General features: G+C 36.0%; 2 protein-coding genes across 5 annotated transcripts; one reads left to right on the top strand and one right to left on the bottom strand.

The window, feature by feature from the left end:
- The first annotated feature begins 36,080 nt into the window (after positions 1–36,080).
- Positions 36,081–47,868, top strand: LOC120086168 (rRNA processing protein-like protein). 3 transcript variants are annotated; one of them, XM_039042677.2, is made up of 15 exons: positions 36,081–36,612; positions 36,685–36,745; positions 43,448–43,591; positions 43,669–43,868; positions 44,313–44,385; positions 44,526–44,600; positions 44,694–44,804; positions 44,899–44,941; positions 45,512–45,605; positions 46,613–46,715; positions 46,796–46,891; positions 46,982–47,011; positions 47,096–47,198; positions 47,364–47,448; positions 47,543–47,868. In XM_039042677.2, exons 3-15 carry the CDS (start codon positions 43,502–43,504, stop codon positions 47,673–47,675), a joined length of 1,236 nt encoding a protein of 411 aa, XP_038898605.1. In that variant the 5' UTR covers positions 36,081–36,612; positions 36,685–36,745; positions 43,448–43,501; the 3' UTR covers positions 47,676–47,868. The 3 variants fall into 3 exon arrangements, with proteins under 3 accessions (XP_038898605.1, XP_038898621.1, XP_038898614.1); XM_039042693.2 differs by having other exon boundaries at positions 43,420–43,591; XM_039042686.2 differs by having other exon boundaries at positions 40,097–43,591.
- A 921-nt stretch (positions 47,869–48,789) lies between these two features.
- On the bottom strand, positions 48,790–50,928 carry LOC120086725 (StAR lipid transfer-like protein). Of its 2 annotated transcripts, XM_090316546.1 has the most exons (3): positions 50,652–50,916; positions 49,170–49,255; positions 48,790–49,088 (listed from the first exon to the last, which is right to left on the bottom strand). In XM_090316546.1, the coding sequence occupies exons 1-2, from the start codon at positions 50,868–50,870 to the stop codon at positions 49,181–49,183; spliced, it is 294 nt and encodes a 97-aa protein (XP_090172672.1). In that variant the 5' UTR covers positions 50,871–50,916; the 3' UTR covers positions 48,790–49,088; positions 49,170–49,180. The 2 variants fall into 2 exon arrangements, with proteins under 2 accessions (XP_090172672.1, XP_038899465.1); XM_039043537.2 differs by having other exon boundaries at positions 48,790–49,255; positions 50,652–50,928.
- Between the last annotated feature and the right edge of the window lie 21,161 nt (positions 50,929–72,089).

The raw sequence follows: 72,089 nt of genomic DNA, 5'->3' as shown, positions 1-72,089 counted from the left end.
TACCACTATTGCTATGTCTTTGTAGTAATAGGAGTAGGATCGGTATTATAAACTTCATTTGATTAATGATTTTTTGGGAATGACATCAAAAAGTTACGATCACTAAGCATATAATAGTGCCACCATCTTGAGAATATGCTACATTTTATTTCATATAACTCTCTTGAAAAATTTTAATGCCTAAATCCTAACAACAATCTAAGTATATAAGTAGTAAGAAAACAAATAATCACCCCTGCAGTACATTGCATAGAAACCAATAATCTCTTCAGTATATTGAATAAAAACACCCTCTTTGTTATTTTTAAAGAACGGGTTGAAAACAAATAATAAAAAAAAATATATCAAATCTCCAAGTAATCTAGAGTATATAACAAGTCTTCAAATAATCCAAACAAGAATGTGGGTACATTGCATAAAAACAAGAGTTGCCCATCCCCTTTGTATTTCTAAACAGTAGCTTGAAAACAAAAATTAATCCAAAGTATATATCAAGTCTTCGATAATCCAAAGTAGCATTGATAACTTGTAGAAATACAAGTTATTGTAGCCTTTAAATTAGAATAAATAGGGAAACTGATAGAGTAAACTTAACATGCAGAAGAAGAATCAGAATCAATAAACACTCTAATTACATTTAATTTGAGTTTAAAACATGCTATGAAACAAAGTTTCAGAAGTGGGTTTCAAGAACACAATATCTTTGAAGATTCTCTTTAATTACAGCTTCCCTCCACGAATTAGATCTTCAAATCAACAGAAGACTACCACAGAGACCTTCTCTACTATTCTCTAACTTGAATTGAGAGGCAGAATCTTTGAATTTGAGCTGGATTTGAGTGAGAAGAGGGTTAGAAGGTTTGGCTTTCTGCATAAATTATGCACTTAATCAGCGTGCATCATCCTGTAATTGAAGTTCAAACCATCAATTTATACTCATAGACCATGCATTACTGAATAATACAGCCAATGTCACTTCATTTTCCATTGAAATTGAAGTGGCATGAGGTGTATTTTGAGTGGAAAAATTCAAGATTTTGGATTTTCCAACTTTGAAATACTTTATTCAATTTTAATAAGTTATTTTGATTAATTGATTTTTCAAAATTGAATTTTTAATTTAAATTTTATAATTTTGAATTTTCAAAAAATCCAAAATTTTAATTAATCAAATCACAATTTTGAACAATTTTCAAAATTTGAATAAAATTGAATAATTAATTAAACTAATTTAATTTAATATCAAATATTAAATATTATATTTCTCCTCATCAAATATTTAAATCATTATTTAAATATTTTGAACTCTCTAATTTCATTTAATTTCGACAAAAAATAAAATGTTTCAATTGTATCAAATACAATTAATAGAAACCGTAATTGAATTTGAACACTTCAAATTCAAAATCCTAATTTCAAATCTTAACATTTCATATCCACTCAATTCAATAATCCAAGATTATTTTACGAGCTAGTAGAGGGACCTTATGAATCTATAGATCATGAGCTCCAACGATTTAAGATTAATTGACTAAACTTTTTAGACAAAATTAAATCAATATTCGTTAACTACCGAGATACCACTATAGCTCAATAGTTTCACTCTCCTCATTGTAGATATATTTATGTCCATTTTAACCATGAATAATAAGTCGACCATTCACAGGTTGTTCGTATTCACAGTTAGGTCAAAATTACTATTTTACCCCTGTAAATACATCTTGCTAAGCTTCCACTAATCTTAAAGCAAACCAGCAGGCGCAACATAGGAATCTCACGGTTCAGACTAATGGAGAAGACTATAGGATATATTGACATACATCCTTCACCCACTTACTATGAACTACTTCCTCTGTTTACCTTGATATTGACTCATACAAAGCACTTTCCGAATGAAGGCTACTTCCAGGGTGACACGAAGAGTCATATGAATCTTAGGGTGTAAACTATGTGGAGTCGTGGCAGTTGAAATCTATATATCAGACTTATGTTTGAACAACTTCCTCTTATTCACCCAAATCTAAATTTAAGCTAAAAAATACTTTCCGAATGGAGGTCACTTCTAGGGTGACATGAAGTACTGCTTAAATCTAGATTATGAACTCTTAGAGATGTGAGAGCTAAAAATAACCATGTCTCTATGTTATTAATCTCCCATGAAGTTTTCTAATAACTCTATCATATAGAAGTTATTAAACTGTCACTGAAATGTTCTACTTGGGTAGATTATACTTAGGTTCTTTTCGGCTAATAAAACAACCCTAAGTCTATGTGGTTTATCCAACTATAACTCTTATAATTAGATTTTAACCTATGAAGTCTAGGTGATAAACCATTTTATTACCTCACATCACTCACGTATGCTCATAAAATCGGTTACCAATGCTCAATGATTCGGCCATAATCCCTAGGTAGGAGGTGTTCCATAAACCGCCAACTTAAGTACCCCCCCAGCCTTAAACAGGATTATATACCGGTTGAGGTTGTAACCAGGTTTTATAAGTTTTAACAATTAAAACAGGTGGTCAACCTACGTGAGCATGCAATTGTTGTTTATGGATTTTAAATGTCTAACCCAATTGTATAACAACTTATAAGACCTTTAGACATGCTAAACATCCATAACATACATAAGGCATTCAATGTTTAATATAACACTTCTATTAAATATAAGAAACCCTAACATGCATACTATATATTATAACAATTATAACATACTTTCAATGCATGTAACATGCTTCCTATGGTGGGATTTTAAATCTAAATGGCATACTATATGCACATACAAGATTTATTTAATTATAACATACATCAAATGCATAAATAATTAAACACGAACTATATGGTTTTAGTTTTGGCAAAAATAAGCAAACAGAAGTCTAACTATTACAATCAGTTTCAAAACCATCTTTGAACCGCTCGAACCGCTCCAAACTGAACCTAAGCACCTTGAACTAGACTGGATGAGTCTGAACTGGACCAGCCAAAACTACTTTAAGGCTGAACCAGATTGGACCTTGAGAAAACCAGTCAAACCGGCTGCTCTCGGTCCAACCTCAAAATCTTGCAAAGGTCGATTGTGTAGCAGTGAAGGAAATCGTCTAGCTCCATCGCCTTGTGTTGTGAAAGGGTACACGATCGCTTAGTGTTTGCCTCAACTAAACGATCGTTTAGTTCCATTGCATAGAACTACACGATCGATTAGTGTCTGCCAAAGCTAAACAATCGCTTCGTTCTATCGTATAGAATTACACGATTGCTCAACTCCATCACTTAGCTATTGTTTAACTATCGCATAGCTATCACATAACTATCACTTAGTTTTATCGTATAGAACTAAACGATCGCTTAACACCATCGTCTAGTGCTTCATGTCATCGTTTAGTATCTGTTGTAGCTAAACAATCACTTAGCTCCATCATATAGAAGATCATCGCATCGCTTAGCATTTCGTAGGTAGGCGATCGTTTAGTTCCATTGCATAGAAACTTCAATGCATCGCTTAGCATTTCATAGGTAGAGGACCTCGTGAACCTATAGATCATGGGCTCCAACGATCCGAGATTAATTGGCTAAACTCATTAGACTAGATTAATCCTCATTCGTTAACTAATGGGTCACTACACTAAAGCTCATAGTTACACTCCCCTTACTGTAAATATATTATGTCCACATGAATTAACCATAATTAGCAAGTCAACCATTCACAGGTTGTTCATAATAACGGTTGGGTCAAATATCTGTTTTACCCCCGAGATTACGTCTTAATCCTCAAGTCCCTACTGATCCTCTAATGAACAACTGGTTTGTGATCTAATCACTAAACCAAACTCTCTCAGCCTAGTGAGAGGGTGGGGTTTCTTGTTCAAGACCTGGATTTAGTACTTGAGAGAACAACCTTTCTTCTATCCCTAAATCGGGTAAGCGTGAACTTCTTCTTGCACCTTATATCCCCAGCTATCTATCTGGTCTTACCCCTGAAATGGGAGTCTTATTGAGCCGACGCTGTTGAGCCAACCCTCACCTATGCAAATTTAAGGGCAATCTTAAATAAACAGGAGTTCATAGTTAGCTCAGGATTAAGATCGAGTTATCTAGGTCATCTAGGTGAAATAGTCAGTCTTTTACAGTAAACAGCGTTATAAAGTAAGAGTGACTTATTTCTTGGTCCTGATCTTATGCAAACTCATTGCATAGGACGCCCTCACTCCTCATGTCATAACATGTACAAATTAGGATCACATCGTATGTAACACTTTACAACTCTTTGTAACAACTACAGAGTAGGTCGCATCCAATGGTATTACCAGAATAAGGTACCCATCCTTATTCATGTACCATAGATCATTTTGACTATTTACTCGAACCTGATCCACTCTTATGTCTCCATATAAAGTTCAAGTACTCATACAATAGTCATGGGTCTTAGTTTATTGAATTTAGACTTTCATACAATTTATGAAATCAATAACAAGTATACTGATTATAGAAAATGTTTATCATCTTACAAAGTGCGAGTTTTTAGGACATAAATCCAACAATACTCCCACTTGGACTAAAACTCCAGTGGATCAATATATACAAATATATACAATATTGAGTTTACATTGAGAGAATAAAATGTTTAAATACAATAAACTAGGGCATTAAAATACCCACAAATTCTCCCACTTACCCTAGTGATACAAAACTCGTAGACCTAGTTCTATTAGGTGACTCTCGAACACTTTAGCTGAAAGGGCCTTCGTAAATGAATTAGCTAAGTTGTCTTGGGAAGCAATCTGAGTGACGATGACGTCTCCTTGGTGTACAATCTCCCTGATGAGATGGTACTTCCGTTCGATATGCTTTCCCCTTTTATAGCTTTGTGGTTCCTTTGAATTTGCAACTACTCCACTGTTGTCACAACAGAGAGTGACAGGCAGATGCATATTAGGAATTACTTCCAGATCTGTCAAGAATTTTCTGAGTCATACTACTTCTTTTGCTGCTTCACTTGCAGCTACATACTTAGCTTCCATTGTGGAGTTTGCAATACAACTCTGCTTAATGCTCCTCCACATCGCTGCTCCTCCGTTGAGAGTAAATACTGACCCTGAAGTTGATTTCCTCGAATCAATATCAGTCTGAAAGTCAGAATTAGTGTATCTAGTAAGGATCAAATCCTTAGCACTATACACGAGCATATTATCTCTCGTTCTTCGAAGATACTTGAGAATGTTTTTAATAGCAGTCCAATGGTCATGACTAGGATTGGACTGAAATCTGCTGAAAATTCCTACGGTATAGCATATATCGGGACGAGTACACAGCATTGCATACATCAAACTCCCAACTGCAGATGCATATGGAATTCGATTCATCTTCTCAAGCTCTTGAGGTGTCTTAGGACTCTGTTCTTTAGACAAGTGAATTCCATGTCTGAAAGGTAAAGATCCTTTCTTGGAATTTTTCATTTTATACCTAGACAACATCTTGTCTATATAAGATGCTTGAGATAATGCTAATGTTCTGTTCTTGCGATTCCTCCAAGAACATACTGTGCTTCTCCCAAATCTTTCATTTGGAATTGTGAAGCCAACTATCTCTTAACGTCAACTAGATATTCTACCTCATTCCCAATGAGTAGAATATCATCAACATACAACACTAGAAAAGCGACAGTTTTGTTGACGATTTTCTTGTATACACAGGGTTCGTCAACATTTTGTTCAAAGCCATAAGATTTGATCGCATCGTCAAATCTCATATCCCAGGATCTAGAAGCTTGTTTTAATCTATAAATAGATCAATTAAGCTTGCAAACCTTTTGTTCTTGACCCTATTGTATAAACCCTTCTGGTTGAGACATATAGATACTCTCTTCAAGATAGCCATTCAGAAAAGCTGTCTTGACATCCATTTGCCCTATTTCATAATCATAAAATGTGGCTATGGACAAGAGTATTCTAATAGACTTTATCATGGCAACTGGAGAGAAGGTTTCTTCAAAATCTAACCTCTTTCTTTGGGTAAACCCTTTTGCCACAAGTCTAGCTTTGTAGGTCTGTACCTTACCAGCTTGGTCTCACTTTCTGTTGTAGATCCACTTACAACCAATGGGTTTTACCCCTTCTGTTTGAACTACAAGATCCCAGACAGAATTGAAATACATAGATTTCATTTCAAGGTCCATGGCTTTAATCCATTGGTCTTTGTCTACATCGTTCATTGCTTGATTAAAAGACAATGGATCCTCTAAACCATCATCTGGCATGATGAGTTGAGTTTCAATTAAACCCATGTACCGGTCAGGCTGTTACACAGCCTTCCCACTACTATCAGGTATTCCCAACTCTTGAGAAGGATGTGAAGTATCAGTTTCATCAACAACTCTTGTTGATGGACCTGCTCTATCAACAACTCTTGTTGAAGGACCTTCTCTATCAACAACTCTTGTTGATACGTTTGTCATTTTTCTGGACATTTCTTCTATTACTAGCTTACTGCGAGGTTGATGGTTTTTTATAAAATCTTCCTCCAGGAAGGTTGCATTTTTCGATACAAACACTTTATCTCCTGAGGATCATAAAAGAGACCATATTTAGTTTCTTTTGGGTAACCTACAATAAACATACATTTGAACGGTGTTCTAACTTTTTAGGATTTTGTACCAATACATGTGCTGGACAACCCTTAATCCTAAAGTGAAATAAATTTCCTTTACGTCCTCTCCAGAGTTCTAAGGTGTTTCAGAAACACTTTTCGAGGGAACCATGTTCAAAATATACACCGCAATCCCAATTGTGTGTCCCCAAAAAGAATTTGGTAACTGAGCGTAACTCATCATGGAACGAACAATGTCCAACAAGGTTCTGTTTCTCCTCTCTGCCACACCGTTCTGCTGAGGTATACTAGGGGCTGTGAGTTGAGACTGAATTCAATGTTCTATTAAATAGTTCTGGAATTCTATGTCCATATACTCACCACTTCGATCCGATCGAAGTGTTTTAATCTTTTTACCTAATTGGTTCTCAACCTCAGCCTTATACTCTTTGAACTTTTCAAAAGTTTCAGAATTTTAGTGCATTAGGTAAACATGCCCATACTTGGAATAATCATCTATAAAACTGATGAAATATTCATACCCTCCTCTTGCTCTAACATTTAGAGGCCCACAAAGGTCTAAGTGAATCAGCTCTAAAGGTTCTTTGACTCTAAGACCTTTTCTAGAAAAAGATCTTTTTGTCATTTTACCCTCGAGACAGGACTCACAAGGTGGTAATGAACTGTCTTCCAACTTATTTAGAAGACCGTTCTTAACCAATCTCTCTATCCTGTTGAGATTTATATGACCCAGTCTCAAGTGCCAAAGATAGATATTTGGAGAAATCTTCCTTTTCTTATGAGTCCCAACAGTTTTAAACATCTCTATGTTCAAAACAGCTTTGATCGCAGTTGGTTTTAACATGTACAAGTAATTTTCTAATTTTGCAAAGCAAATCTATTCATTTCCTATATTGATGAACACTTCACCATTTTCAAAATAAACTTTATGATTTTGTTCTAGCAAACAAGACAGATATTATATTCCTTTTCATAAATATACTTATCTCCTATAAATAACTTCATATCTCCCACTGCTTTGGCTGAAACAATCTTCCTGGTCCCTACCTTAAAAATTGTTTCACCTTCTGTCAACTATCTCCAGGAACTTGTTTCCTGTGAGATAGTACATACATGATTAGCGGCACTTGAATCAAATATCCAGATCTTATCGTTTTCCATTAAACATGCTTCGATAACAAATAAATCATATTTATCTTGTTGTTTGAATTTAGCACTCTCATTTACATAATTCATAATTTCAAATGAGTTTGGAGATAGAGGACAATCCTATGTTAAAACTCTTTTGGTATAATCAACCGCTAGTAATTTGTTTGTTGATTTGATTTTACTATTATGTACATTGGAAGTGAGTATTACAGAAGAATTCGACATGCTGATAAAATTCAAACAAATTCTAATTAGTAAATTGTATCTAAATCCAAGATCAAATTTTAGAAAAAATGAATAATGTACCCATAACCATTATTTATTTGCAACGATATTTTAGTGAGTCAGAATATGTGCTACCGAGGGGTAGTCACATACTCCTTCACTAAAACAAACAAAATTGACTAAACACTATCCCTAGAATAACTCTTATTCCTATTGTCTCCGAAATAACTCTTACAAGATCTTTACAAACAACTTAGTAATTCTTGTTAGTGTGACCCGCCATTTCCAGATCCTATAGGACGGTATGAATTTGCCTCCGAAAAAGAAGACAACATCCAAAATGGAACTATAAGACCCTATTCATTTTACTGAAGCCTGCGTTGTTCCAAATCCTATGTTACAACCCTCCGAGGGGATAGCCGTCACTAAACGACTAGCAAAGGGTCGTCTAAAGTAAACCAACAAGTGCAACATAGGAATCTCACAGTTCAGACTAATGGAGGAGACCGTAGGATATATTGACACATATCTTTCACCCACTTACTATGAACTACTTCCTCCGTTTACCTTGATATTGACTCATACAAAATACTTTCCAAATGGAGGCTACTTCCAATGTGACACGAAGCGTCATATGAATCTCACGGTGTAAACTATGTGGAGACGTGGCAGTTGAAATCTATATATCAAATAATAGACTTATGTATGAACAACTTCCCCTTATTCACCAAAATCTAGATATAAGCTAAAAAATACTTTTCGAATGGAGGTCACTTCAAGGGTGACACGAAGTACCGCTTAAATATGGATTGTGAACTCTTAGAGACATGAGAGCTAAAAATAACATGTCGTCTATGTTATTAATCTCCCACTGAAGTTTTCTAATAACTCTATCATATAGAAGTTATTAAACTGTCACTGAAGTGTTCTATTTGGGTAGATTTATACTTAGGTTCTTTTCAGCTAATAAAACAAACCTAAGTCTATGTGGTTTATCCAAGTATAACTCTTATAATTGGATTTTAACCTATGATGTCTAGGGGATAAACCATTTTATTACCTCACATCACTCACATATGCTCATAAAATCGGTTACCAATGCTCAATAATTCGGCCATAATCCCTAGGTAGGAGGTGTTCCATAAACCGCCAACTTAAGTACCCCCCCAGCCTTAAACAGGATTATATACCGGTTGAGGTTGTAACCAGGTTTTATAAGTTTTAACAATTAAAACAGGTGGTCAACCTACGTGAGCATGCAGTTGTTTATGGATTTTAAATGTCTAACCCAATTGTATAACAACTTATAAGACCTTTAGACATGCTAAACATCCATAACATACATAAGGCATTCAATGTTTAATATAACACTTATATTAAATATAAGAAACCCTAACATGCATACTATATATTATAACAATTATAACATACTTTCAATGCATGTAACATGCTTCCTATGGTGAGATTTAAATCTAAATGATATATTATATGCACATACAAGATTTATTTAATTATAACATACATCAAATGCATAAATAATTAAACACAAACTGATATGGTTTTAGTTTTGGCAAAAACAAGCAAACAGAAGCCTAACTATTACAATCAGCTTCAAAACCGTCTTTGAACCGCTCGAACCGCTCCAAACCGAACACAAGCACCTTGAACCGGACTGGATGAGTCTGAACTGGACCATCAAAGTCTGAACCAGACCAGCCAAAACCACTTTGAGGCTGAACCGGATTAGACCTTGAGAAAATTGGTCGAACCGACTGCTCTCGGTCCAACCTCAAAATCTTGCAAAGGTCGATCGTGTAGCGCTGAAGGCAATCGTCTAGCTCCATCGCCTTGTGTTGTGAAAGGGAACACGATCGCTTAGTGTTTGCCTCAACTAAACGATTGTTTAGCTCCATCACATAGAACTACATGATCGCTTAGTGTCTGCCAAAGCTAAACGATAGCTTAGTTCTATCGTATAGAACTACACGATCGCTCAACTCCATCGTTTAGCTATCGCTTAACTATCGCATAACTATCGCTTAGTTCTATCTTATAGAACTAAACAATCGCTTAACACCATCGTCTAGCGCTTCATGTCATCGTTTATTATCTGCCATAGCTAAACGATCACTTAGCTCTATCGTATAGAAGATCATCACGTCGCTTAGCATTTCGTATTAGGCGATCGTTTAGTTCCATCGCATAGAAACTTCAATGCATCGCTTAGCACTTCGTCTACACGATCGCTTAGCTCCGCATCTAAACGATAGCTCAGTGCTATCGCGTAGCACTTTGTCGCATCGCTTAGCATGTATCGTAGCTAAACGATCGTGTAGTACCATCATATAGTAAATTCAACGTATCGTTTAGTTCCCACGCCAAAACTAAATGATCGCTTAGTGCTATCGCATAGCAAATTAAACGCATCATTTAGCTCCCATAGGTACACGATTATCTAGAGTTCAACATCACAATGACCAAAGCCCATTATTATACGATTGTCTAGCTTTTCTTCACATCGTGTAGTGCCTGGAGCTAGATGATCGCTTAGCAACTGAACCTCAACAACAATTTTGAGCAGAAGCTGAAAAATTGGAACAGCAACTCGGCCTTCTTCACTTGTTTCTTCAATTACATCTTAATTTCGACTCTAATGACTCTAAATAAATCACAGACTCTTGCTAACACATAAAAGCTCATCAAACAAGAGCCAATTACAAATTTAAATGAAAAATTAAAGAGAACTAAACAGCTAAAACTCAGAAAATCATATCAGTGCACCAGTTTTATATTTCTCATATAAAACACCCACCAAACCAAAATTAAACCGAATTGAATGCTTATTTGATGCTCTGATACCAATTGTAGGATTATATCAGAAATAGCGGAAGCACAAGGACCATCTAAGTATTCAAATTTACTAATTTTGGCAAAATATTAAGCATGCTCTTGCAGAAAAATAATTGAGTTTCAAGACATACCTCTTGTAGAACTTCTTCAAAGCTCTTTCTCCAGCTGCTATCTTCTCCAAATCTTATTGTAGAACACCTCAATATCTTCCTCACTATTCTCTTGGTATTCTAGATTGAGTTGTGGGATTCAAAACAAGATTAAATCAAGGGATGAAGAAGAAATGCTCACTGCTGCAATCTTGTTGAAGATCCCTTTCTTCAACTCGAATTTTCTCTGAAATTCTCTATATATTGCATGCCCGATTTTCAGTCCAATCTCTTCATTATATTGCAGATCAACATGCAAAGGAGAGACTTGCATGAGTTTCAGCTCATGCTTGGAGAAGACAAGGCAAGGTTGAATGCATTTTGTGTGAGCTACTTGAAAGATGGATAATGGAAAAACCTCTTTTTCCATTTTGTGTGTTGCTTTTTACTTTTTCAATTTTATCATAAAATAAAAAAATGATTTTATAAAATCTATTTTGATTTTAAAATTGAAAAAATTAATTATTAAATTAAACTTAATTAATTTAATATCAAATATTAAATTAATTTTAACACATATCCATCTTTATATATTTAAATCATATTTAAATATATAAATTCTCCTATTCCGTTTAATTCTCAAATTAAACATGTAATTATATCTCATATAATTACTAATTCCCTTAATTCTAATTTGAACTTTTCAAATTAACTTATCACGTTATTCTAGAGCTAGTCCGTTACGAGCTAGTAGGGGACCTCGTGAACCTACAGATCATGGACTCCAACGATTTGAGATTAATTGGCTAAACTCATTAGACTAGATTAATCCACATTCATTAACTGATGGGTCACTCCACTAAAGCTCATAGTTACACTCCTCTTACTGTAGATATATTATGTCCACATGATTTAACCATAATCAGTAAGTCGACCATTCACATGTTGTTCATAATAACGGCTAGGTCAAATATTTGTTTTACCCCCGAGATTACGTCTTATTTCTCAAGTCCTTACTGATCCTCTAATGAAGAACTGGTTTGTGATCCAATCACTAAACCAAACTTTCTCAGCCCAATGAGAGGGTGGGGCCCTTTGTTCAAGACCTAGATTCAGTACTTGAGAGAACAACCTTTCTCTTGTCCCTAAATCAGGTAGGCATGAACTTCTTCTTGCACCCTATGTCCCCATCTATCTATCATGTCTTACCCCTGAAATGGGAGTCTTATTGAGTCGGCATTGTTGAGCCAACTTTCACCTATGCAAATCTAAGGGCAATCCCGAATAAACAGGATTTCATAATTAGCTCAGGATTAAGATCGAGCTACCTAGGTCATGTAGGTGAAATAGTCAGTCTTATATAGTAAACAACGTTATAAAGTAAGAGTGACTTATTTCTTGGTCTTGATCTTATGCAAACTCATTGCATAGGATGCCCCTACTACTCATGTCACAACATGTACGAATTAGGATCACATCGTATGCAGCACTTTACAACTCTTTGTAACAACTACAGAGTAGGCCGCATCAAATGGTATTAATAGAATAAGGTACCCATTCTTATTCATGTACCATAGATCATTTTGACCATTTACTTGAAACTGATCCACTCTTATGTCTCTACATAAAGTTCAAGTACTCATACAATAGTCATGGGTCTTAGTTTATTGGATTTAGACTTTCATACACTTTATGAAATCAATAAAAAGTATATTGATTATAGAAAATGTTTATCATTTTACAAACTGCGAGTTTTTAGGACATAAAATCCAACAGGGGACGGGGCGGGGATGGGGGGGAAATACCCCCCACGGGGATGGGGATGAGAAGGCCCCCTATCTCGCTCCACCCTGGCCCCATTGCCAACTCTAGGCAAATGCATATTTGGAACTACTTCCAAAACTGACAGGGACTCCACACTACTTCTTTTGCTGCTTCACATGCAGCTACATATTCTACTTCTATCATGGAATCAGTTATACAACTCTGTTTGATTCTTCTCCATACTATAGCTCCTCGATTATGAGTGAAAATTGATTCTAAAGTAGATTTCCTAGAATCTTTATCAGTCTGAAAATCAGAATCAGTGTATCCTGTAAGGATCATATCCTTAGGCCCATACACAAGCATATAGTTTCTCGTTCTCCAGAGATACTTGAGGATGTTCTTGACAACGGTCCAATGATTATGTCTAGGGTAAGATTGGAACCTGCTGATGATTCCAACTGCAAAGCATATGTCAGGACGTGTATACAACATAACATACATCAAACTCCCAATTGCCGATGCATATGGAATTCTTTTCATTTTCTCAACTTCTTAAGGTGTCTTAGGACACTGCTCCTTTAAAAAATGAATTCCATGTCTAAAAGGTAACATACCTTTTTTGGACTTTTGCATATTATATCTTGACAACATATTGTCAATATAGGATGCTTGAGATAATGATAAGGTTCTATTCTTTCCATTTCAAAAAATTTGGATCCCAAGAATGTATTAAGCATCACCCAAATCTTTCATTTGGAATTGTGATGCCAACAATCTCTTTACGTCAACAAGGAAACTTGTCTCATTCCCAATGAGCAAGATATCATCAATATAAAGGACCAGGAAAGCTACATTTTTGTTGACTATTTTCTTATATACACAAGATTCGTCAACATTTTGTTCAAAGCTATAAGACTTTATTGCAGTGTCAAATCTTATATTCCAAGATCTAGAAGCTTGTTTTAACCCATAAATGGATTTTTTAAGCTTACAAACTTTTTGTTCTTGACCCTGTTCAATGAACCCTTTTGGTTGAGACATGAAAATACTTTCATCAAGATGGTCATTCAAGAAAGCTGTCTTGACATCCATTTGCTATATTTCATAGTTATAATATGCGACAATGGATAAAAGCATTCTTATTGATTTTATCATGGCAACAGGAAAGAAGGTTTCTTCATAGTCAACCCCCTCCCTTTGAGTAAAACCTTTTGCCACAAGTCTGGCTTTATAGGTTTGCACTTAACCAGTTTGGTCTTGTTTTCTTTTGTAGATCCATTTACAACCTATAGCCTTAACCCCATATGGTTGATCTATAAGTTCCCAGACAGAATTGAAGTACATTGACTCCATTTTCACGTCCATAGATTTTATCCACTATTCCCTATCAACATCATCCATTGCCTGTTTAAAGGTTAATGGATCATCTAGGCCATCATCATATATGATGTCCTGAGTTTCTATTAAACCCATGTAGCATTCAGGTTGATGAACAACCCTCCCACTACATCGAGGCATTCTCAATTCTTGATAAGGATGTGATGAGGCAACAACTATTGTTAATGGAACAACTTGATCAACAACTTTTGTTGATTTGCCTATAGTATCTTTGGTCATTTCATTTAATACTAGTTTATTGCGAGGTTGATGATTCCTAATATGATCTTCTTTCAAGAATGTAACATTGGTCGATATAAATATTTTATCTTCTTGGAGATCATAGAACAATCCACCTTTTGTTTCTTTAGGGTATCCTACAAATAGGCATAATTTTGAACGTCGTTCTAATTTCTTTAGGGTATCCACAAATTTTGAAGTGACGTAAACTACTTTTACGTCCTTTCTATAACTCATGCGGTGTTTTTAAAACACTTTTTGAGGGAACCATGTACAGAACATATACAGCAGTCTTTACTGTATACCCCTAAAAGGATTGAGGTAACTGAGCAGAACTCATCATTGAACGAACCATGTCTAACAAGGTTTGATTTCTCCTTTCTACAACACCATTTTGCTGTGGTGTTCTAGGTGCTGTGAGTTGGGATTGAATTCCATGATCTACTAAATAGTTCTGGAATTGTAAATCCATATACTCACCTCGATCTGATTGAAGTGTTTTAATTCTTTTACCTAACAAGTTTTCAACTTCAGTCTTAAATTCTCTGAACTTTTTGAGAGTTTCAGACTTGTGACTCATTAAATATAGCCATATCTTGAACAGTCATTAACAAAATTAACAAAATATTCATATCCACCTCGAGCTTTTACATTCATCGGACCACAAAGGTCTGAATATATAAGGTCTAAGGGTTTTTTGGCACAAAGACCTTTTCTAGTAAAAAAAATATTTTAATCATTTTTCCTTCTAGACATGATTCACATGGCGGTAATGAACTGTCTTCTAACTGATTTAGATGACCATTTTTTACCAATCTCTCAATCCTGTTGAGATTGATGTGACCAAGTCTAACATGCCAAACATAGGCGTTATGAACAATTTTTCATATTTTATTTTGAGTTCCTGCCGTCTTAAACATCTCTATATTTAAAATGGCTTTTGCTTCAGTTGGTCTTAATACATACAAGTTATTTTCAAGTCTAGCAGTACAAATATGAACACCTCTTGAAAAAACAAACACTTCGTTGATTTCAAAAGACACTTTATACATATTTTCCAGTAGACAAGATATAGAGATCAAATTTCATTTCATTTTGGGTACATAATATACATTTTTTTAACAAAAATAAAATATTCTCCAACATATAACTTGATGTCTCCCAGTGCTTTAGCTGAAATGACTTCTCATGTTCCTACTTTGAAAGTCATTTCATTTTTTGAGAGTTGAGTCCAAGAACTAGTTTCCTATAGAAAAGTGCAAACATGGTTAGCAGCGCCTGAATCTAATATCCAGGTTAAGTGAGAACCTTCCACTAAGCATGTTTCAATTACAAGTAAATCTGATTCACCTTGTTTTTTCTTTTCTGCTCTTTTTTCAACCAGATATTTTGGATAGTTGCGTTTCCAATGCCCATCTTCTCCACAATGAAAACATTTTCCTTTGGGAGCCTTGGTTTTCTTAGCAGCGGGTTTCTTCTACTCTTTTCCCTTTTTCTTCATTTGGATACTTTTATCTTTAGAAGGGGAAGGGACAGACTTCTTTTTGTCTGAAGGCTTCATTCCCGAAGATGATCCCTTCAGAAGTTTTTTCTGTGAAACAACGTTTGCTTCACTTTCTTTTAATTTCATCATCAATTGGTAAGTCTGAAGTTCATTCGATAGAGTAGTCAGGTTGTAATTAATCTTATTCATTACAACATTAGTTCGAAAGGTCAAGAAGTCCTTCGGAAGAGACTCCAAGATCATGCTAACTTGACTAGTCTCATTTATTAGGGGTGTTCGTGGGTTGGGTTGGGTTGGGTTGAAGGATTTTTTGGACCCAATCCAATTGTTCGGGTTGTTAATTTCTTCAACCCAAATAACCCTTCTTAAAAGATGAACCCAACCCAACCCAACTATGAAACATTTGGGTTGGGTTGGGTTGGGTTGATCGGGCTATTTTTGTTCTAAATGAAAGTAAGTTATTAATATGTAAAAATTTGATTTAATTATTTTCATATATTGAATTAAGATTAACAACTCAATTTCAATTTATATAATGAATATTTTCTTTCCAAAGTGCTAAAAAACTGTTTTTAGGAGTTGTTGGAGAATAAATTATCCAAAAAAACGATAAAACTTTAATAAATATATGTATATATGATTGTATCCTAAGTAAAAAATATACATTATTAAGTTAATAATAAGTTTGGGTTGGTTCAGGTTGGTTTGGGTCATTTTAGGTGAACCCATGAACCAACCCAACCCATAAAAATTTCATTTATTTGAACCCAACCCAACCCAAATGATTTGATAACCTAACCCAAACCGCATGGGTTGGGTTGGGTTGATCGGTTTTTTCGGGTCATCGGATTTTTTAAACACCTCTATCATCTATAATAGTACTATGAGCTTCTGCAATGTTAAAATGGACCATCATGTCCAGGACATGCTCCCTAACATTGGTCTCATCTTTCATGCGTGAGTTATAAACATATTTTATACCCTCATGTCGTACTGAAGATGATGGTTCCCCGAACATCTCTTGTAACGGCGCCATGATTTCACGAGCAGTAGGCATGGGTTCATGTTTCTTGTTGAACACATCAGATATGCTCGCCAAGATATAGGCTCTCGCCTTCTCATTAGCCCATACCCATCTATCATAAACTTCCCGAACATTTCAGTTAGCATTTGAACTGAAAAGAGGAAGACATTCCTCGGTTAAAACAAACCTCAGATTGTCAACCACTAATATTGTGTTTATGTTCGATTTCCAGTTAGATTAACCTTCTCCATTGAATTTATCAAAGGCAAGAGATTGTATAATCGAGTTCGACATTGCTGAAAAATAAACAAATTCTATTAAACTTATACATTTAAAACCAATTTTAGCAAAAGTAATAAAGTATCCATATTTCTTTATTTATTTGCAATGACACTTTAGTGAGTTAGAATAGATGCTACCGAGGGGCAGTCAAATATTCCTTCACTAAAGCAAGACAATCTTGACTAAATACTATATCCTGAATAACTCTTATTCTTATAGTTGTTTGGTTACCGTTTTTGGTCTAGAACTTTACTAACATTTAGTAACTCTTGTAAGTGTGACCCGCCATTTTTCAGATCTTATAGAACGGTATTAACATGCCCCTGATTTGGAAGACAATGTTCAAGATGAAACTATAAAACCCTATTCATTTCTGAAGCTTGGGTTGTTCTGAATCCTATGTTACAACCTCCGAAGGGATCACCGCGATTAATGACTAGCTAGTGCCGCCTAAAAACGACAACGGGCGCAACATAGGAATCTCAGGTTCAAACTAATGGAGGAGACCATAGGATATGTTGACACATTTCCTTCACCCACTTACTATGAACTACTTCCCCATTCACCTTGTTATCGACCCATGCAAACACTTTCCGAATGGAACAGTTGCGGTAAAAGTGACACAAAGTCAAGCATGGATCTCATAGTGTGAACTCTTAGGGATGTGAGAGCTAAAAATGATATATCATATATATTGTTATCTCCCACTGAAGTGTTCTAAATGTTTGGGTATTTTTTTACTTAGGTATATTCTGAGTAATTTTAAACAACCTAAGTTTATATTGATATATCCAAGTATAACATTTATATTTGGATTTAAACCTACAATGTCTAGGTGTTAAACCAATTTTAAACCTCACATCGCTCACGCAAGCTTATAAAATTGGTTAACAATGCTCAACATTTCAGTCATAATCCCCAAGTAGGAGGTGTTATGTAAACCGTCAACTATTGAGTTTGTAAGTTGTTAACCTAAGTGAGCATGTTGTTAATCCATTGTCTTACAAGAAGGCAATAGAGGATGTTGACAAAGATGAATAGATCAAAGCTATGGATTTCAAAATGGAGTCTATGTAGTTCAATTCAATTTGGGATCTTGTAGATAAACATAATGGGGTTAAACCTATAGGTTGCAGTGGATCTACAAGAGAAAACAGGGTTCTGATGGGATGGTGAAAACATTCAAGGCTAGACTTGTGGCAAAAGGTTATATCTAAGTTGTAGGAGTCGACTATGATGAGAATTTCTCACCTGTTGCCATGTTGAAGTCTGCCCGGATACTTCTGTCCACTGCCTCATATTATGGCTATGAGATCTGGCAAATAGACATCAAATACTACTTTTCTGAATGGCAATCTTGAGGAGACCATTTATATGGAGCAACCTGAGGGATTCAAACCTAAGGTAAACAGCAAAAAATTTGCAAACTTAATCAGTCCATTTATGGATGGAAGCAAGCTTCTTGATCTTGGAATATAAGATTTGATATTGAGATCAAATCTTATGGCTTTGATCAGAATATTGATGAGCCTTGTGTTTACAAGAAAATCATTAACAGTTCAGTAGCTTTTCTTGTGTTGTATGTAGACGATATCCTACTCATTGGGAACGATGTAGGCATGCTGACTGAAATTAAGAATTGTCTAGCGACCCAATTCCAAATGAAAGATTTGGGAGAGACACAATTTGGTCTGGGCATTCAAATATTTAGAGATCAAAAGAAGAAAATGCTAGCCTTGTCTCAGGCATCGTACATTGACAAGATACTTGTCAAGTTTTTTATAAAAAACTCCAAGAAGGGTTTACTCCTTTTCAAACATGGAGTTATTTTGTCTAAGAAACAGTTTCCTAAGACACCTTAAGAGGTCGAGGAAATGAGACAGCTCCCCTATGCATCAGTAGATATCAGTCTATTCTAGGATTTGATCACTAGACCATCGTTAAGAAAATCCTTAAGTATCTTTGGAGAACGAGGGAATAGAATAGCTCCAGTAGAATTGAAGGAACTCAAAAACCATTTGCAAGAATTTCTTGACAAAGGATTTATACGATTGATTGTGTCCCCATGGGGTGCACTAGTGTTGTTTGTAAAAAAGAAAGATGGTTTGTTACGCCTATGCATAGATTACAGAGAACTGAACAAGGTGACCATTAAGAACAAGTATCCTCTCTCTAGGATTGATGACTTGTTTGATTAGTTATAAGGTGCCATAATATTTTCCAAGATTGACCTATGTTCAAGGTATCACCAGTTGAGAATAAAAGACAATGTGTTGTATGGTAAATTTATCGTGATGTTTGTGCATAAACTTGTGTTAGAATGACTCTGTACTGAGACTAACTATGCGCCAAGTTGTATGTTTGCTATGAAACTATCACAAGTTTTCCTATATCTTGTCCAATTATAAACACGATATAGGTTTCTCGGTGAGAATCGAGATCGAACAAAGGGACTTGTAACTAAAACGTTTGTAAATCTAATGTGTTTACGACAAAAATTAAATGAATCACAGTGGAGAAAATAACTTAAAAGCATGCGATCATACACTATGCAATGAAATTAATAGACAAGTGACACGCAATTTAAGACTAGTCTTGATAATTTTTTAGAGAAAAACATCTTCAACTTGGAGTAAAAATGAATGGAGAAAGCAGGGTCAGGGAAAGTCAGTACCAAGTTCCTAATTTTAGTGTTGCGGGTAATCTAGGTTCGATACCCCCATTCATCGCACACCTCTCAGTGGCCTGTCACATTTGTCATATCTCTATGATGCATGAATGATGTTGCATTGCGCATAAGGTTATTTCTATCTCTAGAAATACTTCTTATTTTGCTTAGTAAGTTCCACAATTACTTACTTTTTCGGGAGTTAGTTATAGTTACTTTACTCTATGAGTGATCATAGGCAAGCATTCACTTGATCATACACTAAGCAAACAGGATTAACCCTCAAAGACTAAACTTAGTTCATGCTATTGAACTTCCTCTACTCGTGGAAATTAGTTACTCATGATAAAGAAAGAAGAAATGATGAAGATAGTGAAGGTGATAAACGTAGTCATGATAATATAAATATAGAAATAGAATTGTCGATTACACAATGAGCTAATATCGTAATGTCAAAATGTAATACAGCAATGAAGACAATAAGTAATGGAAGTGCAGTTTTCAGCAATCACTTGCTTCAAACTGATGAAGTGTTAAGGTTGTTGGTGACTAATGGTAGTGTGCGGTGGAGAAGGCTCTCTCAAGTGCTTGCTTTGGCAACTTTTTCAGTGGTGAGACGTAGGGAATTTTTGGAAGTGGAAAATTTTCAAAAGTATTCTCAAATGTGCTCTTTCTTGTGATCCAAGTATTCTGTCTAAGGGTGTAACTTAAACAAAATCTGAAACTCCTCTTCATGGGCATCAAGGCTCTATTTATGGGCCTCCCACTCTGATCAATCGCCATCTCTAACATGGTTGGTGAGAATGTCAGCACTGCTATCATGGTCAATATTCTGAAGTTGTGGCAGAAGATCCACTGGAACTGAGTCAGAGATCCCGAGGCATGCGATTAAATATTTCTTCATTGGGTAAGAGCTCAGCACATGCAGACAAATCCTGTGATCAGCTACAAATCCTGCGATCATCTGTAAAATATAACACTTCGGCGCGGGTTAACTCATGATATGCGGTTTCTAGGAATTTCAAGTGTACTTTAGCTTAAGTATAGTTTTAAGCATGAATTCTTAGTATTATCAACGCATATTTAGCCTATCTAGCCTCATTATTCTAAATAGAAGGCTACAATAACTTATATTCTTACAAGTTATCACACCCCCAAATTTAGAATAATGTTTTTCCTCAAGCATATCTTGTACTAAGGAAATACAAACTTACTTTACACCTCTAAGTTGCACTGACTAGTTTCTCAGAATGTTGTTCACTTGCACTCATTTCTCAAGCAGCACTACTCTCTTAAGCTTAACCACTTCTTCTCAGAAATATTTTCTAAGTTTAAATCCGACAACCCTCCACTCAAAAACCTTTTACTCATTTCAAACACTTTTGTTTCCTGTTATTTTTGTAATGCATTCATTCAAGAAGATTTTAAAAGCTTACGGTTACTTATTTAATTTGGAAGCATAGTATTGAACTTAGTTATGCCCTTTGTTTTGGCTTGCCCCCATAGGTGTCATGAAAACATCCAACGACGGTTGCGTGCCAAGTTCAACTCAACTTTTAACTTAGCTAAGTTTAACTTTTGTCATACGGTGGAGTTGTTTTTATTTAATGTTACTTGCAATGCATTGATCCTAGTCACCTAACTTCGTTTTAGCTTACCTACACGAGTGTCATGCAAAGTATCCAACTACAAGCAAGTTCCTTTCACAACTTAACTCTTATTAGGTTGGATTTTTCCCTTGCGCTGATAGTGGAATTCATTATTAGTGTAAACTTGTAAAAAAAATATTTATTTATTTAAGATAATGATAAACACAATGTTTAAGTTAAGCGCATATGCTCAGACCTCTCCTACCCTCAAATTTTTTAGAGTGGCAAGGTCCTCATTGCTAAAAACTGAAAACAAAATTATTAAAAAAAAAAATTAAAAGAGGTTTGAGCAAAGGTTTGCACGCAACAAAAATTAGACTGTCAAACAATGAAGAAGCTACTAAAGCTAAGTGATTTATGCGACTCTTAGTGAGTGGACTTAGTGAATTTACATAAGTATCATCATGGTTGCTATTTTGTCAACGCACAAGATGGCATAAAAAATAAAAACGAATTTCAAAAGGACAAGGCATGAAAGATAACAAGGAAAGGAAAGATACAGGCAAAATAATGAGCGCAACCAAACTTAGAATTCATTACATTAGAAACATAAGGTGCTAAGTCAAAAAATAAATCACAAACAAAACGATAGAAAAGAAAAATTCAACTTCCAAAAATACACCCCAAAATTTACATCTGTACTGGGAAGATCATCATTCATGCGTTTAGGAGCAACTTCTTATTCATCATAGAAGTGCAGAGGCTGGCGAAGATGAGGTGGAATGCTTGGGCCATGAAGATAAGTGATAATTGGCGGAAATGCCAGTTATTATAAGCCTTTTATTTAGAATTATAAGAGCTAACAAGTAGAAAATGCGGTGATAATACTTGAAATTTGCGAAAAATTGAGTTTTGCGTCGATTAGCACCTAAATTCTCACTGGCCCCAATATTATGCGTTACTCCATGCCAAAGTGTCTATTTTTGTAGCTATCGCAGGAATCAAATGCATGCGTTGGAAATAAGCAATCGCAGACAAACGCATGCGCTGAAGCAAGGCGATCGCAAAAAAAAAAACGCACGCGCTGAAGCCAGGTGATCACAAAGACAAATGCATGCATTGAAAGTTGGATCACATACGTCCATCGCATGGAAGTTGCGGTGATCAAATGCACCCATCGTATGAAAGTTGCAGTGATCAAGTGAATGCGGTGATCAATTGGAAATTACGGCCACGGAGTGACAACCATATTAGAAGAACGATCACAAGATGGGTAGAACGCGTTGATACTTCAGCTGAATCAAGCTCGGATGCATACCTTGGGAGTATCAATATGATAAGACGATGTGACATTGCCCATACCACGACAAAAGCATCAGTGAGCCATAACGCAATCATGATAGCTGTCGGCGTTTAAACTCTATAAATAGCCTTTTGAACCTTTATAATCCGAACTTTTGCCTTAAGGCAGAGGTTTGCGATCACAGATGAGAGCTTGAGCAAGATTTTCAGTGAGAATTCTTCACCTCCACAAACTAGACCGAGTGACGACCGGAGCTTTCGCTAGATATAGAGCTCGAGAGAGATATCTCCACCATTCATCCACGGCACCACCGGCAGCCTTGATGCAGAGTCCTTCATTTCTCTTCTAACCTCTGTATTGTATTACATTTTAGCTTAAGATATTAAGACATTTTGAAATCAATTCATCTCTTGATTCCTTTAATGCCATCTTCTTCATCATCTTTATCTTTATCATCATTTACCTTCATCGTTTATTTATCAAAGGCAATCACATACTTAATCGTGTAGCCTAGAGATAGAACGCATGTAGCAACCCACCGAGAGGTGTGCGTTGTGCGAGTATGGTGAGCTAACCCTCTTTGCTTAGTGAAAGGTTGTAGCAACACTTGTCTATGGGTTGTTGCATTGCTTGTCTATAAGTTAAATAGCCGCGTCTAACTGCCTGAGAAGGAAAGAGATGGAACGCACTAAAGCAAAGTATGCATTGTTCCTAGAGAATGACACAATCTTATGCCCAACGCAACCATGCACTATAGAGATATGGCCATGCGGCTGACCACCGAGAGGTGTGCGATGCGTTAGTGCAGTGAGCTGGGATTATTCGAGCGATTTAAGAAAATAAACATCACTATGCGTTAATGGTTGTTATGTATCTATCTATTCTCATCGCAAGTCTTCTATTGCTCAATCTGTTTAGATAGGAGTAGGAGTAGTGTGTAAATCTATTAAACTTCTTTTTTGTTTTTTTCTTTTCATCGCCTCAAACGCATTGCTTCACAAGCATTATTGAGTGACAAGTCCCTGTGTTCGACCTTAGATTACCCGAGAAACTTGCATTCGCATTATACTTGGCGCGAGCGTAAGAAAACTTGTGATAGGAACGCGTGGTCATTGCATACCAGATTAACGTATTATCATTCCGACGCATGACCTCAGACGCATGGGCGTAAATGCATAGCTTAGGCCATATCTAACGCATGATTGCGTGCACAACCACATCCGCCCCTAATAAAATTTTTCCTGCCAACAATAAAAAACCAAGAAGTTGAAGTTCTCATGGTTTCGTTGGATTTGGAGGGTCAGAAACTGGTGGATGATGGAGACATCTCGCTGTAGAGAATTAATGGATTTTCTAAAAGGCCACAATTAATAAGTGAGCATTGTGCAAAGTCCCTTAATTTAGCAAGGTTGATGGATGGTGCGGTTAGGAGATGCAGCGAGGGGATTGGTACGATGAGGTGTCAAAATCCTCACCAGCTGCAGTTTGGTTTTGGTTGAATGAGCCAACATCCAAATCGAGTAGGTCATCAGATTTTCCATGATAGGCAGTTAGGGAGATTTTTCTTTGGGTGTAGGGAGGGAGATTTTTGCGGCAAGGGGAAGATAGTTTTTGGATCAAAGGGAGATTGGTCATTTGGATTGGTAGAAGGGGGAAGCAAGTTAAGAGTAGTAAGCAAAGGAGAAAGCAGAAGTAAAGGATTGTGACGAGTGAGGATCTTCAACAGTGAAGAAGAGCGAAATCGCTCTTTAAGATCATTGAGCTTGAGACTAGTTCTGACCATTTTCTCAACTTTGGCCTTGGTCCTTTTTCTTTTGGCTATTGGAGGCTAAGGGGAATTCAGGTCAATGAAGGTTGGGCACTTGAGGGCTTTGGCAAGCTCAGGGTAACGAAAGGAGTACTCGTACAGTCGCTGTAGGAACTGATTGGTGGGAACTCTGTTTACCTCTGCCCAAAGGGTTCTTCTTCAACACCGAAGTCCACACATAGGCAAAGGCTAGTGATGATCAATGGGAAGAAGAGTTGGCCTCGAGGCTTGCCAAATACTCCCTTTATTTACGATGCGATGATGAGCCCAATGTCCATGGAGATGCCTTTTGCGATGCAGTATGTTGCCATCACACGATCCCTTAATACTGACTTGTCATGTGTTTTGGGGATCAGCCTCCTTTTGACCAGATAAACCCACAACCTCGCCTCTAGAACTAAACGTTCAGAAGCCAAAGTTCTAATGCCTGTGAGGGAGATCTTCCAATCGGATCTAGGCTTTACCAATATCCAAAACGCATAAGCCATGTGGTCTTTACCAGGGCCTCTATTAGCTCGTTGCTAAGTGCATCAGAATTTTCTTTTAACTTGAATAATTCGTTGATGTCGTGAGCACAGAACGACACATATAAGCCCAAAACAGTCACCATATTGTCTTTAGCATGTAAGCGGCCATGGTAGAAGGCACACACAACTTTTGGAATGACTATGGATGGGCTTTGAGAGAAGTCCTCCCATCCCAGCTCTGTGATGATGTTGATGATGTAGTCAGGTAGTGGTGATTGTGCCGGGAAAAACCCTATTTCATGGTACTTAATGTAAATCTCATTTACATTAATCCTACACTTGATGTAGCTCATACATCATTCCAATCATATCATATATAATCGAATTACCTCTTGTCAATTTGAACATTTCAAATCAACACCAAGAACTGATCCTCAACTTGAATCTATTGAGTTACCAAGGAGACCTTATGGACCTGTAGCTCAAAGCTCCGACGGTACGTGAATAAATGACTAAACTCTTTAGTCATGGGATCCACCATCCGTTAACTGCCAGACACTCTACTAAAGACCGACAGCTGAACTCTCCTTACTACAGATATATTATGTGTCCATATCAATCAATCAACGATGCGATAACCCTTCACAGATCACTCGTAAATACAGCTGGGTCAATAACCGTTATGTTCCTGTAGTTACATCTAACTTCTTAAGTACCACTGATCCCTCTAATGAACATAAGTCATAGTTCTACTATGACTGAGTCCTTTCTTTCAAAAGAAGTTGTGGCCACTATGTTCAAGCCCCGAAATCAGCCCTTAAGGGAGCAATCTATCTACTTACTCTTGCTTCGGGGAAGGAGTGAATTTCATCTTGTGTAACTGAGTTCACAGCTCCCAAATCAGACAAGTCCCCAAAAAGGTAGGCATGTAGTTGGCAATCTAGAAACTCTCACCCATACTAATCAAAGGACCGCCCTCAAAGGCAAGAGTTCCCAAAATACTCAGGATTGAGGTCATGTCACCTATGGTTGTTTAGGTGAGATGTAAATCTTCAGTATCAACGGCATTATATACAAAGACGAATCATCTCGTGGTCCGGTCTTATACAAACTCTTTGTATAGGATACCCTCACTCGTATGTCTCCACATGAATGGTCAATATCTACCATCCGTAGTAGTTCACAATACTTGCAAACCTCTATAAAGTGGGTCGTATCCATAGTGTCACAAGGATCAGGAATCCCTCCTTAATTCTTATACTATAGACCTATTTAGGTTATCACTTAAGGCATGATCCACTTGTATATCTCATATACGTGCTTAAGTTTACATACGATAACCATGGAGCTTTGTGTATTGGATATGAGTAAATGCCAAATAAAATAACTCTTATTTTATTCATAACAATGTGTATATATTACAAACTACGAGACTCCGGGAGAATTAGGACACCAATCCCAATAGTAGAGACATACGGGTGGATCATGTTAAAGTGATAACCTAAATGGTCTGTAGTAGATGGATAAGGCTAAGTACTTTATTCTGGTGACATTACGAGTATGGTCTACTTTGTAGGTGTTACAACTATTGTAAAGTGTTACAAATGATCTGATCCTGATCATTCATGTATAGACATATAAGCGGGGATACTTTATACAAAGGAGTTTGTATAAGACCGGACCACGAAATTTTTAGTCTCATTATATAACGTCGTTCATACTAGAGACTTACATTTCACCAGGATGACCATAGGTAACATGACATGAATCATGAGTGAGTTGTGAACTCCTGCCTATAAAGGCGATCCTTTGATTTGTATGGGTGAGAATGGCCAAATCGCCAACTCAATAAGCCTACCATTTTGGGAATTCGTCTGATCTGGGAGTTTGGGAATATAGCTACACAAGAAGGAATTCACTCCTTCCCTGAGGTCGGGGTAAGTAGATAAATTGTTCCCTTAAGGGATGATTCCGAGGTTTGAACAATGTGGCGCCACACCCTCTCCTGGCCCGAGAGGGGTTTAGTCATAGTTGGACTATGATCTATTATTCATTAGAGGGATAAGTGGTACTTAAAGAGTTAGATGTAACTACAGGGGCAAAACGGTATTTTTGGCCCAAATGTACTTACGAGCAATTTGTGAAGGGTCATCGTACTGTTGATTGATTATATCCAATGGACACAAAGATATATCTGTAGTGTGAAAAGTGCAACTATCGGTGTTTATGGAGTGCCCAACAGTTAACGAATGGTGAATAATTTAATTAAAGAGTTTGATTAATTATTCATGTACCATTGAAGCTCCAAGCTACGGGTCCACGAGGTCCCCTTGGTAGCTCAATAGGATTAAATGATAATCAGTTTTTGGATTAATTTGAATTGTTCAAATTAATTGAGGGATTTAATTATATATGATATAATTAATTTGTTTTAATTATATATGATATAATTATTATAATGTTTTTGATACATTATAACATTTATGATAGCAAATAAATATTCGAATAAGATTCATATATAATTATATGAATTGGAATCATAATTATTAAATTTATTATAAATGTGATTTATATTAAATGTCATATGAGAGAGAAAAGAAATTATAGGGTTATATTGTATTTGATACAATATTAAAACTATAGGTTATATTTGATATTTGATATAACATATAGTTTAATATACATATTATATGATAGGTTAGTTATCATATTTATATAAGTACTAATTTTTTAATTTAATTGAATTAGGGAGGGAGTACTCCCTCCCCTCTTTTTTCTCTCCACCCACGTAAGTGGGTGGTTGATATTTGGCTTATGATAGGAAAGAGTCTCCTTCTTCATGGAGTAAGACAGAAACGTTCTGTGTGTGAGATTTTCTCAAAGAACAATCACATTTCCTCATCCTCCTATCTTCTCTCAATCTTTTCCCTCATTCCAAAATAGCCAAAGCCTACCACTCCTAGGTTCTCTACCTGAGAATACCAAGGGCGCCGTCGTGGTAGTGCCCATTTCAAGTTCGAGGGATTCTTGAAGATCTGTCTTCAAAGGTAAGGGTTTCTAAAATCCTAATTTTTTTAAGCATGCTGTAATTTACATAAATACATAATATGTTTTTTTTTTTTTTTTGTGAAATTTAATACTGTGAAAAATGGGAATTGGGACGACCCCGCCTTCACTCAAGGTTCCCTTCATTAGGATCCTCCATCCTTCTTCCATTGCTCTTGTTCGAGCTTTTTCTCCTCCTTCCAGCGCATGATCTTTTTCTTCCTTCACGCCTCATTCTCTTCTCTTTTCTTAATTTCTTCTTCCTCCTCTTCTTCCATCTTTTGGATCGCCACATAGGCTACAACTGTGATATGCTCATCTTTCACCTTCTTTCTTTTCAACTCTTCTTCTTTCGCTGCAGAGTCACGACGGACCTCGTCTTGCGAGGTAATGATTTAGCTGGCTTTTTCCTTAAGCTCAACCTTCCTTTTTTTTCTCAAACTCAGTGCGGTCAGCTAGTCACGCACGAGCCTGATCCATAGAAGATACGATTACAGTGACCCTAGGGCTGGTCACTTGTCCAACTACCTTTGGCCTAGCAGCCACTTCTTTCACTTCAACATTATCTGACCTTCAAATGAAGGGCTCTACTATTTCATCCTCGTCTTCTTCATTTTCTCTAGGTTTGGCCTTAAATGCAGCCATCCTTTCTTGTGGGAGCTCTAACGGTTCTTCCACCCTCGCAATGGTGGACTGCTCTTCTATTGTTTGGCGCTCAGCTTTACACCAACATTTTCCCTCATTCCTCTTTCTTTTCCCTTCCTTTTTCTTCTTCTTTTCCTCATTCTCCTTGTCTTCCTTTTTCTTCTCCTTATTTTTCTTTGCTGCTTCTCCACCACCGGCTTAATAGGTTCATCATCAGGGTACATTAGCACTTTCCCTTTAGGATCCTTGGTCGCAAAAGCTGACTCTTACAGTGACACCACCACTACTCCAGTCGGGCCTTCTTCTTACCTCACCGACTAGTTGACCACCCTAGCTTCCACTAATTCACCATCTCTTTCAATGGTGCTTAAGATGATGCCAAACACTTCCCTGTCGTCCTTTTTTTGAAGCTCACTTGCAGATGGAAGTGCTGGTTCGACCAGTATAGGGTTGTTGGCAAGGACATCCTCCTTGCATCGTCCCTCTTCGACCGAACGATGAGGTTGAGACGGTTGAGGATGAGGTGGGTTTATGAAGGGCGGGCTTAGGACGAATGGGTGGTCAAGGGGTTCTTTGCTGGACGAGAGCTCACCGACTAGTAGCAAGGAAAGTTGCTTCCCTCATTGAGATGAGACATGTTGCCAGCGAAGCAGAAGCTTCTGACTGAGAATGATGACCTTTCGGCTCCCTTAGAAATGGGCTTCTGGCTACTTTTACCTTGGGAATCCATGGATTCTAGCACATTTTGGAGATGAAAGAGGAAAAGAATGATCGGAGGTAACGAAAGCAAGATGGCTAAAGAGTTTAAGCTTAAAGACATAATGAAACAATAGAAAAGTGAGAATGAATGGAAGAATTTCTTATAGAATTGGGAGCACAAGCGTTGAGGTTGAAAATGCAATTTTTGACATTTCATTAAATGCAAGCCAGAGGGAAAGATGTTCCCCCTATCGGCGTACTTAATTGTCCTCGAGAATTGAAGCGACAGAAACCCTACGCATTCATTTTTAGATGTGTTGAGTTTGATTGACTCTAAGTCATCACTTACTATTCTACTTAAATGAACAGATTAAGCAATCGCATCATATACCACTCATCGCATCATCAAAAGATTCATTTCAATCAAGTCAAAGTCAAGAAGTTGAAGCAAAAATTCAAATTAACAATAACCAAACAAATCAAAGCAAGAAGTTAATCTAGGAAAGCAGAGTAAAAGAAGACGTCTCTAGAAAAGTTGGAGTGAAGTCACTGTAGAGACTCTTCAACACAAGCGATCAAGTTTGTTAGCTTAGGTAATGGACTCTTTTTCCCGATCAACAGAGCCTCCATAATAAGGCTTCATCCGTTGTCCATTGACTTTGAAGATGTTGCTTCCATCTTCATTCATCAACTCCACTGCTTTATGAGGAAAGACTTCTCATACAATGAATGGATCCGACCACCTCGACTTGAGCTTCCCTGGAACAAGACGAAGATAAGAGTTAGATAATAACACCCGTTGACCCACAACCAAATCCTTCTTGTAGATTTTGCTATCATGTCATCGCTTCATCTGCTCCTTGTAAAGCTTTTCATTTTCGTATACGATGAGTCTTCATTCTGCAAGTTCATTCAGTTGAAGCTCCCACGTATCTCTTGCACTTGCTAAGTTGAGTTTCAACTTCTTCAAGGCCCATTGCGCCTTGTGCTCAAGTTTCAAAGGGAGATGGCATGCCTTCTCATACACTAACACATAGAGGGACATGTCGATCGACGTCTTATACGTAGTTCTGTAGGCCTAAAAAGCCTCATCTAATTGTTGTGTCCAGTCCTTCCTAGAGGTGTTTATCACCTTCTTCAAGATAGATTTGATCTCCCTATTTGAAACTTTCGCTTGACCATTGGTCTACGAGTGATAAACAGTCGCAACCCTGCATTTGACATTAAATTTGAGAAGAAAGTTAAAAATGATGAGGTTAATAAAATGAGTATATTTATTGCTAATCAACGCACGAGGCGTTCCAAAGCGGGAGAAGATATTCTACTTTAAAAATTTGGCCACGGTAGTTGCATCATTCTTTGAGCAGGAAATGGCCTCCACCCACTTGGAGTCATAATCAACTATAACAGGGTCTACTGATGTCCAATAGAGGAAGGGAAGGGACTCATGAAATCTATGCCCCACACATCAAATAGTTCTACTTGTAAAATTGAAATAGGTGGCATCTCATTCTTGTTTGATATGTTGCCTGTCCTTTGACACCGATCACAACTCACCAAATGGGCTCGGGCGTTCTTAAATATAGTTGGCTAAAAGTAGCCACTTCGAAGGACCTTTGCAACAGTCCTCTGCCCCTAAAATGTCCTCCATATGGGGATTCATGACATTGTTCTAAGATACTCTAAACTTCCAATTCTAGAACGCATCTTCATATGATGTGATTAGATCCTAGACGGTACAGAAATGGGTCATCCCAATAATAAAATTTCGATTCATGTATAAGCTTTTTCGTCTGTTGAAAATTATAAACCTCTGACATCTGGCCGCAAAATAGGTAGTTGACTATATCGACGTACTAAGGCTCCCTAGCATTCAAAGTCATCAATTTCTCATCCTGAAAGCAGCCATCTATCTTATTCTCCTTATTCTAAATCTCAATTGTTCTCCAACTGTGACAAATGATCAACAACTTAATTTTCTGTCGCCTTCCTATAATCTCCAAATCAAACTCTTGAAGCAGTAGCACCCATCTAATCAGCTTAGGCTTCGCATCCTTCTTAGTCATCAAATACCTGATCACAAAATGATAAATGTATATGACCGCCTTAGAGCCCACTAAATATGGTTTGAATTTTTCCATAGCGAATACCACGGCTAACATTTCTTTCTCTGTAGTTGTGTAGTTTTCTTGAGCATCGTTAAGGGTCTCACTAGCATAAAAGATGAGATGAAGGATTGTATCCTTGCGCTAACCCAGCACTGCTCCTACTGTGTAGTTGATTGTATCGCACATGAGTTCAAATGGTTGCGTCCAATCCAGTGCCACCAGGATGGGCATAGAGATTAGCGCATCCCTTAGCATGTTGAACACACGAATGCAAGCATTGTCAAAATCATAAGGACTATCCACTTCAAGGAGAATGCTTAAAGGTCGAAAAATTTGGGAGAAACATTTGATGAATCTCTTGTAGAATCCTGTGTGGCCTAAAAAGCTTTTTAACATCTTAACATTCACCGGTGCTGGTAGTTTGGCAATTGCATCAATTTTTGCCTGATCCACCTTTAGACCTGCCTTGGAAACTTTATGGCCCAACATTATGCCCTTAATGACCATGAAGTGACACTTCTCTCAATTGAGGACCAAGTTGGTTTTTTCGCAATTCTTCAACACATTTTTCAAATTGGTGAGGAAGACACTATAGAAATCACCAAAAATAGAGAATTCATCCATAAAGTCTTCCACCAATCGTTCTAAGAACTCTGAGAATATCGCCATCATGCATCACTGAAACATCCCTGGCGCATTGTAGAGCTCGAAGGGTATGTGCCGAAAGGCAAATGTGCCAAAGGGGCAGGTGAATGTTGTCTTCTCTTTATCTTCAGGCGCAATGGTTATCTGGTTATACCTAGAGTACCCATCCAAAAAGCAAAAGAACTCGTTTCTCACGAATCTATCTAGCATTTGATCGATGAACGACAGAGGAAAATTATCCTTTTTGGTTTCCTTGTTGAGTTTGTGGTAATCCATACATATGTGTTAGCCTATGACAGTTCGGGTGGGGATCAACTCATTCTTACTGTTTGCAATTACCGTTATTCTGCCTTTCTTAGGCACGCACTAAACTAGGCTCACCCAGCTGGTGTCAAAGATAGGTTAAATGACTCATGCGTTGAGCCACTTGATTATCTTTTTTTTCACTACTTCATGCATGGTTGGGTTTAGCCTTCGTTGTCTTTCCACTGAGCCTTTTTTTCCCTCTTCCAACCTGATTTTACACATGCAATACGAGGGTTAATCCCCTCAATGTCTGATAATGTTCATCCTATGGCCTTGGTGTACTTTTTCAGGACCTACAATAGGGACATCTCATCATCAGCCGTCAATGCAGAGGAGATAATGATGGGCAGAGTGTCATTATCCCCAAGATAGGCATACTTGAGGTGAGCAGGTAAGGCCTTGAGCTCTAATAGAGGGGGCTTTTCTAGTGACGACTTAATTCTTGCCGCTTCTCGTTCATCTAAATTCAAGGATTTAAAGATCAGGTTAGACGTAGTCACGGCATGGGCAACCTCTTCCATCGCCAATTCTTCTTCTTCTTCTTCTTTTCTCAGTTATTCTTCAAACACTTCCCAGCAATTCATTCCCAAATCATCTATGCGCTGGCAGGTCTTTAACTCATCTGGAAATTTAAATGCGTTGAACACATTGAATTTTACTTACTGCTCATCAACTTTAATGGTTAGCTCTCTTTTCTGCACATCAATCAGCGCACGTCTCGTTTACAAGAATGGGTGTCCAAGGATGATTGGAATATCGGTGTCAACCTCATAATCTAGTATGATGAAGTCTGCCGGAAAGATGAACTTATCAACCTTAGCAAGCACATCTTTAATCCTCCCCTCAGGATATGTTATGGATCTATCTGCTAGCTGTAGGGTTACAATGATGGGTATGGCCTCACCAATTCCCAGCTTCTTGATGATTGAAAGTGGCATCAAGTTGATGCTTGCATCGAGATCACATAACGCATGGCCAACATCTTTGCGGGGAGGGTGTTTTTAACCAATGTGTTGCACTCTTGAGTCAACACAACTGTTTTAAATTCTCCCAACCTTCACCTCTTTGATAATATGTCTTAGAATTTTACATAGTTTGACATATGTTCAAGAGCTTCCGCAAGAGGAATGTTGATATGAAGCAGCTTAAGGACGTCTAGAAATTTCTTGAACTGATGGTTGTCACCCTTCTTTTTCAACCTATTAGATGAATGGTGGTGATGCAGGCAAGACTTCGCTTGCTTTGTTTTTCTCCCTCACTGTAGTAGGATCCTATGACGAAGGCTCTGGATTGGATGATGATGAGGCTTCTTTGTCAGAAGAGTTCGGTGTTACTGGTGGTCTATTGAAAGTTTGAGTAGTATTACTAGGAAGAGTGTTAGTTGATTCAGGATTTGTGAAATTGATTGGGGTCGTAAGAGGTAAATTTTCTAGTATTACTGAAGTAAGTGATGTTAATTTTTCGGAGTCTCGGGAGTCTGCTATCGAATTAGCCATTGTCCTTCCACTTTGCAGTGTAACTGCTTGACATTACTCTTTACCATTATTGCGAGGAGCTTCAATGTCACTTGGCAGGGTGCATGGGGGTCTATTTTTCAATTCACTGGCAATCTGTCCTACATGAATTTCAAGATTCCGGATCGAGGACGCTCAACTTTGGTCATCGCGTCATTCTTTTGGATGTATTCTTTCAAAAGCAACTCTAGGGATGATGATTCTTTGAAACTCAACGCATGATGGGAACTGCTATAGGCATGCTAATGGCCTTGACTGTGCTGATGGAATCCGAGAGGATTTCCTCTATGCACTTGCTGCAAAGGTGCACTTTGCTGCTCAAGTTGTTGCTGGTTTCCTCCCCAAGAAAAGTTTGGGTGATTCTTCCAACCCAAATTGTATGTTTTGCTGAATGGGTTGTTATGAATCGAATAAACGGTCGGAGGGTTTTGCGGGCATACCTCATAAGAGTGAGGTTCTCTACACTGCAAGCAACTCACAGTAGCGACCTAATTTAGCACATTAAGTTTAGTAGAATTGGTGCTCAACACACTTTAATTAATAGCAATCGATTTCATGAGGAAAGTGACTTGAGCCATTTGGGTAGCCAATATGGTCACCGCATCAGACTCAATCAACACACCATCCATTTTGCATTTATCGTAGTTCCTATTGCCACAACCATTATTGACCCATTCGTCAGTGTTCCTTGAGATCCTATCTAGAATAGCTTTAGATTCTGTATATGTCCTTTCCATGATCCCTGTGTTGCTTTCCCACTAGGCAATCTTTGCATAATCTAGCAGAAGTTATGAGTTGGGGTAAGCTATTCACCATTTCCTTTGGTTGGAGAGTTTTAAGACCTGCAAAGCTCAAATGGCCAAATCTACAATGTCAAAGTTGTAACATATCTTCTATAGTTGTGTTAAAACAAACAAATGTTATAAGTTGAGAAACGATTTCTAAAATGAACATGCGATTTGTAGACATTCTTGTATCCATAATAAAGCCTTTCTTAGAATGGAACACATTACATCTACCATGTTGGAACACAATGACAAGTCCTTTCTCTTGCAATGAGTCAATGCTTAATAGGTTGTTTTTCAATTTAGGCACATAGAAAACTTCAGTAATCATTTGTATGGTTCCATTCACTTTCAATCTAATGATCCCTTTCCCCATAACTACCATGTTGGAATTGTTGTCCAATTTTACTGATTCTCTAAATATTTCGTTTAAATCATAGAAATACTCTTTCTTACCACACATATGGTTGTTGCAGCTTAAGTCAAGATACCACACATCGTTTTTGTTGTCTTTGCTCATATTTGTGCTAGCCATCAACAACAGTTCTTCTTCGGTCAGCAAAGTTTGCCCTTCTCCTTATTTGGATATTCCCATAGGAAATGTCCAAGTTTATGATAGTGATAGCATTCAATTGCGGGTTTCTCAAAAGATTGATGCCCTGTCCTCGACCTCGTGATCCTCTTCCATGCCCTCAACCTCATGACTTGTCACCATGAGTGATATTCAAGACATGTTCTTCTTTAACTTGGCCATTCATATGCTGCCCATGCACTAACAAACTCCTTTGCAATCAATGGATAAAGTATCTATATCTTTTGATTCTTTAATAGAACATACCACATAATTGAATTAGGAGTCATGGATCTCAAAAAATATTCAACAATGTCAACATCACCTTTATTGGTACCGACAACTTTCATCTTGTTTAATGCCAAGAGTTCGAGCAAAATACTCATTCACAAATTCTCCTGCCTTCATTTGTAAAACTTGAAATTCCTTTTTGAGCGCTTGAAAATGGGCACGTTTGACTTGAATTGTACCTTGATACTTCTTCTTCATGGAATCCCATATGCTCTTCGATGTATCTTTATTTAGAATGGTTTCTAAGATTGAGCGATCCAAAACTTTAAATAAATAATTTTTTTGCCTTCAAATCTTTTAGCTTTTGATCATCAATATTCTTCTTTTGTGCATCTACGAGAACCACATCTTCTACTACTACAAAAATTCTGTTTTCTATCAAACACCAATACTCCTTCGAATGTAGAAAATTTTCCATGAGCATTGCCTAATGATCATAATGGTCATCAAATTTTGGAACTGTTGATTGCACAAAGGAACTTGAACCCTCCATGTTCTTATAGATTCAACTAAGTTTAATCGAAGGCTATGGTGGCTATGGTACCATCGTATGTTTTTCGTCTATTTCATATATATATATAGTTCGTAACCAACACCTTAACTTTGAATGAACTTTGTTTCTCTCATATTTTCCCCAACTCCGTTATACAAAGTATATATAATAGGATAGCAGTCGAGCTAATCAATTAAGTATATATAAGCCCTACCACAGTCTCTCTCATCCTCTCTCCCTCTTAAACGTGAAGCTCCCGCCCCGCTCTTCAGTTTCGTTTTCCAGCCGCAGAAGACCCGTTCACCTGTCCAGTCCTTTCTCTCCGGCGACTGTTCTTACTCCCCGACAGCGCGCAGTTCGCAACAGCAAGCATCCGAGCGGCTTGTTCTCCCCCTCCCGCGACTGTTCGTCGTTCACCTCAGTGTAGCGGCGCGACTTCTCCCTTCCCGGCGACGTATCTGGCGAATTGACTCTCAGAGGCGTGTTTTCTGGCATCTGTGACGATTTTCTGCGGCATACACGTTTTCGGCAAGTATAGCGACGTTTTACTTCGTCTCGACAAGGTTTGACATTTACCCGCACTCAATCGACTTTAGTTTTGTGTTACTCACTCCCTAACGACTTCAAATATACAGGATTAAGCTTATTGGAACTCCAAATAGGAAGCATTTGACGCCGTTTGGCTGCTTTCAGTAGGTAACTATTCGTTCTAAACTCTTTCGAACTCAATTTTAGGTGTTTTAGAATTGTCCCTAACACTTGGGGGCTCTTGTTTGTTGACTTTGAGTAGTTTCGGACGAATTCGAACACTTCTTAGTAAAGTTTTGAACCCATTTGGTGAGTTTCAGTGGGTAACAACACACGTTAAACCTTTTCGATTTTGTTTTAAATACTGTAAATTAGTTTACAACTCTTGCGAGCTCTCTATTTGTAATTCGAGACTGATTCGGAGTATTTGAATTATGGTTTAAGGTTTTTTTGGATGAGTATATTCATTCTAAACATTCTTTGGATTGTGAATAAGGTTTCAAATTGAGTTCTAACTTGGGAACCTTGTTTTTATTGTTTTAGATTAGATATTTTTGTTGGGTTCACTGGTTTGGTACATTTGTTTTGCCTCCTATTAGTTGGGTTTAGTGTTGTGAACTTCTTGTTATTTTTCTTTAAGTTCAGGTCAGAAATTAATCTTGTTTTGATCCAAGTTGTCGTTAGCAGTTTAATTTAGTTGCATGTTCCCTTTAAGTTTGGATCATATCAATTATTTCAGGTGGTTTGTTTAATGTTTTGAAGTTTTGAAATTTTTAGTCTTGTACGTTTAGGTTCTTCGAACAAAGATTAGAATGGTAGTTTGTGTAATTGTCTTGATGTTGAGCCTAGGATTAAGTAGGTATGAGGGTTTGGTAATGTTCCTAGTTCATTACAGTTGGTATCAGGACCTACTAGGTTGTTTAGTTAGTGCTAATGGTCTTTCTCAGCTTCTCTCTATCACTAAGTATGTGAACTTATAATTTTGCTTTAATGTTCGATTTGACTGGATTGATTGCCTCCCATGATTATGCTTGACTTGCTCGTTTGCTAGTAGCCATAGGATGCTCCTATAGTTAGCTAGATAGTTTGTGTCTATCTTGTGCATGTCGTTGTTGTTGGTTAGTAGTGTACAATGCTACCATAGTTGACTAGATAGCATGTGTTGAAAATAGGGTTTTTACCCTAGGAGTATTTTTGTATTATCTCTCACCTTAGGGCTCTCTACTGTCTATTTATTCACCCTGTTCTCTTGTATTCAGTGTATCAATTAAGAATAATAAGAAAAGATCTGTATCGTGGTTTTTCTCCCTGTTCTAGGGTTTCCACATAAACTGTGTGTTGGTTTCTCTCCTTTATTATTTTCATCATGGTATCAGATCAAGGGGACGAAACCCTAGCCATTATGGAAGAGAACCATCCATAGTCGCCTTCAGCTGGTGAATCTTCGAGTTTTGATATGAAAATTGCTATTTGGGCTGCGGTAAAGGAGTGTTTTCAAGCTGCCTTACCGGAATTAATTTATGCCGTCCAGTTGCAGTCAACAAAGCCGCTGTCAATGGGAGCCGCACACGGACAGATCTGAAGAATACGCAAACAGAGCCGATTTGCCTCGTCTCGCGCCGCCGTCGACTGATCTGGCTCAGATCAGGTACGGTTGCAGCAACCCCTCAGACCCACCGCGAGGCAGATTAGATCTGGCTCTGATCGGGGACGTCTGCATCTGCAGTAACCCTTCGGCAGACAGAGTCTCTTCGACAGCTCCCAATCGTGCCTTCGACCTGCAGATACTCGACGAACAGGCTGGGCTTCTGATCGCGCCTAGGGCTTCAGACCTTCAACAGCTTCCGATCGTGCCTAGGGCTTCGGCTTCGACCTGCAAAAACTCGACCGCGTCGGTGTACCCTAGGGTTTTCGCGTCAGATCCGGCGAACCCACTCGTTCGGCAAGGAGAACAGGACCTCTTCGATTCTACCCTAGGTGCATCTGACTAGCGGCAGCCCGCAGCCACCTCGAGCAACACAACCGACCGGGATCCTCGTACCTACCGGCGACCATCTTCCTGCCGGCGACATGTGGTCAGTCAACTATGGCAGCCCAGTTTCCAGCTGCTCGTAGTTCGGTTCATTACTCCGACGATGTAAGACAACGGTTGGCCTCTCTGCACCAGCAGATTTCAGATCTTGATACAATGCTTGGCACAAATCCCCAACAACCTATTTGTCTAGAGAATCCGGTAAACTTGTTCTCTATTTTGTCCAATACAACTTACTTAACTGGTTCAATGGGCAATTCTGCAGGAATTCTGGTCGGAGAAAAACTAAATGGGGAGAATTATTTCTCATGGTCCTAGTCGATTAGAATGGCCCTAGAAGGAAGGCATAAATTCAGGTATCTGACAGGAGAAATTCCGCAACCTATCCCAGGTGATCCTCAAGGAAGAATCTGGAAAGGGGAGGATTCTCTGTTACGGTCTGTTCTTATCAACAGTATGGAGCCCCAGATTGGCCGACCTTTACTGTATGCAGCAATCACCAGAAATATTTGGGAGGTAGTCATGGACTTGTACTCGAAATGACAGAACGCATCCTGGTTGTACACGTTACACAAACAGGTCCATGAATGCAAGCAAGGGACCATGGACGTTACTTCCTACTTCAATAAACTATCAGTGTTTTGGCAAGAGATGGATTTGTGTTGGGAGATTGTCTGGAATTGTGCACAAGATAGGGCGCAGTATTTGAAACTTGAAGAGGCAAATCGGATTTGTGTGTTTTTGGCTGGATTGAACCCAAAAAATTTGACAATGTTCGAAGTACCATATTGGGTCAACGACCTACCCCATCTCTCAGAGAGGTGTGTTCAGAGATTCGACTAGAAGAAGACCGATCACAGGCTATGAACAATCTTGTGATAGCCTCTATTGATGCATCAGCCTTTGTTTCAAAGGCGTCCAATTCCGACAGTGATAAAAAGCCCACACCTGTCTATGAGTATTATAAGAAGTCGTGACATACGAAGGATCAATGTTGGAAGTTGCACGGCAGACCTCCAAACAGTAAGAAACGACAGTCACATGACAGATTAAACTCCGGGCGTGCTTTTGTAAGTGATTCTGTTACTTAGAATACACAGCATCAGTCCTCAACCAATAGTAAGACCAATTTGAATGCTGTCGAGGTGAGTGTCATTGCTCAATCAGGTACATTCCCATCTTTTGGTCTTATTAGCATTAATGGCAAGAAACCCTGGATCGTAGATTCAGGGGCCACAGATCATCTCACTAGTTCTTCAGAGTTGTTTGTTTTTTACTGTCCAAGTGTCGGGAATGAACGTATCAGAATTGCAGACGGGTCTTTTGCCTCGGTTGCAGGGAAAGGGAATACCTCCCCGTTTGATGGTTTTGTATTACGTGATACACTTCATGTGCCTAAAATCTCATATAATCTTTTATCGGTCAGTAAAATTACAAGAGATCTAAACTGTAAGGCTATTTTCTCACCAGATTCTGTTGTGTTTCAGGATCAGAAGTCGGGGATGACGATTGACATTGCCCGGCACGATAGTGGGCTCTACTTCCTTTTTTACGATGCTTCTTCTAGGGAGGATCACAACACTGGTTTTATGTCTTTAAAGTTTTCTACTTCTGAAAATGACTTTATGTTATGACATTATCGTTTAGGACATCCGAACTTTCAGTATATGAAATATTTATTTTCGCATTTATTCCGCAATATTAATATAGCGTCTCTAAATTGTGATGTATGCATTTGTGCCAAACAAAGCCGTATTTTGTTTCATTCTCAACCTTATAAGCCATTCAGTCCCTTCTCCCTCATTCATAGTGATGTCTGGGGACCATCACCAACTACTACCTCTACTGGTAAATGTTGGTTCGTCACCTTCATAGACGACCATACACACCTTACTTGGGTGTTCTTACTTGCCGATAAGTCAGAGGTGTTTTCTACCTTTAAACAATTTTATACCATGGTTGAAATCCAGTTCCATGCCAAAATTGGGATTTTGAGGAGTGATAATGGACGAGAGTTCTTTAACTACTCTTTCCATGACTTTCTTGTGTCTAAGGGAATTGTCCACCAGAACTCGTGTGCTTATACTCCCCAACAAAATGGAGTAACCAAGCGTAAAAATCGCCATCTGGTGGAGGTTGCCCGGTCTTTAATGTTGTCTGCCACTCTTCCGTCCTACTTGTGGGGGGATGCCATTCTTACAGCGGCTCACCTCATCAATCGTATGCCTTCTCGTTTTCATGACTTTCATAATCCCTTGGACCTTTTCAAAGAATCCTTTCAAACTACTCGCCTGATTTCTGATGTACCCCTCCATGTCTTCGGCTGTGTCGCGTTTGTCCACTCCCATGGCCCAAATCGTACAAAATTCCACCCTTGTGCTCAAAAATGTGTTTTTGTTGGGTACCCTCTTCACCAACGTGGGTATAAATGCTATCATCCGTCCTCTCGAAAATTCTTTGTCTCCATGGACATTACTTTCATTGAAGACCAGCCTTTCTTCCCCGTTAGTCATCTTCAGGGGGAGAACCTAAGTGAAGAGCCTAACTGGTCCACCTATGATATTCCCTTAGGGGATTCCACCTTGATTCCTTCTACTAGTTTTGAAAAAGTTTGTCCTGTCCTCCCTATCAACTAGATTCCTTGGATAACCTACTATAGGAAGAATCGTAGAAAGGAAGAATTGCCACCTATTGATTAGCCGGCTCCGGTCCAGGAATCAGACCTTGCATCTAGTTCAGGTACGTGTATTCCTGAAACTAATGATGTTGATATATGTATGGAGACTGACAAGTGCAAGGAAGAAAAGGATGAAGGAGGTGGAGGTGGCAATACTGAATATGTGACAGATGAAGAAACAGCTAAGAGTGATAATAGTAAAGGGAAAAGCCCTGCTGTTGACAAGGAAGTGGAAGATACTACTGAAAGTCTTGATTTACAGGTGACCAGTCATGCTGAGAAACCAAAAGAGGTGAAAAATCATGATGCCTCTCTCGATCTTCCAATAGCACTAAGGAAAGGTACTCGTTCATGCGTAAAGTATTCTATGCACAGCTACATGACATGTAATAATTTGTCTCCTGAATTTAAAGCTTTTACTACAAGCTTGGACGGTCCCAAGCAGTATTCGTGAAGCAATGGAGAACTCTGAATGGAAAATGGCTGTTATGGAAGAAATGAGGACGCTTGAGAAAAATGGCACATGGGAACAGGTGCCTTTACCTGAAGAGGCACAAGACAGTTGGATGCAAATGGGTATTCACTGTAAAATACAAATCAGATGGGACAATTGATCGATATAAGGCCAGACTTGTTGCTAAAGGTTTCACCCAGACTTACGGAGTTGATTACTCTGAAACGTTCTCTCCCATAGCCAAACTCAATACTATTCGGGTTTTGTTGTCAATTGCTGTAAACAAAGATTGGCCACTGCATCAGTTGGACGTTAAAAATGCGTTTTTTAATAGAGAACTTGAAGAGGAAGTCTATATGAGCCCGCCTCTAGGATTCGAGAGTCAGTTCAAGCACAGAGTTTTACAGACTGAAAAAATCCTCATATGGACTGAAACAGTCCCCAAGGGCTTGGTTTGATAGGTTCACCACATTTGTTAAAGCACAGGGGTACAACCAAGGGCATTCAGATCATACACTATTTACGAAACGGTCTGACTCCGGGAAGATTGCCGTCCTCATAGTGTATGTCGATGATATTGTTCTGTCCGGCGATGATGAGAATGAAATTATGAGGCTTAAAACGAGAATGGCCAGAGAATTTGAAATTAAAGACCTTGGTAAGCTGAGATACTTTCTGGGAATGGAGGTGGCTCGATCAAGAGAAGGTATTTCAGTGTCGCAAAGGAAATATACACTTGACTTGCTCAAAGAAACAGGCATGACTGGTTGTAAACCTGCTGACACACCTGTGGAGTATAATGCAAAACTTGGTGTTACAAACAACGGAGTTCCTGTTAGTAAGAAAAAGGTACTAGAGGTTGGTTGGGAAGTTGATCTACCTGTCCCATACAAGTAAGGGTCTAATGTTCAGGAAGTCTGGGAAAAGGACTATTGAAGCCTACATAGATTCTGATTGGGCAGGCTCTGTCATTGATAGAAAGTCGACCTCTGGATATTGCACCTTTGTCTGGGGTAACCTTGTCACCTGGCGAAGTAAGAAACAGGGAGTGGTGGCTAGGAGTAGTGCTGAAGCTGAGTACAGTGCAATAAGTTTAGGGATATGTGAAGAAATCTAGTTAAATAAGGTGTTGACTGATCTTTACTAAGACAGGGATCTTCCAATGAAGTTGTTTTGTGATAATAAAGCTACAATAAGCATCGCAAATAACCCAGTTCAGCATGACAGAACCAAACATGTAGAGATCGACAGACACTTCATTAAAGAAAGACTGGATAATGGGAGCATTTGTATCCCCTGTATCCCTTCTAATCAACAAGTGGCAGATGTTCTCACCAAGGGGCTACTGAGACCTAATTTTGATTGTTGTCTTAGCAAGTTGGGTCTTATTGATATTTATGCACCAACTTGAGGAGGAGTGTTGAAAATAGGGTTTTTACCCTAGGGGTATTTTTGTAATTGTCTCTATTTATTCACCTTGTTCTCTTGTATTCAGTGTATCAATTAAGAATAATAAGAAGAGATCTGTATCGTGGTTTTTCTCCCTGTTTGTCTTGTGCTTGTTGCGTGCTAGTAGGATTAGGATTCTACCTTAGAATTAGGTTAGTGTCCTTGAACTTTAGTTTGCCAGTGAGTTGGTTGAGTGACTGTGCCCCTTGAACACATGTCTCTTCTTTCAGCTTCCATTTGATAGGCTTGTTTGTTTAGGCTTAACAAATTAATAAGTTGGTCCAACAAGTCATCTGGACTTCATCCCATAATATGGGGTCGGCATCAAAAAGGGAGAGAAAATCACAAGCAACTGATAGTGGGTCTGAAGATTATGAAGACATGGATGATTTTGAACTTCCTGTAAGTCGGTATTTTTTTAATATAGTCATTTATTTTCTTCAAACTCTATAGCTTCTCTAATTGAGCTTTATAACTAGGTTGGGGAAGAGGAATACTTTAGTGACGAAAATGACAATTCAGAGAATGGAGAAGAAATGGAAGAGGATGAGGAAGAAGAAGCTGAAGACGATGAGGATGAAGAACAATTAGAAGAGGAAGATGGAGGGGAGGAGGACCGTAAAGATGCCGAGATTGAGGAACTTGAGAAAGAATATATGGATCTTCGTCACCAGGAGCAGTAAGAAATCATTAAATTCTTTTCATTGCTGCCTTTTACACTTAAGTCACTGTTTGTTTTCAGGAATTATTCATACAATAGAGAAGATTACGAATGGAGTGTGAATTTTTGTCCTAATTATCTTTCTCTCTCTTCTCTTTCAGACTTCAAAGTTTCTTCGATGTTGGGCTTTTAAAGTCCACACTTAAGTTTCTTTCATAAATCATCTTTTTCATCTAAATTAATTATAACGGGAACAATTGATAAAGATTTGACTGTGTTTATTGTAGAGTTCTAATCTCTTTTATTCTCAGAAACTACATGTAATTCTATTTTTTTTGCATTTTCAAATTTTGATGTGTTCTATATAATTTTATTTTTGGTGCATTTCAATTATTTTTGTATATTCTTTCCTTTTTTCGATGAATGCCTGGTTTCTTACCAAAAAAAAAATGTTTGATTCAGAGACATTTTGAAGAATTTGAAGCAACATAAGGATGAAGATTTTCTTAAAGGTCAAGCCGTAAAGAATCAAAGGGTATATCAATGCTTCCATTTTATGATCTACCAAATAGGTTCAAGTATATGTGCAATGGAATATAATTGGCGAAGTTCCAGTGTTCTTACCGTTTGTTGGAAAATCTAAGATTCTCATAATGTTCCTTCTTATGGTTTTAGGCTTTGTGGGACAAAAGTCTTGAGCTTAGATTTTTGCTTCAGAAGGCATTCTCCAACTCAAATAGATTGCCAAAGGTCTCTTGGTAGCAAACTATCATTTCTTGAAATCCGCTTGCCATATTTTCAAGTGAAAATATTTAGTTCTAAATAGTATATGTTTGTCTGCAGGAGCCAATTAAGTCCTCATTTTGTGAATTAGACAAGGGTGTTGAGGTGGCATATTCAGATTTGATTACATCATCAAAGAACACTTTGAATTCTTTATGGGAACTGCAAGAGGTTTGATTTTTCATAAAACATTGTTCCTTCTATTCATGATCATGATGCCATGGCTGTTACCTCTTCTATTAATTCTGGTACTCTGTTTTGACAGGCTTTACTTGAAAATAATAAGCATATCGTTCAAGCCACCGATGGTATGGAAATTTTCATCTCTGTGTCTTTCAGTACTAGGAAGACTTCTTTTTTGAGAAAATTTGATTTATTGAACTTTTATTGAGAAGAAAAGAAAGAATACAAGGGTAGTAAGTAAATTTTATCATGCACATTATAGTTATTAGCCCATTGAGATAGAGGAGTGAGCATTAACTTCGATGGGATAGTTGGGTTTGCTTACTGTGTATTCCTTTCACAAACAGGAGTTTGGACTATTCTTAAGGCAGTGGGCTTGTTAAGTCAATTATGCACAGCAAATCTTTTTTTTGGAAGTTGTGCTGGGCATGATCATCATTTCATAATATTATGATTTACGTATTGCTAGTACCAACATGAACCCATGAGATACTTCTCGAATTTATGCACTTAAGAAAAATTGTTTTCCTCATGGACCTGTGAGATACCTCACGAGCTTTTTCTTCTTGTACTATTGATACTGAATGTGTTTGTTGCATGTGTGGACCAATAGTTATAATTGGTGCATGCGTTAACACTGACTGAGCTTTTCTCTCTTTTTTTTGGACACTTCGATCCTTCTATTGGCCATCCAGGAGGAACTGCAAAGCTTTTGGAGTCTTCCAGAATCTCAAATACTCAAAATGAAAATGATGAAGATTGGTTCCGAGTTGCTCAGATGCATCAGAGGTGCTCCCTTTTTTTTTTTTTTTTTTTAACAAAGCACCATTATGGTCAACTCTCATTCACCTTTTTTTTTTTTTCTTTCTGAAAATTAGTATAGTTTGAATCTTTTTAGCCAGTTTAGACTAATCAAACAATCACTTTCCTTGAAGAAAGGATTAGGCTGCATGGGGGCTTAGTTTTCCACGGGTAGATAGTCATAGTTTGATAAGTTAGAAAACGGTGGTCTAAACCAAGAGTGTGCAAGTCGAGCATTATATGTTGAATCGTTGATATATGCATTTATGCGGCACAGAAGCAGCCTCTGTATTTGCTGTTTTTGCCGTTGACTTAATGTTAAAAATGGGCTGGGGTGTGTGTTGTGTTCTGGTTTGTTGGAGTTCCTCTTCCATCCGCTTTTTAGAGAGAAGGGCCATTTTTTTGTGATTTGTTAGGGTGTGTGCTTTGATGTGGGATATTTGGGGGGAGAGGAATAATGGATTGTTGAGAGTATGGACAGGGATCTTAGCGAGATTTCATGTTTTTCTTTGGGCTTTGGTATTGAAACTTTTTTATAATTATTTGCTAGGTAACATCTTACTTGGTTAAAAACCTTTCTTTAGAGGGGTACTTTTGTGGGCTTGTTTTTTTTTTGTCTTTGCATTCTTGTATTCTTTCATTTTTTTCCTCGATAGTTGTTGATTCTATCCAAAAAAAGAAATGTTAAATATGGGCTTAAAAAAAATTGGTTCTCCTTTCTTCAACTTTCTTGATGAAGCATGCCCTCTCTCTCCCCAACAACAATTGTAGACGAGCATAGATATAGGACTAACCTAATGATGAAAACATGAATAGATATATGTCCAATTGATAATAATGGAGATGGGGATCTATATAGTGATTGTCATCAATTCTCTTTATGACGGTGTATGAAGATGTTAAATGATAGTTATAAATGAATATTTCCGGAGGATTTGTGTAGCTTCTAGGAAATGGATGTTGAAGAAGAAGCTACATGTGTTGGTATGTTGCAGGATAGGGGCTTTCAGGGACAAGTCAATTGACAAATGGCATAGGAAAACACAAGTCACAACAGGTGCTGCAGCTATTAAAGGCAAATTGCAGGCCTTCAATCAGGTTAGCTCTTTGCTTATTTCCCCGCTTGCTTGGTTTGTGTGAGAAATGGCTGTGCTAACTTATTCTGTTGATGGTAACAGAATATCAGCGAACAGGTAGCTGCATATATGAGAGATCCAAGTAGGATGCTTAATCAAATGCAGCTTAGGAGATCAACTGTACACGTATTTGGAATGGTAACAATGAGCAAATCCTTGTCCTTCAGTATTCCACTTTCTTTCTCTGAATGCTAATGCTGTTAATGCTATTATGCATGGCAATGACAGGTTCTTGACGATAGCAAGAGCAAGGGGCAGGTAAATACTGTCTTTATCTTTATTTCTTTCGATATTCCTTGGAAATTTTAATGTTTTCTCATTAACGACTCTTATTATGGTTAGGAAGCACAAGCTGAAGGAGGTGATGCTGAACTTCTGGACGACTCTGAATTCTATCAGCAATTGTTGAAGGAGTTCTTTGAGACAATTGATCCAAATTCATCTGGTAAAGATTTTCTCTCATCATAAAATGTTAGTTAATAAGAACTTTTAAGAAAGCAAAAGAAAATTACTATGAAAAATAATTATAATGCTTTATTTGAGAATGGAGATGATAGATGTTGGGGTGGGATGATGATAGTTAAGGATGTTTGTGTGAATATGTAAACAGAGACAGCGTTTTATGCATTGAAAAAGTTGCAAACAAAGAAGAGAAAGATAGTCGATCGGCGAGCCTCGAAGAGTCGGAAGATAAGGTGAGATTTAGATCATTTGTAATGATATGTTTTCTGGATTTCAGTGTTTTGATTGTTTGTGTGAAGATTGATTTGATTTGATCACTTCTTGTAGATACACTATCCACGAAAAGATAGTGAACTTCATGACTCCTATGCCTGTGGATCTTCACCAAGCCACTCCCAAACTAGTCAACAACATCTTTGGTTTGAAACTCCACAAGTCAACTACGACCACAGCCGTTTAGTACATCTATTTGTATTTCGCCCCCACTTTTTTAGATTTTTTGTCATTTTACTTGTTTGTTTATCGAGCTCCTTCGGTCTTTACACCACCATTTCAAGGTTCTTGAGTTATTGCAACTTTAATCTTAATGCGTTCCTTGAATTGGACAGTTTTGTTTACGTGTTGAAATATCAATTATACACCTATTTTGCCTATTTGTTTACCTTTTTTTATATTAGGTTTGCCTATGCATCTGGGTATTCAATGGGGTTGCGACATTCATAATAATCACTTGATTAATCTCCCTAATAATTATTGGATTCAAGTAGATTACAATTTAATGACTCAAATCGAGATCATCATGGGACAAGACGGAGATGGCTTTGTTATTCCTTATTTCAATCTTCAACTGTGTGAAAAACAGCGGGAGATTTGTGATTTGTGAGGATAGAGTTCGTCGTAGAAAAATTCTGCATTTCATTTTTTAATAATTTTAAATTAATTATTAACCAAATAAAAGTTTTTATATTAAATAAATTTCTAATACATCCTTATTCAAAGAAAATATTGTAAAACTTCTTAATAAAAATAATTATGTTTCTAAAAGTTATGATTTACATATTACAACATTACAACATTCGGGATTTAAGAAATAGAAAAGATTTAATATTAAACCATTCACATCTTAGAAATGTATTAAAGTAAGATTAAAAAAATTAGAAATGGACTAATGGTTGAAGCTATGATTTTTGTGTGATGTATATATGTGTGTGTGTTTTATGGTTTTTGTGTTATATTTATCGAGGTGGGGACAAGAATTTAATCCCCTAGCCAATGGGCAGAAAATTGTCCTTCCCCCATTTCTCCTTCAATTGAGACTTTAAAAGTCATGCCTCGTGGCATTGAACAATTTTCTAACTATTTTTTTTATGTAAATAAATAACATATTTATATAGAGTAGCACTGCTCAAGTCAATCGAGGCTAATACGTTACTATAAGACATTGTAATAATTATCTTTTACAAAAAAAAAAAAAAAATGATTTACGGATATGTCCAAAAATGGGTCATCGTCTATAATTTAGAAAGAGGATCTTGTTTGCATGACCAAGAAGAAAAAGGAAAGAAAAACAAAGATGAACAAATCAGCAAAGAGAATTTTAACTAAATAAATAAAGAAATTGTGCCTTTAAGAAGGTTGTGGACATCTATAAGTAAGCAGTCAAGTAAAATAAGGACAATATGGAATGACTTTCTAAGCCCTTGAGCCCTTAATCAGTGATCTGATTTCATTGCTACACAACAAAATAACTAAGGGTGTTGATAAAGGGGGAAAAAAGGAATCTAATCCTTCGTGACTTTCACCATTGAAGAAAGTGCAGAGTCTGTGCTATGGAGAGACTTTAGTTGACTCGTGTTGGTGAGTATATGCATTCCTGAAAGTGAAAGTGAAAGTGAAAGTGAAAGTGAAGATGTTCGCAGTTATCCACAGAATAAAATAACACAAGCTGCCATACACAATCATTCATCATTCATCTTGTGCCCTTCGACGAATCCCCAATCCACTCCTGATACTGGCCCCTACTTCCATCATATCTTCCACCTGTTCCAATACACCCCAAAACCAAAAACTAGTAATCAAATCATTCATTTCAGCAGCCACTTCTGGATAAGTATATTTCTTTTCTTTCATCAAGATCATATCACTTCTTGAGAAATTCTGTGCCCATTGAAATCACTTTTGCAAACCCATGATTTTGTAAGTGACAACAGTGGCTTCATTTGTTCATCCATAAGAACAAGAAAAAAGGGACGATTGCTAATCACAAACCAAAGTTCACAGAATGGTGACATCAAGATCCTATTTCTATACCATTAGCCTGTCATAACCATGAATGTTGCCTACCTTGTTGATCATGGACTATATGAAATAGCATCCCTCTTAATATGTTCGAAATTACCTCTGCCTATAAGAAAGAAAATACAGATCCTTCATACTCCTCAACAATGGATAATTTTCAGTCATTCGTATTAACCGGAAACATTAGCTGTTGCTTTTGCATTGAGCTAACAGAAGGCTTCAACGCAATGATGTAAATCTGACTTTTAACTGTAAGTATGCATGTATTCTAGGCGTCAGAATTGAGTTTGACACCAATTTTATGGAAAAAAGTTTAAATTCTCACCGAAAGCCTCAAACCTTTACTTTAAGGGTCCTCTTGAAAGCTACAAAGCCTCAACTTGTATGTGGTTTCCAAGTGTACCAAACTTTAGGCTAAATTTTAGATTATACTCCTCAACTTTGTCTTTTTTTTTTTTTTTTAATTAAAAAAAAAAAAAAAAAAAAAAAAAAAAAAAAAAAAAAAAAAACCTTATTCTCTCAAAAGTTGTAATACAACCTTTGAACTTTCGTAAAGATTTCAAAATTATCCTTAGATAGAAAAACCATTAAATGGTGGACAATAAGTCTGAATCTTAGACTTAATTCACCCAAGAGTCTTATTCACTGCCTATCATTCCACGTCGACTTTCTTTGAAACATATGAAAACTATATGAAAAATTTATGCATAAATCAACTACTCGAAATCATGTGAAGAAATACCTAAATTGAACTAAGAAGGTTCTCGAACTTAACCAACACAACAAGCCAGTGAAAAAAACTGCTGAAGATAAACAACAACATGGCTAATATCAGCAACAAATAATCTAACACGATCTAAGATACTAATAGCCACATAAATACTTTTCCATCCCCAGCTCCATTTCAGTATTCGATTCAACAAAGTTGGAAGTTCAAATTAAACATTAACTAACTTTGCTGCCAAAAACTCAGAATTGCATTTCTCCTGAAAATTAGCTAAATTCACAGCATACTGACAAATCAAAACCAGACTAATCAAAGTCGCCCAATTAACCTCTAACCTAATCCAGAATGGGAGAGAGGGAGGAAGAAGAGATGCGACTGGTAGATACAGAGTAGAAAAGAAGCGAAGTGAACCTTGTGGATGCCAGAGGCCTTGAGGGAAGCGATGGCAGACGAGGCGCCGGCCCCGACGAAAAGCGAAGCAACGGCGAAGGCCTTAAGGGGCATGATCCTGGAATTGCCGATAAATCCTCGCCGGAAAGAGGCGATACCCCAACCGAACTGCGTGGCACCGGCCAAAGCCCACCACCAGTGGGCGTTGCTACCACCGTTGCTGCCTCCGATCTCCTCCATCTCTCTTTCTCTGCTTTCTTCCCCATTCAGTCGCCGTCACCGTACCCGTGTAGGAGGTAGGCCATCGTTAATGGGCCTGGGCCTAAATATTTCTATGCCGGGGCTACACTCTTTTGGGCTTAAACTTCAAATTGAGCCCAAATTCTCCGCTTACTATTCTCTGCCCTCTGGTATTATCCGAAAGTTTAGTCATATATGTGTTAAAACGACTCTAGAAATGTTTAATACGTTTTTTAATTTTTAAGTTTGTATATAAGGATGTATTCAAAAATAGAAAAATAAATCAAAATATTTATGAATATAACAAAATTTCATAATCTATCAATGATAGATACTGATAGACATCGATAGACTTCTATCAATATCTATTAATGTCACTAATAGACACCAATAGAAATCTATCCGTCTCTATAGACTTCTACCGGTGTCTATCAATGTGTTCGGTGTCTATCAGTATCTATCATTGATAAATTCTGAAATTTTACTATATTTGTAAATATTTTCAACAGTTTGATCATTTGAAATATCTTTTCTTCTATCTATTTGATTTTTTAACTTTAAAATATCTTTTATGGGTTCCTAAAGTTTATTTTTTGTCCAATAGATTCTTTCAGTTTCAATGTCAAAATTTCTACTTTTAACCTATTCCACATCTTTACAAGAACTTAAAGATTCTAGTATATGAAAAATTCAATTTTATATTTTAGATATCAATTTATTTTGAAATGTTTTGAATACGTCAATGATTTATCAAATATCACATATCAAATTCATAATTTATTATACCATTTGTAAACTTTGTACATTTTCGGTCTATAAATTTGAAAATTAAGGTCTCATTTTTACAAAAAAATATATATATATATATATAATTTAGACTTATGAAAGAGGAAAAACATGATCAAGTTATTGTGATAAAGCAGGTATAGTATATGAAAACCCAAATAGTTATAAAAATGGAGCCTTAGAACTAAACTTTTATTTTATCGAGAAGTATTATTTATTATTTGATGTCACATAAATAGAAACTCGAGATATTTAGGTTGTTTTTTGTAACCATTTTTTTTAAAAAAAAATTAAGTCTATTTCATTTATATTTTTCTTATAATGATTTACATTTTTCTCAAGTACAATAATTGAATTCTTAGCCAAATTTAAAAAACAAAATCAACTTTTTGAAGGTTGCTTTTTTTAGTTCTCAAATTATGGCTTAGGTTTTTAAACCATTGTGAAAAGTAAATAACAAATGAAGAAATTTGGAGATGGACGTAGTATCCATAGACTTAATTGGCAAAAAAAAACAAAATGATTATGAAACGGGACCGAAATAGTTTTTGAATAGTTTTCATAATGCTCCCGAACTTTTTTTTTTTCCTTTTTTTTAAATTTTTGTCTTATTTCGTAAAATAGAAATAAAAATGTAAAGGCAGTTAATATTTCAGGTGCAACTTTTTTGAAACATGGAGATAGGCAATTTTGAAAAAGAGTAGAGAGATTTTGGTATATTTTCCTTTTTGGGTTCCTTTTTTTCTTTTTTTATACGTGACATTGTTAAAGCATTAGATGCTTCAGAATCTCGAGCTGCCAAAAAAGTCTACTTCAATTTTCACAGTATTTTTTTTTTATCAAAAAAAAAAAAAAAGTCATATATACTTTAAGATTACATGTTTTTCGCTTTTTTTTTCGATATTGATATTAAAATAGAAGTTGAAGATGGAATCTCTCATAGTTTCTATACCATCATATTTGTCGACTCGATATTTCAAACTTTTTTTAATTTAAAAAAGTTATATTTCAAAACTTTTTTTTAGAAGATATTCAAACCCTTTTTTAAAACTAACAAAAAGAAAAATAAATCATTTTGATATTTTTTTTATTTATCAAAATAGTGAGATGCATATATATTGAAGTAATAAAATTTAATTCATCGTTATTTCTTCAAAAAAAAAAAAAAATAGTTTGATTGAATGTTATTCTACCATAATGGCAATAATCAAGTTTGGTTGTTTTTAGAAAATTCGTAAACTAAAATAAATGTTTACAAGGCCAATAAGATCCAAACATGGTATATAATTGCATGTAAAAACGTGATTTTTCTTTTATAATATTATAATTTGTTAATCTTATTATAAAATCATTGTATTTAATAAACTCTCTATAGATATAGTTGATTTTAAATTGGTGAGATTATTGTAGCATCTTTTCTAACTTAGTATAAAAATATTATACTTTATAAACTATTTATAAAAATATTGATGTTTCAAATAGTTGAGATTTGAATGCAAGTGTAGCAAGTGGAGGATTATGTGATCACCACACCAATCTAATAATTTTGAAAATAGATCGTCTCTTAAAAAGATGAGAAATGCCTACTTATTTAAAACTACAATATTTTTTAGAGAGTTTGAAAACCATAATATTTTTTAAAATAAGTTAAAAACTAAAAATAAATAACTCAATGAGAATAAAAAAAAAAAAAAAAAAGTTTGTGTAAAAACAACTAAACTAAAAATGACAAATAGATCACTAGATATTCAAATTTATATCTAATAGGTCACTAGGAATTAAATATTTGTTAAACTAACAAATACAAAAAAACATACGTTATTGTTTAATAGAACATTAAGCTTTCAAATATGTGTTCATGAAATTTTAAAATGTCAAAATATGTAAATGACCAACATACACAAAATTCGAAACTTTGATAAATACAAAATCGAAAGTTTAACGATTTTTTTTTTAAGGCTAAAATCCTATTCGAAACAAAAAGAAAAAATAACTGAAAAATGAAATTACAAATAAGTATAAGAGGTCGTTGTAAATATATTAATTAGTTTAAAATAATAGCAGATATGACACAATATAGAAGAATTTATTGATGTATTAAAATTTCGATCAAATTCTCGGAACCTATTGATAATAGAGTATATCACTAATACGAATTTAGAAAGACGACGAGAGTGCAATTACTTAAAAATAATGTATAGATGATTAGGAGGGAGGGGAGAGCGTGAAAGGTGGGCGCGTGGGAAGAAAGAAAGAGTATCCAATGATTGTGGACAAGTGGGCTGTCTGAAGAAGGAGAGACAATGCAACACACACGAGTGCAATGATGGGACCACGTGTTGTCCCCCATCCTGCATGTGAACTCCTGCATGTTCCCCACGTGACCCCCACTTCTCTCTCTCTTTCCCCACTCCCTTTCAGCTTCTACTCCTCACGCGCCTTACCTTTTATTATTATTATTATTATTTATTAATTAGGTCTTGTTTAAGATTATTGTAGCTTTAAAAATAATTGATAACTCTATTTTTGTAAAATTAATTTTAATATAGAGTGTGTTAGTGTTTAGTAAATTTCAACTTTATAATTGAACAAATTGATTACAAGTGTTCGGTGAATAAATATTAAATTATCGTGTTTTTAATATAATAAATAATGTGAACTTAATATTATATTATTTATAACATAATTATTAAATAATGGTTTAAAGTAGATATATAAAATAAATCTTAATTTTAAATGATAAAATTAAAACTTAAATTTTATTAAAAATTGTAACGGCTCTCAGGAGATTTTAAAAGCTGGTAAAGAATTAATTTTAAAAAGATGTGAAATGAACGTGTAGTTTAAAAGTGATTTTAGTGGATTTAATAATAATCTATTTTATCAAACACAAAGAACGATTCAGATTCTTTTATAATCACTTATACTTGTCTCGAAATCAATCCTAGAAGTAGCCTTAAATCACTTTTAATTAGCCTGAATTACCAATTTAATATATAAAGCGTTGATATTTGTTGATATTATACTCTTAGAATTATTTAATAAATTATTAAATTATTAATTTTATATCTAATGAGTTTATAAACTTTCGATTTTTATTTAATAGGTCCATGAGAAAATCAACATTTTTAATAATTAATTGATCTATTGACTACAATCTAAATTATATGTCTAGTGCATCTTTAAATTTTAAAGTTTATCTTTATTACATTAATATTTTTTTTAAAAAAAATAAAGAAATTAAATAGACACAAAATTCACAATTATGAAACTAAATATGTAGTTTAAATATTAAATTATATAGAGTTTGGAGCGACTTTCAACTATATCAATAAGTGGGAGTGGGATAATCAAACTTAATGACCTGTTAGTCGAGTTTACATGCATCAATAATTAGCTAGTTGAGTTAAATTGATGTTCTCTTTTTACCTTTAAACTTTGAATTTTTATGTATATATATATATATAAAAAATTGAAGTTTCATTTCCCCTTTTAGAATACAATGGAAATTGACTTGACAATTAATGATGGGTTAAAAGTTTGAATGCATACATGATATCTTTTACATCATTTATGCATAAATTAATTGTGGTAGTTGATGTGCAACATTACAAGAAAAAAAAGTCCTTCTGATGCACAAAACAATTGTCGTGAGTTTAGGAATCGGGAGAGAGGTTATTTTTCGATGTCGTAAAACGGGCGTTGGAGTTTGTATCAACTCCCGACGTCGTATATGTCCCGTCGGAGCTTATATCAACTTCTGACAGTTATCGAGAGTTAGGTCCATAACTCACAGCGAGACATATAACCCTTCGAAAGATAAGGTTTAAATTTTCCATCGATTTAGAAATCGACATAAATCTTAAGGTCGTCTGATCTCTCCGCATGTCTCCTCTCTTCGATCATTCGTCTCTTCGACTCCAGCCAACTATGTTTGTCTTCATCACCGGCCATATGATCTCACATCTCCGTCTGTCTTCATTTTCTTCACGTCCGTCAGCCAACTTCGTTGCTGCTTTCAACTTCGACTTCGTCTATCCCTCTCTTGGATTGTTCAACTTCCAGTATCATCTTTGCATTAACATTATGAGGCACTCTTTTCGTTTTTTCGCCCAAAAATTTCATGGTTGTTTATAAATTTGTTTTGGGAGTTTTCTAGATTTTAAATTGTCTCTCTAGTGTTTTACTTTTTAGATCATTTCTTATTCTTATTTATCTCTGTTTTACTTCCCTTTCTATTTTGGAGTTGGTTTGGTTTGGATAATTTGTGAGAAATTTGAAATATACCTTGCTTGGTGTGTGTGATTTTTTTTTTTTTTTTTTTTTTTTTTTTTTTTGCCTTAACGTTATTACCAATAATTTCTCTCACAAGAGCTTTTGAATGTTAGCACCATTGTTTCTCTAATTGTTATGTTTTTGAAGTTTAAAAGTTGTGTGGCATGGGTTGAGAGTTTTTCATACTACGATCCATCTTAATATAATATTGTGCTCTAATATATCAACTTAATTGAATTACAGGTAAATTTGATGTTTTGGAGGTGCCTTTTGGAGTCACAAGATCACGACACTTGTCAATCAAACTTCCTCCTATATGTTCCTCAAGATATATTTTTTGTGGACCACTATATCATATAAGTAAACATTATTCTCTAGCATACTTCTCGCTCTTTTATGTAACGAAGGATTTATGTTGATTTAGCCATATATGTAAACATTGTTTGATTTGAATTTATGTGAAAACTTTTGCTTAATTATTATGTTCTAAATTTTAGGTTATTGAGAATAATTTTTTTTAAAAAAAAATTAAAAGCAATAATTGAAATGCAAAAAAAAAAAAAAAAAAAAAAAAATCCAATTTCTAAATCAAATTCCCGACGGTACAATACACGATCGAGAGAAACATTCATTCTTGATAGTTTATGGACGTTGTCGGGAGTTCCAATCTCCCGACGGCATATATTAAGCATCGGGAGATGATCTCCCGACGAGTTTTTAGTTTTTTCCGATGACTTTAGGCATCGAGAAACTATTGATTTTTTATAGTGCATATAAATTATTTTTTAGATAAAAAGTTGTAACGATGGTTTTAAATCTTTATTATAGTTCGAATAATATCACGTACACTGATAATTAATTTACCCGTAAGTTGATATGTCAATATTTATTTGTTCTTTTAACGAAAAAATATATCTTTTGGGAAGAGTTCTATTGTATTTCTTGAACAAAATTTAAAAGCTGAAGGTAAAAAAGAAAAATTCAACATCTATAGGCATAATTTAGTTTAGAGGGATATTGTATTATTTAATGGATGTTATATTTATTAGTTCGTTTGAACATAGTTCAGTAAATAAGATATCGATTATCATCTTAAATGTAGATGTTTCATTATCAAGTTCATTTACGATAATGATTTTTGGACTAAAAAAGGTATATCATTTTAAATAATTTGACTTTTCTGTATGTTACAGTATTGAACTTTAGATCCTATTTATTTAATGAAAAGAGAAAACTTTAAATCCTATTTATTAGGCGTTAATCTTTTAATTTCAATTAGAATATGATTTCAATTTTTTTAATGTACAAAGTCTTTTAAACTTGTAATTCTTTTTCCAAATAACTGTGGTTTGTTCAACATTCTTTTTCTGCTCAATAAGATAGTGATCTTCTTTTTAAGTTTTTGTCTAATAAGTACGTAAATTATTTCAATTTATTTTTCTAGTCGGTCATTATTTTAAAGAAAATTTAATTCCTTATTACACACAAAAATTAAAAACTTGAAATTCGAAATTCAAAGATATATTAGAAAAAAAGATCCAAATAACAGAGTTCTAAAAGTTTGAAAATTAAATTGTAAAATTTGATATCTAATCTTTATTGTTCAAGCTCCTTTAATATATTTTGTTCTCTTTTAAATTCTCGTTATCGTTATATTGGTGAATGTCAAAATTTACTAATATTTTGTTACATTATCAGCTAGCATAATGTGATATTTGTACAATATATTAATTAGAATTTAGAATAGAAGTGAAGCTACCTATAAAAAGAAATGTCAACTCTTCAAAAACTGAATCAACAATATAAACTTTTGACTCTTAGATTATTATTGTTATTGTTATTATTATTATTATTATTATTATTATTCTGAAAAGATGACATATATACTCATAAAACTAAGTAGGTGAGATACACTAAACTCCAAAATAATAATAATAATAATAATAATAAAAAATACTATCAGGTCTCACATCTCTTATAAGATAGATGGTTGCATGCCCCACTTTAAGTAACATTAGAGGTGTTCAAAAAACCTAATGACCCAAAAAAACCGATTAACCAAACCCAACTCGTGCAGTTTAGGTTGGGTTATCAACTCATTTGGGTTGGGTTGGGTTCAAATAAATGAAAATTTTATGGATTGAGTTAGTTCGTGGGTTCACCTAATATAACCCGAATCAACCCGAATTTATTATTAACTTTAAAATATATTTTTTATTAGTTATAACACAATTATTTATACATATATTGATTTTAATTTTATTTAATTTCAATATGTTTTTAATAATATTCTTCAAGAACTCTTAAAAATAGTTTATTTACACTTTAGAAAGAAAATTTCCATTATATAAATTGAAATTGAGTTATTAAAATTGAAGATGAAGGATTGTTGAGAATTTTTACTTGTCCTTTGGACTTCCCTTTTCTCTTTTGTATATTGTATTTCCAATGAATGATTAATGCTACAGCCCTATTTCCTTTATACAAGCTTGCCCTAGTTTGTTACAATAGTAATAATACAAAGAATGAGAATAATACAAGTGGCACTACATGATAGGTGAATGGTAAAACAAATTCTTAACTAATTGGTGAGTCACCTCCTTCTTCTTCACCCTTGCTTTACCTTTTCCATTTCTAATTTCTTCTCTAACATCCCCCCTCAAACTAGAGGGTACTTCAAGTACTCCTAGTTTGGCTCGTAATATATAAAAGTGTGTGTTGTTGAGTGGCTTTGTGAGATAGTCAACAAGTTGGTCGGTCGATGGTACATAGAAAATATTTATATGTCCTTTTAGAACATGGTCTCGGATGAAGTGAAGATCAATTTCGATATGTTTGGTTCGAGAATGAAACACCAGATTTGTAGCTAAGGCCCCTGCTCCTAGATTGTCACACCATATGGTCGATCTAGTGTTTGACTGTAATCCCACCTCACCTAGTAGTTGTTGGAGCCAGAGGACTTCAGAGGTGGCATGAGCAAGTGCTCTATATTTAGATTCGGTGTTCGACCTTGCTACCACTGCTTGCTTCCTCGAGGACCAGGAGACGATGTTATTTCCCACAAATGTACAGTAGGCTGCCACTGATTTCCTGTCATCAAGATTGGATGCCCAGTCAGCATCCGAATAGGGATATATGTAGGTTCGGGCTTGGTTGAAAGTAGATTCCATAGTGCTTTGTTCCACTGATATATCGAAGTACCCTTTTTGCTGCTTGCCAATGGATATCAGTTGGAATTTGAAGGAACTGACTTAGTTGTTGACAACATACGTGATGTCTGGCCGTGTATGCGTTAAGTACTGAAGGGCTCCTATAGTACTCCGATATATAAATGGTTCAGAGAGGGGCTGTCCACTAGCCTTGGACAGTTTGCTTCCTTGGACCGTTGGCGAGAGCACCAGTTTCATATCAGACATATTAAGCTTCTGTAGTAGATCATCTACATATTTCGACTGATTTATCAGAAGACCAGAGTCAAGATAGTGTACTTGAATTCCCAGAAAGTAACAAAGTTGACCGAAGTCTTTTAGTGCAAATTGTATGTCCAGTGTCTGTATGAGTTGCTCTGTGAATTTAGTGTTGTTACCTGTGACAATGACATCATCAACATAGACAAGGAGATATATAACCGAGCCTTCCTTGCAATAGATGAACAGAGAAGTATCGGATCTTAACTGATAGAATCCCCACTGCTTGAGAACTAAGCTGAGGGAAGTATTCTAGGCTCGTGATGTTTGTTTCAGACCATAGATTGCTTTGTCCAGCTTGCAAACGTGATTTGGATATTGAGTGCTGATATACCCTGGTGGTTGGCTCATATACACTTCCTCAGTTAGTCTTTCATTTAAGAATGCATTGTTGAAATCAAGCTGCCTCAGCATCCAATCGTGTGACATAGCAGCACTGATGACTACCCGGATCGTTGAGGACTTCACCACTGGGCTGAAAGTTTCAAAGAAGTTGACTCTATGATGCTGATGAAAGCCCTTTGCTACTAGTCGGGCCTTTACCTCTGTATCGTGCCATCCATGTTCCGTTTAAGAAGAAATATCATTTATTCCCAACAATATTCTGAGATGGAAATGGAGGAACTAGTGTCCAGGTCTTGTTTCTTATTAGTGCCATGTATTCTTCATCCATCGCCTTTTTCCATTGAGGGGTCGCAAGTGCTGTTGTAATTCTGGTGGACTCTGTTCAAGACCAATCGGTGGCTTTGCTCGTTATTCAGGCTTTTGGTTTAAAAATGCCAACTTTTGCTCGGGTGATCATTGGAGAGTCGGAGCAAGTGGGGGCCGGGTGGTGATGGTGGGCTGTGATGGGCTTGTAGAAGTTGAGGTAGTGGTAGGATGTGATATGTGTAGTAGAGTTGGACTGATATGTTCTTCAGACAAGGTTTGAGGCAGGGTCTCCGATGGGTGTTGGTGAGATGCATACTGTTGTGAGGATGTCTGGTTTGTGGAGCATAAGGTGTGGTCTGGTTGATAGGCTGGCCTTGCTTGAGGGAGAGACGGTGACTGAGGCAGGGTATTGAGTATTAGTTGAAGGCTTGGGATTAGTGATTCATTGAGGGGAGTAAGGATAGGAGGGGTTGTTGCCTGGACGATCGTGTTGGACGATGGAATGTCCACGATCGATGGACTCACTGCGTTCGTCTTGTCTTTGGCTTGCACAATCGATCTACACGATGAGGACTGGACGATCGCTTTTTCTTTTGTCTGTCTGATCGTTCTATACGATGGGCGTTGAATGATCGTGTTGTCTTTCGGCTGGACGATCATTCTAAACGATGGAGACTGAACGATCGTATTGTCTGTCATCTGAGCGATCATTCTGAACGATGGGTGATGAGTGATCATATCGTCTGGCATCTGGGCGATTGTTCTAAACGATGGGGACTGAACAATCGCATTGTCTGTCATCTGGGCGATCGTGCTAAATGATGGAGGCTGAGCGATCGCATTGTCTGTCGTCTGGGCGATCGTTCTCAGCGATTGTGGTGTCTTTTGTATAGTCTGTCGTTTGGGCGATCGTGCTAAACGATGGTTGTTTTGCGATCATTGGCCCTGTCGTTTGGACGATCGTGGTGCATGATTGTTTTGCAAACATAAATTCCCTTTCACCAAACTTAACATGTCTGCTTGTATAAATCCGACCTGAAGGACTGATGCATCTGTACCCTCTATGATACGAGCTGGGACCAATATACACACATTTTTCCCAATGTAATTGGAATTTTTGGCTGTGATATGGCCGAAGGTATGGGTAGTAGGCACACCCGAATGTCCTGAGATGAAAAAAATCAAGATTAGACCCAAACATTATGGTAACGGGTGATTTACCTTGCAATACTGTGGTAGGCATGCCATTAATGAGATAGACAACAGTAGAGAACGCCTCCCACCAAAAGCTCAAGGGCATGGATGCCTGTGCAAGAAGCGTAAGCCCAGTTTCTATGATATGTCGATGTTTGCGCTCGGCTCTGCCATTTTGTGCAGATGTATAGGGATAGGACTTTCGAACTAAAATGCCTTTAGACTCACAGAGATGGTGTATTTTGTCATACTCTCTCCCATTATCTGACTGTAGTTTCTTTATTCCAGAGTTGAATTGAGTTTGTATTAGTTGTATGAAGTGTTGGAATGCTGCCAATATTTCACTTTTCTGTTTCAGAGGGTATAGCCACACATATCTGCTATGATCGTCCAAGAATGATATGTAATATCATCCATCAGTAGATTCAATTGGAGTTGGTCCCCATACATCAATATGTATTAATTCAAACTTATTAGAAGCACGAGATTGAGAGTTAGGAAATGGTAAGGCAGATAACTTTCCCAATTGACATGAATGACAAAATTCATTTCCTTCATTTTATTTAACAGGCAGTTTACATTCTCTAATAACATAATCTAAAGCTTTTACTGATGGATGCCTTAGTCTTCTATGCCAAACAGCTCTTGATTCAACTACATTGATCCTAACTCCTGATAGAATTAAGGAAGTCGGCTTGTTATTTTTGTACAGAGCATATCCTTAGCCCTTGGTGTTTTTTTGTATCACTCCAGTCCCTTTGAGTCTGTATAACCCTCTGTCAAGCTCCCCTTTCAGCAATGTTCTGCCCATATCCTTGTCCTTAATGACACAACAGTCAATGTGAAATTCAACAATCACAGCATTATCATGAGCTAACTTTGATATATTAATCAGATTCTTTGTTATGTTAGGCACGCACAGGACATCATTCAAAATAAATTCCTTCCTTCCATTAGATAAGCAAGATTGACCAGTGTGAGATATGTGTAATTGTTCACCATTACCTACAGTGACCAGTTTATTACCTCCATACTCGGTTGGATTGTTGATGTTGTTATAGTCTCAAGTGACATGGTTGGTAGCCTTACTGTTAATGTACCAATTCGGATATGTTATTGTCTTTGGTGTGGCCATGAAGGGGTTGAAGGGCAGAGCTGATGTAAACAGGGCAGTAGTGTTGTTGTTGGGGTCGACTGACCCTTGATTTCCTCTGCCTTGTCCAGTACTCTGTGAGTATTCTTTGTCAAAATGATGATGACATACCAGGGCTGAGTGACAGTACTTCCCACACACTTGACATGTTGGTCTGTTTGAGTTGTTGTTGCGACCTCCTCATCAACCATGATTACCTCCTTGTCCATTAAATGGATTATGATTGTTGTTACTGTCTTTGGAGTTGTTCCCCTGCTGTCGACTTCCATTGAATGAAGGATTGAAGTGTGGCTTACTACCATTTGGATTCCTGTTGAATGCTACATTGACAGAAGGTTGTTGTGTAAAAGAACTATGTATTTTGATAGAGTTTTGGTGCTCCAGTCGTTTTTCATAGGATAGCAATTCAGATTGCATATCTAACCACGAAATACCTAGTTTACCTTGGATGCCTATGACAACAGGGTTGTATTCTTCATCTAGACCAAGAAGAACTTGTGAGATGAGGGCTCTTGTTGACACAGGGCTGCCTGCTTGTGCAAGATTGTCAGAGTGCAACTTCATCAATTTGAGGTACTCACTCATTTTCTGACCTCCTTTTCTTGTCTGTTGGAATAGTTGTCTTAAGTAATCTTCTTCAGCTCGTGATTGAACTCCGAATAATTCTTGAATAGCTTGCCACAGTTCCTTGGCATTTTCATATCCCATGAGTTGCACCGCCACATCTGGTGCCATTGAGTTGTAAAGTCATCCCAGCAAGAGTTGATCGACTACAAGCCAAGCATCATATTGCGAATTGAGTAATCGTTCCTCTGATGAACTTACTCTGTCATCGCTTGCCACTTAAGAACTAGATGTCGCTTCATAGATGGTTAGGATGAACATCGGTGGGCAGGGTATCTGACATGAGAGGTGTCCTTCGAGCTTGTAGCTTCGGAGGATCGGCAGTGCAAGGGTCTTCCACAGCATGAAGTTCCCTCGTTCGAGTTTCATGGTGGTGAGTTGATTCAAGAGTTGGTTGAGAGGTGGTGTGGTAAACTTGACAGGTCTGGTGGAGGAGCTGTTTCCGGTGAACGCGGCGTCGGTCATTTTTGGCTCTGATACCAAATTGAAGATGAAGGATTGCTGGGAATTTTCACTTGTCCTTTGGACTTCCCTTTTCTCTTTTGTATATTTTATTTCCAATGAATGATTAATGCTACAATCCTATTTCTTTTATACAAGCTTGCCCTAGTTTGTTACAATAGTAATAATACAAAGAATGAGAATAATACAAGTGGCACTACATGATAGGTGAATGGTAAAACAAATTCTTAACTAATTGGATGAGAATAATACAAGTGGCACTACATGATAGGTGAATGGTAAAACAAATTCTTAACTAATTGGTGAGTCACCTCCTTCTTCTTCCACTCTTCCTTTACCTTTTCCATTTCTAATTTTTTTCTCTAACAATTAATCTTAATTCAATATATGAAAATAATTAAATTAGATTTTTACATATTTACGTTTTGCTTCTTTTTAGAACAAGATTTTAAATAAATGACCCGATTAACCCGAACCAACCCAACCCAGGATTGAGTTCAATTTTTAACAAGGGTTATTTGAGTGGAAGAAATTTACAACCCGAATAATTGGATTGGGTCTAAAAAGTCTTTCAACCCAACATATGAAGATCCCTAAGTAACATTACTAACAAATAAATGAATTATTACTTATCCTCAATTATTTTTGCATGAAGAATGTGATGTGGGAGTGTAAGTTTGTTAAAAAAGAAATAGTTTATTTTTCTTTCTTCCCTACTTAGCTTTATTTGGTTTCTTGGATGCTTCAAGGAGAGCTGGAGTGTCATTGACTGTTGGGATGAGATGTTGGAACACATTAAAGGGACAAATCGGAGGTCATGTGTGGAAATTGGAATTGTATCAAAATTTCATCAAGAATAGCGGTTGTGCTTCCTGAAGCTGGGCAGTTTTACCATCACATATTCTTTTGCATTTGGAGGAGTTTAGTTTGGGGGTCGGGCCGCCATGGATGAACATCCAGCTGAGTCGTGCATCGTGGACTTCGCCTGAGATTGGCTTCTGGGAACGAAATTCATATGCTTCTTATGCGTCACTTGGTTGGGTCATTAGTCTTTGCGGGTTGCGGAGAGTGATGGAGAAATGGGCTATCCACAATCTAGAAGTCCTTATCGTGGTTGTATTATGATAGGGACAATGATCTTCCAACTATCTCCACGATGATATGATATTATTCATTTTGGGTATAAAGTCTCGCTTTGCTTTTGGAACCACCCCAAAAGGTCTCGTACCAATGAAAATAATTGTACTCACTTTATGTACCCATGATTATCCTCTAACCAATATGGGACTTTGGTTGTATTTCCAACAATTCTTCCCTCGAACAAAGAACCACCGAGTCTTTTCTCAAATAGTCATCCATCTGTCTAACTCTTATCTAGGTTAGCTATTCACCCGAGCACACCGCCTATCCAATAAAGTTCAACACGGATCACACCATGACTACTTCCAAAGCTCCATTATACATCTTTGTTTAGCACTTGAGAATTCTATCGGCATGACTAAGTTAGGGGCATGACTCTGATACCACTTGTTGGGAAAAAAAAAACCTTCATCTTCTATCGCATAAATAAGCAGAAAAATAGCAGAGAAATTAATAGAAAACAATAAAACTAGAGTGGAAAACTCCTAACTTAGAAAAAAACCACGACCCACCAGAAAGAAATCCACTATTGTAAAAAATTGTTACAATCACATAAAACAATTCTCTCCCTGATCTCAATTACAAGAGCACTCTCTCAACACTTTTGATTACTCACACTTTTTTCCCACTCTCCAACTAGATAATTCAAAAAGGGTTTAATTAGAGTTTGCACATTAATTTAAAGTGTTTCTAACTGGGACGACTTGAAATTAGATGCATAAACCCCTTTAAAGGCTTGGAGCCCATTCCCATTCGTCAATTCAACTGATGTGGGACAAACTGCACTTATAAAAAAACTTTCCTCTCCTACAGCAAGAATAAGCAGAAAAATAACTAAGAAATTAAAAGAAAACAATAAAACTGAAAACACAAGAATTTACGTGAAAAACTTCCAATTTGGAGAAAAATCCACAATGTGAAAATTTGTTACAATCACACAGAACAATTCTCTCCTCGATCCCAATTACAAGAGAATACAAAAGGAACTTGTCCCTCCAAGTATCTCCATAATGGTATGATATTGTCCACTTTGAATATAAAGTCTCATGGTTTTGTTTTTGGAACCACCCCAAAAAACTTCATATCAATGAAAATAGTTGTTCTCACTTATATACCCATGATCCCCTCCTTATCTAACTAATATGGGACTTTTGTCGCATTCTCAATAAATTATTCCCCCTTTGATTGTGAATTATGACTTTGTTGACATTATGCATGCTATCAATCGGGAGGTGTGTTATGTCAAAGTTGCATAGCTTAAAAGAGGAGGTCGTCTCATTTCTGGGATTATTAGTATTGTGCTCTTCGCCTGAGATGATCTATTTTTCTCCCAAATTTGATTGGTAAATTTATTTTAGAGTTAAGTGGGTAAAACGGTAAATGAAAATATATTTAACATTTTAAAATTCAACCATTAAAACAGTATAATTGAAAAAGTAAAGAGTAAAAAAGGAAAAAAAAAATTGAAGATAAAGGGATAAACAATATCATAAATTTGATGGATACAAGTTGTGATAGTAGAATTTTGTAATTCCTGACCAGCGACAGTAACAGTTGATAGGCCATAATTACATGAAAAGGACCACTGGGGATGGGGATCCAAATTTTTAAAATGACAAATCGTTACAAAATTCAAGTTGTCTAAACCAACCAATAATTTTAACTAAACTAATGTTGCACTGAAAGTTTAGGCGAAATAATGTAATATAATATAACGGTCATCTTTTAAACACAAATGTTGTCGTGTCTCTAATTAATTTTTCAGATACGTGACTCTTTTCTTCACTTGTTTAAAAAACATGGTCATGGTCCAATATTGTTTCCTAAGAAAAGGGTCTAATATTTCAATAAATATTGAAAAAAAAGACATACAATATTCCTAGCATTTAATGGTGTTCAAACTTTAATACATCTATCAGCTTCCAATTTTGAGTAGAATAGATTCTTTATCATATATATATATATATATATATATATATATATATATATATATATATATATTTTAATTTAATAATTATTTGACACAAAATTAAAAGTCTATACAATTTAGAATTTAACCTTATTTGTTTGTGTTTGAAAATCTACGGTTAATGGATTGTGATGCTTGGGATAATTTTCTATATTATAGTAATATGGACAATTTTTCATACTACCTCTACTTATTGTGTCACTTCAACACTATTTTAAAAATATGGTGGGACTCGGTGTTATTAATATGAAATTCACTAATATTTATGAAGGCACATGTATTCTGTGAACAAGGAGAATATGATGCTCCCGTAATACTAGAAAAATTCTGATGATACTTCCAGCCAAGTGGTACTTTATTAATCTCTTTTTTTTCTTTCTTTCTTTTTTTAGTCTTAACTTGATTCTTTTAGCAATATATGGAATGAGGAATTGAAACTTTGACTTCGAAATTGACTATACTTATTTTAGTTTTTTAATTAAATTATTTTGGTGGTTGTTATCTAATTTGACAAAATTAAAAAAATATAAATTTTGTTTGATATACCATGACTTTATAATGTCTATCTTGGGGGATGGGGGATTTTGGGGGTATTTGGCTCACCAACATGAGTTGAGTTGAGTTGGTATAATATACCAATTCAATGTCTAGCCTTCCAACTTTAAATGTTAGTGGAGTTGAGTCGGTATATTTTACCAACTCACCCCAATTCTCCCTTCTTCCAATATTTTCAATGGCTCCACGTACAACCACTTACGATGACTATCGTTGTCACACTATAGGAACCAACTTCAAGCTCCGACAACTATCTCCGATGATAAGTTTGACAACCAATTTCGGATTCCGATAATCACATCCATGATAACTCCGCCGACCAACTCCAAAGACCATCTTCGCGCGACCAACTCCAACGACCTCTTATGACAACTACGATGATCCAACTCCGACAACTATCTTCGCGCGACCAACTGCGACGACCAATTTTAGGCTCTGGCAACCACCTCTAACAACAATCTTCGATACCACCTCCGATGAAAATCACCTTTGATGATCAACTTTGATGACCACCTTTGAGTGAGCAACTCCGACGACCAACTCTAAGCTTCGACAACCACCTCCAATGACAAACTTCAACAACCAACTTAAATACCACCTTCATGCGACCAACTTCAAGCACCGACAACCGTCTTCGACTACAAACTCCAATGAAAACTATAATCGATAATCAACTTTGACTTTCGACTATTACAAGACTGACGAGTGTTAAATTAAGTTGTAGGGTTGTTAATAATGTAAATAATAGTATCTTGTCCACATTTAGTGCAATATTTATACCTAGAAATTTGTAAAATATATTTTTGTTTAATTAAATTCATAAATCAAATGAGTGTTAAGAATATTTGGAAAAGTATGTGACATATAACAAAAAAATCCAGAAAATAGAGATTTTTTCCTGGAACATTTTCTAGCAAGAATTAGTGAAAAAGTGAGATATATTTTCTAATGATCTCCAAATTTGGAGAAATTGGAAGTGAAATTGTTGAAGAAATGTGTTGGCATTCCATTGGTAGCTAGGATGATGGGGGAGATTCAATTAAAAAAAATCATGTCAAAGTAAAAATACAGAGCAACAACAGGAAGAAGATTAAAAAGAAGACGATGATAAAATTCATGGAGAAAATAGGAATCAAAATTTTTAATTTCTCTTTGGTTTCTCATTTCATTTAATCATTTGCAAAAAAAAAAAATGTAGTGGGTCAATTGTTATTTCATTATCTAAAAAAAAAAAAAAAAAGAATGAATGAAAGAAAAGCTTTGCAATCAATATTTTATTCAAACAATATGACTAGAATTATTGAATTAAAAAAAGTTTCAAAACAAAAATAGTAATCATAAAAGCATATTATTCAGGTCTTGTTTGATAACCATTTTGTTTATTGTTTTTATTTTAAAAAATTAAGCCTTTGGTTACTACTTCCACCCCAAATTTCTTCCTTTGTTATCTACTCTTCACCAATAGTTTAAAAATTCAAGCAAAATTTTGAGAACTAAAAAAATTAGCTTAAAAAAATTGCTTTTGTTTTTGGAACTTGCCTAATAATTCAAATATTGTACTTAAGAAATATGCAAATCATTGTAAAAGATATGGATGAAATAGGTTTAATTTTCAAAAATAAAAATAAAAAACGAAAGGGTTACCAAATGAGATCTTAAAGGTCAAAAAATTGCACTAAATACCTCATACATATGAACTCCACTCTACACCCCAAATTCAGAAATATGAATTCAAACCAAATAACTCTCACTTCAAATACAGACATATGAACTCCACAGATATATAAACTCCATACATTTTTTCTCGACTCAACACCCCCACACAACCCTTTTATGATATGATATCTCCTCTTTTTATTATTGTTATTATTATTTTTTAATGTTATTTGCAAACATGTGACGAATGGGAGATAGATGAAAACAATTTGTAATTCTAGATATCGACTTTTCAGTGATGGGTTTCACTTTATTTTATTTTGTTTTGATTAAATTATAACTTTAATCCTAAATTTGTATCTATTTAATTTATAAACTTTTAAAAAATGTGTACTTTTAAAAAATGTGTAATATGTATCTTAATTTTTAATTTTGTATCAAATTATAAGTTCAAAAATCTTCGATTTGTATAGAATAGATCTCTCACGAATTATAATTTATCTATTGGAAATAAAATTAATTTTATATATAATTTAACTAAAAGATTTCAATTTTATGTGTAGTAGCCACATGAATTTTAAAAACACGTCAACGATTTTTTTTTTTTTTTTTTAAAAAAAAGAAGGACATGTTGGGCATGAAATTGATATTTTAAAGATTTGTTAGACATTTTTTAAAATTTATAAATTTTATTGACATAAGAGTAAATTTTAAACAAAAATTATAGTTAAAAGTTTTATCAAGTATTGTTAGTGTCGAATTTTGGCCAAGGGAAAGGATACCTAACCTCTATGTGATAATAACGATAAATTTGTAATTTAGGGAAGAGAAAGAACTTGTAAAACAAAGAAAAGGGGCTCCGATGCCTAAATCAGTAAGAGATATATAAAATGGAGAAGAAGTTAGAAGTTTAAGATACCTCGTATGGAGCCATAAGATGCATATTTACAGGAAAAGTTGACATAGATCGTCCCCAAGGATTTCGGAACGGGTAGTTAGATGACCTACCGTGTCAAGAGGCAGACACAACTTTATGTTTCGCTAGGGTCGACCTCGGCCGAGGGTGAGGCCAAGCATCTTGTTTGGACTATGTCTCGGACTCAAAACACTTTCTCAGCCTAGGGCATGCACAATGCATGTCTCTTTAGACATTTGGTAAGACTCGACCTCAAGTTAGGTCGAAACCAACCATCTTTTTCTTGATCCATTTTGGTCTGCAATTCCCCTTTTTGATCGTATCACACTTCTTAGGGTTGGCAAAATTTTTCGCAGGGATCCGCTCCGATCGAGGCGAGGAATCCCCGGTTTGACCCCATCCTCGATCAAATCGGAAAAATTTTTCGGGGCCCTATCTAGGGATGGGGCAGGGACGGGGACGGTATTCCCGCCCCAACCCCGACACCGATTAAACCCGACCCCTGATTTGATACATTTATATTTTTATAAAAATATATTTATGATATATAAAATAATTTATTTATATATATGTTTATAATGTATAGTGTTGGATTGAAACCCAATATTAAATATCCAAATTCTAACTCTAAGTCCAAACTTAAAAAACTTAAATAAAATCAAATTTTAAATCAAATTTTAATTAAAAAAATGGAGAATCCCGCGAAAAAATGGGGAATGGGGCCTCGCGGGGACTCCGTTTCCCCGACGGGGAATCCCCGCCTCCGTCCCCGCCTTCAACTGGTGGGACGCGGGTAGGGATGGGAGATAATTTCCCCCACGAGGCCGGGTGAGCCCGACCCCTTACCAATCGTAACGCTTTTTTTAATCTCGTCGTTTCTAAATGTCAAATATCGTTGAACCTTTTAATTTAAAATCACTTATAAAATAAAAAATAAAAAATAAAATAATTATTCGAGAATTTAGGAGGGAAAGGAAAAAATAAAAGGGAGAAAAGAAAATAAAAGTGGGGCCAGAAGAATCGATTTGCTGAGATTTGATTGATGGGAAAGAGTAGGCTTCCGTTATCATGTAGATTCTAGAAGCTTTCCTTCAAAATGGTCCACACATTACAGATAATGGACTTGTGAAATAACCCATCAATTTCTCTCTTTTTATTTATTTATTTATTCATTATTAATATCAAACACATCAATTTTCGATCATCAATTATCTATCTGTGACAGATCCATTTCTACCTTGCTGACTATACAATACATTCAATGATTAATCCTTTTGAGGGACAAATCAAATTTATACTTTCTTTTTCCTTTTTCTTTTCTTTTTTTTTTTTAATAGTTCAAATTTGTATTGATCCTGCCTCTTAGGTAAATTTCTTTGCTAATAACAAATATTTATTTAGCTATACGTCACTAAATTTTCTAGTATTATCAATTTGAGACATTAAAATTTAAAACTACACATGCCAGTTAATGTTGTCTTTAAATATTTAATTAATCTAATTAAATTTAATTTTATACATCTCAATTTTGCCAAATTAAATATGAATGTGAGTACATGGTAAATTGATACCATGGTTTAAAATTTTGTCGCTAATTGTTATTATCCTCTTAATCTTTGGTCGAGTTGTTTGATAAGTGTTTGTGTATTTTTTTCTTTTTTTCTAAAAAATGAGATTTTGTTTCTTATACTAATTATTTAAAATACTTATTACATTAAAAAAAAACTTTGTTAACTCTAATTACGAAAAAAAAAAGAAAAAAAGAAAATAATTTGTTCCATTTTACTTCCAATTTTCTTTTTCAATCCTCTCTCATTATTCGTCGAACTAGGCATATCTATAACTAGGGTGTTCATGAGTTGGGTCGGATTTGGTTGAAAGACTTTTTAGACCCAACTCAATTATTCGGTTGTAAATTTTTTCAAACCCAAATAACTCTTATTAAAAAATGAACCCAACCCAACCCAACTATGAAGGTTGGTTCGAGTTAATGGAGTCATTTATTTAAAATTTTATTATAAAAAGAAGTAAAACGTAAATATGTAAAAATCTAATTTAATTATTTTCATATATTGAAATAAGATTAACAACTCAATTTTAATTTATATAGTGAAAATTTTCTTTCTAAAATGTAGAGAAACTGTTTTTTAAGAGTTGTTAAAGAATAAATTATTAAAAATTATTGGAATTAAATAAAATTAAAATCAATATATGTATAAATAATTATATTATAAGTAATAAAATAATATATTTTAAAGCTAATAATAAATTCGAGTTGATTTGGGATATATTAGGTGAATCCATGAACCAACCTAACCAATAAAATTTTCATTTATTTGAATCCAACCCAACCTAAATGAGTTGATAACCC

The sequence above is a fragment of the Benincasa hispida genome, chromosome 1, assembly GCF_027475165.1.
Source record: "Benincasa hispida cultivar pf3 chromosome 1, pf3_genome.v1.1, whole genome shotgun sequence".
Lineage (NCBI taxonomy): Eukaryota > Viridiplantae > Streptophyta > Magnoliopsida > Cucurbitales > Cucurbitaceae > Benincasa > Benincasa hispida.
This window is presented reverse-complemented; position numbering and strand designations above follow the sequence as displayed.

Excerpts from the sequence above, each read along its gene's own strand:
- LOC120086168 (XM_039042677.2), top strand. The coding sequence starts at position 43,502 with ATGGGGTCGGCATCAAAAAGGGAGAGAAAATCACAAGCAACTGATAGT. Across the intron at positions 44,805-44,898 it reads CTTTATGGGAACTGCAAGAG|GCTTTACTTGAAAATAATAA; the intron begins GTTTGATTTTTC and ends CTGTTTTGACAG. Across the intron at positions 47,012-47,095 it reads ATAGCAAGAGCAAGGGGCAG|GAAGCACAAGCTGAAGGAGG; the intron begins GTAAATACTGTC and ends TATTATGGTTAG.
- LOC120086725 (XM_039043537.2), bottom strand. The coding sequence starts at position 50,870 with ATGGAGGAGATCGGAGGCAGCAACGGTGGTAGCAACGCCCACTGGTGG. Across the intron at positions 49,256-50,651 it reads AGGCCTCTGGCATCCACAAG|GTGGAAGATATGATGGAAGT; the intron begins GTTCACTTCGCT and ends GTATTGGAACAG.